The 72,089-nt window shown below is 44.6% G+C and overlaps 1 protein-coding gene across 1 annotated transcript; it reads right to left on the reverse strand.

Moving 5' to 3' along the window:
* Positions 1 to 10,351: 10,351 nt before the first annotated feature.
* LOC146780137 (extracellular calcium-sensing receptor-like) lies at positions 10,352 to 54,551 on the reverse strand. The gene is made up of 7 exons (XM_085637122.1): positions 54,319 to 54,551; positions 52,927 to 53,218; positions 38,932 to 39,780; positions 38,433 to 38,660; positions 37,060 to 37,183; positions 19,376 to 20,246; positions 10,352 to 10,388 (listed from the first exon to the last, which is right to left on the reverse strand). The coding sequence occupies exons 1-7, from the start codon at positions 54,549 to 54,551 to the stop codon at positions 10,352 to 10,354; spliced, it is 2,634 nt and encodes an 877-aa protein (XP_085493248.1).
* Between the last annotated feature and the right edge of the window lie 17,538 nt (positions 54,552 to 72,089).

Raw genomic sequence — 72,089 nt, forward strand, 5'->3', positions numbered from 1 at the left:
GTTTAGAAATGCCTGAAAATTCAGTGTTAGTTCAATATATCGATGACCTTCTTGTGGCGTCGAAAACCCGTGAAGCATGTGAAATGGACACTATAGCCTTGCTGAATCATCTGGCTGATGGAGGACTAAAAGTGTCACCATCAAAATTAAAATTTAGCAAAAAAGAAGTACAATATTTAGGCCATAATATTGAAAAAGGACTGTGAAAGATAGCAATAGACAGAATCAGGATCATAAAAGGAATGAGAGCCCCCATGACCCAAAGAGAGGTGAGAATATTTCTTGGAATGGTTGGATACTGCCGTCAGTGGATTAGCAAATTCTCTTTGATTGCAAAGCCTTTGGTACGTTTGACAAGAAGTGATGTGAGAGATCCCATTGATTTGAACAAAGAGGAATTGGCAGCTTTTAAGCGATTGAGAGATGGGTTGTGTGAAGCACCTGCATTAGGTATGCCTTATTATGAAAAGGAATTTGAGTTGTACTGCAGTGAGAGAAATGGATGTGCACTATCTGTTCTAATACAGAAGCATGGAAAACTGAGGAGACCAATTGCATACTTCTCATCAATGCTGGACCCAGTAGCTTTAGCCTTACCTGGGTGCCTGAAAGCAGTGGCTGCTACCTGTCGGAGCTTGGAACAGAGTGAAGGAATTGTGATGGGATATCCTGTGAAAGTGTTTGTACCTCATGATATGGTAATCCTTTTAACAAGGAGTCGCACTCAGTATATGACACATAGTCGGCTGACTAAGTATGAGAAAGTCATATTAGGTGCAACAAATGTAAGTCTTGTAAGATGCTTGAATGTGAATCCTTCAACATTGCTGCCTGATGCTGAGAATGTGGAAGTCAGAGATGAAGCAGATCACGATTGTCTGGATGTACTCAATTTCTGTACCAAACCACGACCTGACATAAAAGATGTACCATTACCAGAAAGTGATTTTGTGATGATTGTAGATGGGTCTTGTTTGAGAACAGACGATGGAATGTTGAGTGCAGCATATGCAGTATGCACCGTTGCAGCAGTAATGGAAGCATCCTACCTGAAAGGAGTAAAATCGGCCCAAGTAGCTGAACTTGTCGCTTTAACTAGAGCATGTAAGATTGGGAAGAGTGTGAGAGTGACAGTGATAACTGACAGCCAGTACGGATTCGGTGTGGTACATGATTTCGGCCAAATATGGCTGCAGAGAGGAAATTTTGACGTCGAGTGGAACTCCCATTAAAAATGCTGAGGTGGTTGGAAAATTGCTTGAGACGATACAGCCGGCTAGGCAATTGACTGTAGTGAAGTGTGCTGCCCAGAGTCAGACTGGTGATTACATCGCCATTGGAAATAAGTACGCCAATGATATGGCTCAATATTGTGCACGTAATCAGAATGTGATAAACAGTGCAAAGGAGAAAGAGGTGATTTCTTGCACCTTGATCTTTACTAACACTGTAGGTACCTGGGAGGAAGTGAGGCAATTACAGGAAGAAGCAGGATATGAGGAAATGAAGCAGTGGGAAATAGCAGGATGTGCACCAAGAGAGAAGGATCATGTGTGGGTCTATCGGGATGGAAGACCAGTTATGCCTGATAGCATGATGTCTGCTATGGCACGGATGTATCATGGCCAGGGACACATAGGGAGATATGCTATGAGCAGGTCGTTTAAGCAGACCTGGTACAATGCAAAATTTAGACTAGTAGCAGAAAGTCTTTGTCAAAGATGCCTTATATGTCAGCAGTACAACCCTGGAAGAAAGACAGTGGTGAGCCTAGGAACAATAGGTCGAGAATGAGGGCCTTTTACCAGAATGCAAGTGGATTTCATTGAGATGCCTCCCTGTAACAGACCATAACTAGAACATACCTCAACCTGTTTGTTTTCTAGATGTGTAGGATCCAAATTAAAATATATGATTAGCATAGCGTAACTAAAACTAGCTTATCTGATTCAGCCCCGTAATAAGGCCCTTTTCGTCTAAATTAAGTTAGTAAGACGGAAAGGGCCGAAAACAGGACCGCGGCCATCTTGGCCCTCAACTCTCTCGTCATGTAGGAACTACGATCACGTGGTTCCCTGAGCCCATATTTTCCTTATTTAGCATGCACCAGTTTAGAAGACAGGCTGAATTGTATTTACGACCGAGAAGCAAGGTCACATCTGCTAAAAGGGAGTACCAAGCAAAATTCCTTCTGAACCTGGGACGAGAAGGGAGTCACCCGGCCGACCTTCTATTCTTAAAGATAGTAGCCTTTTTTGTATCACTGAAACTAGATATAGGATGAGCTCATTAGGAGCGCCTGGACGGGCTGGTACTTTTCCACTTGTAAGGCTTTGTATGTTGCGCTGTAATGTATAAAAGTATGAGTTTGTCAAGGAGCCAGCAGTCTTCCTCGGCGCACCTCCTGGGTGAGGATCGATGAGGCTCCTCTATGTAGAGTTTTCTGTCTGGCCAATAAACGCTTGAACCTTCTACGTTGCCAACTGCTCATTATTTGACTTACATTGCGGGCCACTGGTAAGTGTGGCCCTTGAGATGAAAATTTGGATACAACAGTTGGCGACCACGAAGGGACCCCGTGATAGGGTCTGCCCCCCCCCCCATAATCGGGTGGTAGGTTCGAGGGCATCTTAGCCGGGTGGGCGGGGAACGAGCTCGAGGGTTCCGCTCCGTGCGCTCGAACGGGATGCCCTCTGCTGCTAGTCACCCTTCACCGGGGTCCTACGGGCTCAACCCAAGAAACGGACCGTGTTGGTCGAGAGGAGTTGGCAGCGAAGGACGGACATTCGTACCAGGGTGCACCCGGTGAGTAGAATTTTGATTTGAAGCACTGACTATAAGCAGTGTCCGTTTGATTTTGAAGCACGCGAGGTGGAGCGTGTAGTTGTATTTGAAGCACAGGCTCTAGGGCGGTGCATTGATTTTGAGGCAGGCGCTGGAGATTGGTATGGCCGGGCATTGATTTGAAAGTACATGTACAATTGGTATGATTTGATGGGCCCTTTTTTCTGATTCGATAAACCGCACGCGGAATGTAGCCCGATTGCACCTGGGAGACTCACGACCCGAGCTGGGTAGCCGCGAGACATATCCTCGGTGGGGCACAGACCTCCCCGGGACAGGCCTCAGTGGTGAACCAGGAAGGCAGTGTGAGGATCCATGGTGTAGTCAGGGATGTCTATTGTTGGAAAAATTACGGATTAGTGTGGGACTGGCTCACTGAGGAGGTGGAAAAGGATGTAACCTTTGGTTGTGGTTTATGTCATTTGTGTCTGTATTGAACTAATCACCATGCCTTGTCTTAGTAAGTTGAATTGTTTCAGCTGTTGCTGTCGGACAGGTGACTCTCGGCTAGCTGAGAGTCAGCCTGCCCCGCCGGAAGGCAGTCCTAGCCACTATATGTATGTGAAGCATGGAATTACCCCTTTATTGTTTTGTACTCTGTGGCATAAATATACTAAAAGTAACGAAGAATTGCAATGGCCAAAGACTGGCTCGTTTGATGAGAAAACGATTGCTTTCTTACAGGAACAACTGTTCTCCAGACGTAGCCGCCAGGCTATGTTTGATGCCCTGGGTTCGTGGCTGAAAGAATCCAAGCAGCGTCGGATAAGGGAGGAGAAGCAATCCAGGGCTAAGGCAGGACAGAATGTGACTCAGAAGGCCATAGCTTATGATAGGTCTCGAGCAGAAAAGGGAATAGACTGTATGAACCGTGAATTCCGTTTGAAGGTAGATAAGAGCTATGTGACTCGGCCCAATGCTGAAGATGAGATAGAAGACTTATTGGATATACGGCCACCGCCTCCTTATGTGCCTCAACGGCTCTATCCGGAGGTGGCTGGAGTCTCGGCTCCAGCCACGGCTGCGCCCTTAGGAACCTCGGGGGCCTCAGCCCCTCCGGCTCCCCCCAGTTCCTCTCCTTTGACAGAACTCTCCCGACTGTCCACATCCGTGTCAGAGGTGATTACTATGTTACCAGCACTGTTAACTGCCGCAGCAGCTGGGACAACACAGCTGCCATCCGGGTCGATGACTTCCCCTTCTGTCCTGCCCTCCTCCGCGAGTACTACGCCAGTAGCAGCTGTCACCACTCCGACGCGTCCGGTTTCTTTAGCTGAGGGTAAAAGGTTGTTTACTCGTTCGGCCTTGGGAACCGAAGAAAAAGACACTATTGCTGCCCAGGCATCCCAATGGATGCGGCAACCCATTTATTCATTATCAGACATTTGGAGCACCATGAGAGATTACGAGCCGGTAATGCAGCAGCATGCATTAGAACATATGGCGAACCGCCTTATATCATTATGGGAGCAGGTACACACGGAGGGAAGGGCCCCGGCCATATTATACGATATCGTCACACAAGCCCATAAATCCCGCCTTACCCCAGAAGAAGTGTATGGGAATGTGCAGACCCTGGTGGCGTATAGAACCCGTCTGCAGTCAACTAATCCTACGGGGCTATCCCAGTACCCTATGCGGGAAGTACACCCCATCTACCATCCAGAAGTCCCGGAAGTGGTAGACGCCCTCGGGGTAGTTACTCGTCCCAGAGTGGAGGCGCGTTTCCAGGAACAATGGGTGTATACTCCCTGGAAACGAAGTGAGGTGTTGTCACTAAGAAGTCAGTTACCAGATCCCAGGAAGAATCCCACCGCGTATTACAAAGAGCTTACTGAAGCGGCTTCCTCCGCTGTAATGACGTTGGCGGACATTGAACTATTCTTTGCTTTACTAGTACCGGTGGACATTTGGCGCCAGGTGCACGACCAAGACCATGCAACCGAATTTGGGGGAACCTGGGAACAGCTACGGGGATGGGATAGAGATCGTAAACCAGGGAATAAGCCCCGGGCGGAAATATTGGCCCTTCCTGATAGGATAATAAATTATATGCATTCACTGATCCCTCCCCGGAAAGTGGATTGGGATAAGTTGACGGCCTGCAAGCAGAAGAAGGACGAGAGTGTATCCGATTTCTTTACTATATTTGAGGGAGTTTTCATCGACTTCAGTGGACAGGACCTAGCCACTGAGGGGGGGGTACGGTTGTTCGTGAATCGATTCGTGACCAATCTGCTGCCGGAGGTATCGGCTCGATTACAGGCTGCTGAAAGCACCTGGACAACCACTACCCCGTCGACAATATTGAGTATGGCTCAATATTATGAACATCGTGAGAATGAAAGCAAGGACAGGACAGAAAAGAAGTCGAAGGACTTGAAGACTCGAGTATTGTTACAGCAAGTAGAGAGAGGACGGGGAAGAGGGAGAGGGTCACAGAATTTTGCTTCGAGAGGGGCGGGTCCGGCGCAGACGACGGGACGGACAGATTTGGGCATAAATCAATGTGCCTTCTGTAAGCAGGAGGGGCATTGGCGAGCCCAATGTCCGTTATTATATGAACAGAACAGTGTTCCGAGAGGTCGGGGAAGGGGACGTTTTGCTGGACAGCGAGGGGGATCTACGAGACCAGAGCATTCGGCGACAGGTGAGATGGGTCAGAACTGTTTTGATCACGGTCAGGGAAAGCAGTATTACAATGATGATTATATGACAGGCGAGGGTTCAGGTTATTCTCAAGCATAGGACAGCCAAAGACAGAGTCAGGGGCAGGTGTCGATTCCAATTGATCAAGCTGGACCTTATGTCCATGCACGATTACTGAACGCATCAGGTAAGTTCCTAGTTGACACAGGGGCCATGAACAGTTCTGTTTCACGTGCCCTAGTCCCGGGGGCTGCTCTGTCTGGCCAGAATAATGTGTCTGTGGGGTTTTCTGGAACTCCGGTGGTAAGCCCCATCTCACAACCGCTTCCCCTTACCCTAGGGCCGGTATCAATAGACTCACCCTTCCTTTTGACCTCCCAGTGTGGAGAGAACCTTCTAGGCATGGACATATTGAAAAGATTGCATGCTCGCATCTATTGTTCCCCGGAGGGGGTTTACCTGACCATAAAAGACCCTTCTCCCCTCTCCGCGCAATGCTTATCTAAAACAGAATCTCTACCACCAGAACTGACGTGCATTCCGAAAACCCTCTGGGCGACCGGAGACACCGATGTGGGCCATTTGAAAATTCCCCCAGTATCAATTACTTTAAAACAGAACGCCCAGTTGCCGAAAATGCCCCAATATAAAATTGCCCCTGCTGGGGAACGAGCTCTAATGGCTATCATTCATGATTTGATTAAAACCGGAGTAGTGGAAGAAACGGCCTCTACCACGTGTAATAGCCCTATTCTTCCGATTCTTAAGCGAGCCCCGGTACAACAGACTCCTGATTATGCTGATACCTATCGATTTGTGATTGACCTACGAGAGATCAACAAGATTGTGGTACCCCAGTATCCTGTGGTACCAAATATTAATTCCATCCTGACAATGATTCCTCCAACTGCGCAATTTTTCTCAGTCATAGATTTAAAGAACGCATTCTTTAGTATCCCCATACATCCAGATAGCCGCTTTCTTTTCGGCTTCTCATTGGGGGGCCGTAGCTTCAGATTCTGTCGCACCCCCCAGGGGTTTACAGAAAGCCCCAGTATTTATAGTCAGGCACTGAAAAGGATACTAGACACCTTGAGTTTGCCGCCAGGTAATGTATTACTCCAGTATGTTGATGATCTCCTGGTGGACTCTGACACTGAGAAGGGCTGCCGGACGGCAACAGTGGATTTACTACAGCATCTGGCAAGACATGGTAACAAGGTATCACTGTCAAAGTTCCAATATTGTCGACCGGAGGTGACCTATCTCGGTCATCTCCTGTCGAAGGAGGGAAGGCGATTGACCTCGGAGCGTATTGCATCCATTACTAACATGTCTGTTCCTCGCACGCAACATGATGTCCGTGCTTTGCTTGGCATAACCTCTTACTGTCGCCAGTGGATCCCTAACTACTCCCTCATCACTAAACCTTTCTTGCATTTAATCACCAAAGATGTGCATGAACCCCTACCCTGGACCGATGAGTGTCGAATGGCTTTTCTTTCTCTAAAGGCTGCTTTATGTTCTGCTCCTGTGCTTGGCACCCCAGACTACCGGAAGCCTTTTGTGCTCTACGTGCATGAGGTGGACGGTTGTTCGCTTTCAGTGTTAACACATGACTTTGGAGGTAAGCAAAGACCCTGTGCATATTTTTCGGCGGTTTTGGACAACGTCGCCAGAGCACTTCCCAGCTGCCTAAGAGCCACGGCCGCTGTAGCGGTGGCGATCAGGCAATCGGAAGGGCTAGTCCTAAATACGAATCTCACAGTGATGGTACCACACGCTGTGGACGTATTGTTAAACAGGACATAGACGCAGCACTTAACCAGTGCGCGTCTTACGGGGTACGAATTCACCCTGTTTGCACCTCACATAACGATCAAGAGATGCGTCACTCTGAATCCTGCCACGTTGCTACCCCTCCCCTCAGGAGAAAGTGGCCAGGATGTACATGATTGCATATTTCGGACTGAAGAAGAAACAAAGGGCCGGATAGATCTAACTGACACCCCTTTATCGGAACCCCAAGGGGAATTGTATGTTGACGGCTCATGTTTTAGATTGCCCAACGGTACTACGGTTGCGGCTTATGCAATTACCACCTTGCAGACCGTGGTCGAGGCGGCCAAAGTACCATATCATTCCGCCCTAGCGGCTGAATTAATTGCACTACTAAGAGCGTGTGAATTGGGTAAGGGATTGAGGCTGAACGTCTACACCGATAGCCAATACGCTTTCGGTGTAGCCCATAGTTTTGGGAGGTTGTGGGCAGAACGAGGGTTTCTCACATCCCATGGTGAAAAGATAAAGAATGGACAATTGGTCGAACGACTGCTGGCCGCATTACCTTTGCCAGAAGCCCTCGCCATTGTAAAATGTAGTGCCCATAAGGCTGTAACTGATGATGTTGGGAGGGGTAATGCGTTTGCAGATAAGATTGCCAAGGAAACTGCCCAGTCCGATAACCCCTCCATGTTTGTGGTTAGTCAGTGCAGAAGGATGGTAGAAGCAGACATTTTTCGAAACACTGTAGATAGTGTGAAAGAATTGCAACAGGAGGTCACCCCAGAGGAACTGCAGTAATGGCAGGAGCAGGTGGGGCGGTTAGACGAGAATGGGTGTTGGACGGACCTGTCAGAAAAATGCAGATGGCTACTACCGAATGCATTCGTGAATGCGGTGGTGGCCATGGCACATGGTCCCGCCCACGTCGGGGTCCGAGGCATGTGTGCAATGTTGGACCCTGTATGGTACAACATCAATATCCAAAAAACGGCGAGGAATTTGGTCCAGCATTGTATGGTCTGCCTTCAGCATAACCCGGGGGGTGGTGCTCCTGTTTTGTCAGGTAGTTTTGCCCCACCCACCTTGCCTTTCGAGGTACTCCAAATGGACTATATACAGCTGGAACGGGTTAACAACCTCAAATACGTTCTGGTGGTAATCTGTACCTTCAGTAAATGGGTGGAAGCGTACCCCACTAGAGAAAACACAGCTATAGCAACTGCGAGAGCCTTAATAAAGGAGTTCTTTCCCCGATATGGGTTACCACGAGTAATCTGGAGTGATAATGGGACACACTTTAATGCCAATTTAGTTCAACATGTATGTAAGGGTTTGTCAATATGACAGAAGTTCCACCCCGCACGGCACCCTCAATCGGCAGGCCTAGTTGAAAAATATAATGGGATCCTGAAGTTAAAATTAGCCAAACTACAGGACACGACTGGCCTGAAATGGCCTGATCTTCTACCATTGGCCCTGTTGTCTGTAAGAACGACCCCTCATTCTCGGAGTGGGATTTCCCCTTACAAGGTGGTTTTTGGGAGACCTGCCAATGTATGGGGGGTACCCCGGCCCAAGTCATTTAGAGATATTGAGTATCCTATGTTAGCCGACTACCTCTATGCGTTAACTAAAGATCTCCGTTCTATCCACCAACAGATTTCAGCAGTACTGCAGCCGCTGCCGGAGGGCCCCGGACACAGCATCGAACCAGGTCAGTGGGTCCTAATTCGGAACTATCAGCGGAAGTCGAGCCTGGAACCCCGCTGGACTCGGCCACATCAAGTGCTTCTGGCCACAAGGACGGCGGTAAAGGTCGAAGGGAGACAGCATTGGATTCATGTTTCCCATCTGAAGCGTGTCCCGCTTCCCTTGCCCGAGGATTGCCAGGACCAGGAGGAGAACGAACAGCACAGAGGTGAGCACGACACCGAAGAGTCACCCTCCCCCGAAGCCCACGGAGAAACGGAAGGGCAGGGAGAGAGGGCCACAAGTTCGGGGTCAGCTGCGGCAGATAAGGCCCTGCCTGGGGACCAAACGCGTGACCAGGAGGGCCACACACCTCGTTCCTTATCTGATCCCACTGTGCCCATCTTGTTCATAAATCCTGAAACCCCTGGTCACACTCGATATCACCTGCGGCCCTGCAAACGGAATGAGATCCCCCGGTCCGGCTTACAATAAAAGGTGAAGTCTAAGCTAAGGGACCTAGGGATCATATAAACACTGGACTGAACTCGTGGAGGGTGTGGAACTTTAAGTGATAGCTCTGTTCAGAAAGAAGGTAGAGACACTGGTAGCAAAGGGGGCCCAGGTAACTTTCCTCTTCGACCAGAGTTGCGTCAAGTGCAGCTCCCACGCGAGAAGTTTTTGCACCCTTGATTTTTCTTCTTTTTTCTTTTTATATTTTTACTGTTTGGAATGCTAAGAGTCTGCCTGTGAGGCTCTAACACAGACACAGGAAAGAAGCACCCTCCGGCAGATTGGACTGCTTGTAAACTCTTTTTGTTTCCCGAGCTTAGAACTGGACTTTTAGTGAGAATGTATCCCATTGCTCGTTTTGCCCTTGAAGAAGAACGTCCCATAATCCCTCGCCCTAGATACTCATATTTACCAATGTTTTCCACATGGAGTTTGCGTGCTAAAATTGTGTTTATCTCTATAATAGCTGTGTCATTTCTATTATGTTTAGGATTGTTCATTTATCTAGAATTCCGCCACCCAGTCCATACCCTGGTGTTAACTACCCCCACTCCTCAGGAACACCATTTTCAGACTTTGGCCCCTCACAAAGAGAGGCATCGCCAGACTTATGTACATAATGCCTTTATAGAAATGTTGCATCAAACCCACAGTTCCACGAATGTTACCGATTGCTGGGTATGTGGCCTCCTCCCTTCAGTAATGCATAAACATGATTTGTTTATTTCAATGCCGTTGTCACATTTAGGGAGCTGTGAAGCTTGGTTTAGATTGTTGTCTATGATATATGAGCATTATACTGTAGACGCACACAGATTCTCGGAGAAAGATTATGACTTAATCTTGGCCTACATAGAGAGGCATCAGGGATTCACTCCCAATGCAGAAGGTACTGACGGCACTTTAGATCCAACAGCCTGCATGAATGTGTACATGGACCATGAGAATGATACTTGGCTAAGGGATGAGATATTAGATTTTGTATCCTTCAATTTTACCGAATACTTCAGATATTTTCAGGAACGCAATGTCTCGGAAGACAAAATTATACCAGTCCCTGTATTAAATACGTCATCCTCCTTTTGTATCCAGGGTTCCGGCCATTTGTTCGTAGGATTTAGCAGATGTAATTACACTTATCGATTACGGACTTTTAGTAGTCCGCCAATATTGACTCCCCCGAACATATATTTTGTATGTGGGGAAAATGCTTACACCTGACTTCCCAGGGGATGGTCGGGCGGGTGTTATCTGTCCTTCCTCTATCCTCCGGTTTATATTGCCCCATCAGATTATCACAAGTCCCATTCACTGAATAAAAGAAGTCTGTTATCTACGTCCACTGATAATGATGTCACTGATCAAACAGATACCCCGGCCCAACACTTCATAGACATTATGAAAGGGGTTCTACCTATATGGGGCCCTATCCTAACTAGTAAGGAAATTAGGAGGCTGTCCAGGGTGGTGGAAGGAGTGGTCAATACCACTGCCGGGATATTGACTAATATCACTGTGGAGCTTCAGGCGACCCGGCTTGTGACCCTTCAGAATCGTCTTGTTTTAGATGTCATATTGGCTGATCGCGGAGGAGCATGCCGGGTGATCGGGAGCTCCTGTTGTGTGTATATACCTGACTCCGCCCCTTCGGTTCATTTAGCCATTCAGAAACTCCACCGACTGGCATCAGAAATCCATACGGAGACCGGTACTTGGTCCCTGTCAACTTGGTTCTGGGACCTTCTGACCACTTGGGGGTGGAAACTATTCATGGTCCTGTTGGGTATAGTGGGTTTCCTTTATTCCTGCTGTATTTGCATCCAGTGCGGCCCTGCCTGTTGTTCTTATTGTGCCACCCAATTTCGCTCTGCAATACCTAAGTCCCCACCTACCCAAGCTCATGCCCAGATGACCCAGAAAGAAATTCATGACATTATGCAGATAGATGAGGGCATTTTTGAGGAATAGTTATATTCGTTTTTATTTTTATTTTAGCTACACTATGCTAAAAGGGCTGTTCTGTAGGATCCAAATTAAAATATATGATTAGCATAGCGTAACTAAAACTAGCTTATCTGATTCAGCCCCGTAATAAGGCCCTTTTCGTCTAAATTAAGTTAGTACGACGGAAAGGGCCGAAAACAGGATCGCGGCCATCTTGGCCCTCAACTCTCTCGTCATGTAGGAACTACGATCACGTGGTTCCCTGAGCCCATATTTTCCTTGTTTAGCATGCACCAGTTTAGAAGACAGGCTGAATTGTATTTACGACCGAGAAGCAAGGTCACATCTGCTAAAAGGGAGTACCAAGCAAAATTCCTTCTGAACCTGGGACGAGAAGGGAGTCACCCAGCCGACCTTCTATTCTTAAAGATAGTAGCCCTTTTTGTATCACTGAAACTAGATATAGGATGAGCTCATTAGGAGCGCCTGGACGGGCTGGTACTTTTCCACTTGTAAGGCTTTGTATGTTGCGCTGTAATGTATAAAAGTATGAGTTTGTCAAGGAACCAGGAGTCTTCCTCGGCGCACCTCCTGGGTGAGGATCGATGAGGCTCCTCTATGTAGAGTTTTCTGTCTGGCCAATAAACGCTTGAACCTTCTACGTTGCCAACTGCTCATTATTTGACTTACATTGCGGGCCACTGGTAAGTGTGGCCCTTGAGATGAAAATTTGGATACAACAGCCCGGTGATGCCACAACTTTCCCACACAAAAATGTGTGAAACTGCTAAATTTGAGGTTTGCAGGGCATTCTGGGTAAGGAAACGTTGGGGGATCCACACAAGCCATACCTCTCTGAGATCCCCCGGGTGTCTAGTTTTCAGAAATGTGTGGGTTTGGTAGGTTCCCCTAGGTGGCCGCCGAGCACCGGGCCAAAATCCCAGGTTACCCCCCTTGCAAAACCAGGTCGTTTTGAGGTAGGCAATTTTCATCTCGCCTCAATACGTTATGGGCCCTTGCCTGTCGCGGGTACTTGGGCCTCCCACACGAGTGAGGCACCGTTTTAATCGGGAGACCCGGGGGAACGCTGGGTGTTAGGAAATTTGTTTCAGCCCTGTAGGATCCAAATTAAAATATATGATTAGCATAGTGTACAAAAAAATCCGGTTCTTAGTTTGCTAACTTTGTTACTAGAGTCATTCACTGTACATCTCTAATGTTGAGTGGCGTTGCAAGCACTCAAGTTAATTTGCTGTGTCTCGTATTTATGTCCCTGTTCTGTTTTTGATACTGTTGTAGCATTTTCTCACAATCCTGATCGCACTACTTTATTTCCTTCTACAGTTCTGTGTTTTACTGTCTTGGAGTTTTGAGGCCTGATTTAGAGTTCGGTGATAATGGAAAATCCTTCAATTCCCATGAAAGTGCTAAACATGGAGCAGGTTCCACTAACTAAATTCCACCCATCATAGTGATGGAAAAGGGAAGCTAGACAATTGCCATCGGATCAACCTTTTCCCTCAGAAAACAGAGGATTTTCCATTACCCTCCAAATGTAAATCTCACTGTTAATCCATGACCTACTCAGCTTTTGAATCCTGCATGCATGCTGGTCACTATTACCAATGGACCCTGCTTTGTGGCACTATGGTACTTTTACCTCTGTGGTCTGGTGTAGGCTTCTGTGGTCACAATTAGTGATATCAGTTGTGGAACACCCTGATCAAATAGCGGCCAAATTCCATGCCTGTCTTTCTGATGTGATGGAATGGATGCGCTCGAGTTTTTTAAAAATTAATACTGAAAAGACTGAAGTGATGGAGTTCGGGAAAGGTCCCTCAGTCTGGAACACCCTATGGTGGCCTTCGGCGGCTGGGCAATGTCCCCTTCTGGTCACTAAGGTGAGGAACTTGGGGGTGATCTTTGACGAAAAGCTGAACATGTCAGCCCAGGTCAATAGCCTAACTTCATCATGTTTCCTCCTGTTAAAGACTCGGCGGAAAATCCTCCCATACATCCCTTTGGCGCTACAAAAAATTGTGATGGCCGCCTTATTCATGTCCAGACTGGATTATTGTAATGCCATGTTCTTGGGTATCGACAAGTTCCAGGTTGGAAAAATCCAGTCTCTGCGGAACGCCGCGGTCCGTGTAATTCTGAACCTGCCCAGGGGCTGCCCCACCTCTGCGGGCAGGAAATCTCTCCACTGGCTTCCGGTTCAACAGAGAATCGAGTTTAAGGCACTCTGTTTGGTTCACCGGGCCCGCTTTGGTGGGGGCGCTAACGATGGAATTGACAGGTTCATACCTTACATCCCGCCCCGTGCTTTGCGGTCGGCCAACCTTGGCCTTATCTGTATTTCCAGATTTAAACTAGCGAGATGGGGCGGTCGTTCTTTTGCCATCTGTGCAGCTAGATTATGGAACCATCTGCCAGTGGGGATGCGACTTCAACCTAGTTATGCCCTTTTCAGAAAGATGCTTAAATATCGCTTATTCCAGGTCCAATAATAATTTGTTTCCCGCTGATTACACATACCACAGCGCCAAGACACCGTTTGGTATTCGAGCGCTTTATAAGCTTCTTTTATACTTATACTTACAGTAATCACAATATACATGCCTTGCAGCACTCAATCCCAAAGTTTATAATAGAGGGGTGATTTAGCATCCAATATATCTGATGGAAAAAGCAGTTATCCCTAGTCATTAGCATCAAGACCCCTTTATGGTATAGGCCGACCTGGACCTTTGGTGGTCAAAAGCCTTGCCTCTTTTATTTTTAATTGTGCAGCACGTGTGTGGGGAGAGAGGGTGAGGATGCTTTGGAGAGCCTCTTTTTGACCCCCACCACTTGCCATCTACAGGACTCTACAGGATATTCTGAAGGCAAATGTAATAGTGGATAGACCGAGTAAGTACGTTGATAATAGAAAGCCTTCGGCTACAACGAAGAAGCCCAGTGCCTCTTTGGCTGCCATGGCCCTCTCTTAAACTGATTTGCTGCTCGCACATGTGGTAAAGACTGTGGTTGTTGGATTACTAGATGGCAGAAGCCCAAAGTTGAATGGAGTTGAGAATTTACGAAAATGGAGTAATTACAATGATGGGAAGAGATACAAGGCCTCTCCTCTGTTTGCCTCCCATCCGGATAAATAATTCAATTACTAGGACCTAGGAAGGGATGGTGGGTGTCTGGGTACATCTTTGCAGGAAATCAAAGTTTTTTATGCTATTGTAGAACTCAATCAGTGTATGGCTTTTAAGCATGCTTACTAAAGGGCGCTCTCAGGGGCAGTCACTGGATACTGCTGAAGTCACACCCGATTCCTTCGCAGAGGTTTCTCTTCCTTGGAGTCATACTTGATTCAATATTATTCTGAGCCTGTTCATTGGACCCATTCTGGATACGGTGCCTTCTTCTCTGCCTCAAAGAGTCAGTTCTGGTTGTGATCCCAATGTTTCAACCTTTGATCTCGGTCTCACTGAGTGTGGCTGCGAGACATCTTGGCATCCTGTCATCATGCTAGTGGACCACACCAGGTGACACATGCGGGCTCTGCAGAGGGATTTGAAGTCTCAGTGGGCTTACCACCAGGGAAACGTGTCAGATTCCATCCAGGTGTCAAGAGGAGACTGCAAAAGACCTGCATTGGGATTGCTGAGCTGCAATTCAATCAGAGACAGGATCCTCTCCCTACCCCAATTGGAGCTAACGGTCATGAGGAATTACTTTGCTAGGTTGGGTAGGTCATCTGTGAAAGGTGGAGATCAGAGGACTATGTACTCCTGCAGTAATCCGTGTCCACATCATTCTGTTAGAATTGCAGACAGTTTGTTTGGCATTAAAAGCCTTTCTCCCAACCATCTAACGGGACTGGATGCAGGTCCTTACAGGGAACACCATTGCCATGTAATACTGTAATAAGCTGGGTAAAGTAGTGTTGAGGGTCCTGTACCAGAAGGTTGTATGCCTCTGGAGCTGGGTGACTCATTTGGGTATTTCCCTGATCGTGCAACACCTGGCAGGAGCTTTAAATGCCTGGGTCTAGAAGCTCAGATAGCGCTGCCTTTTGAACCACTATTGGCAGCTATACTTAGTTATGCTGCAGGATATCTTCCTGTAATGGACAGAACTCTGTCTCAGTCTTTTCGCCACCCCGAGAATGTGCATTTTGCACATTTAGGTCCCCAAGGCAGTTTTCGCTCAAATATGCACTTTGGCTATAATGGAGTTTGGGAGCATTGTACACACCACCAATACTGTCTATCCTGCCCAAACATCTGAAGAAGGTCAGGAAGCAGGAGAGTATGGTATCCAAAACTTCTGGGCATGAGCATATGTCCTCCTATTCGGCTTCCACTTTAGGAGGACTTTCTGTTGCAGCAGCCGGGCAAGAACTTGCATCAGAGCCTGCGCAACGTACACCGCCATGCTTGAAGAGTCAGCAGTTACAGTTAATGGCCTTCGTACTCCCTCCAAAGGTAGGGAATGTATTTTTAGGAGGCGGCCTTCCACCAAAATAATCTCTGTGGGACGCTGGAAGAAGTTCATTGTTTGATGTTCTTCTCAGCATATCCAACACTTAAATGTCCGGTTGTCTGTTTTTCTTCTTTTTTCCTTAGCCAACCAAGCTTCCTTAGCTACAGCTAAAGGTGATTTGTCTGCCCTATCAGCCTTTTCACGATTGCCTGATCATCTTTCTAAAAGGGCTGACCCGCATGTTTCCGTCAAAATCTTTTGTGATCCCTCAGTAGGATCTGAATGTAGTTCTTGAATTTCCAATGAGAATCCCAATTGGGCCAATGCATAGCTGCCATCTAAAGTTAATAACCCTGAAGACATAGTTCATCATCACATTGGCTCATCATGTGAGTGATCTGCAAACACTCTCTATCCAGCAGTCGTACACCACCTTTTTTCAGACAAATTATTGGTAAGGACTAAAAGTTGTGATGCCCTTTCACTTCTGACAATGTATCACCCTGCTGGCATTTCTTGCCCCACATCATCAATTCAAGGAGGGAGAAAGACTCCATCAACTGCATTCAAAGAGAACTTTAAGCTTCTATACTTATCACATCAAGGGCCTTTGTATGGATGATCATCGATGATTTGTGGGGTTTTCCGGGCCTAAGAAGTGAAAAACAGTGCGAAACAGCCTGCCTGTAGATGCATTGTGTTTTACATAAAGATCTGCTGTGAATTAGCACAGAAACCATGTCCAGAAGGCCTGCAGGCTGCTTCTACCAGGGCCAAGGTTGCTACCACCGCTATGGTGCATGGAGTCCTGGTCTTGGACATCTGCCAGGCTGCTACCTGGGCGTCTGCAAACATGTTCACAAAGCACTACTCTTTAGGTAGACGAGACCACGGAAGGGGCATTTTGCCCATTCGGTCCTGCAGGACTTCTTATTCTGAGCCATTCCACAGACCCACCACCTAGGGAGGTACTGCTAAGGTATCTATTCAGAAGGTGAGGAATCTGCGGTTAGAAGAATCCATCAAGAAGAACAGACTTACCTTCTGCTATTTCTGATGGATTCCTAACCAACCCTTCCTCCACCCAGTTCTGTGGAGTAGGCTCATTTCCTCGATCTTATAAAAGTTCCAATTTGCGATCTGTAAACTATAAAATCGAATTACTAAAGGCTCTGTGTCCGCAGCATGAAGAAACATCAGCAAGAAACTGACATCGACGTGCTGATGTGGTGGTGATATGTGGCTCCTACGTTACATCCGTGGCCGGAAGGACCGGACTCGGAGTCACACAATGCCCCCTATCACTGCCCGATGCAATTGCTGAGAAAAAATCTCAGGCTCCAGTTTAGTACCTGCGGGTATTCACAAGGTGAGGAATTTGTGGTTAGCTAGAGTATCCCCATAGAAAGAGCATTATTGAAGGTAAGTAACTTGTTCTTCTGTGCCATTCTCCCTTACATCAACTTGCATGTAAGTTAATCACTTTTAATTTCAGCTTTTTTACTTTGTTTTACGATGCACCTTGAAGCACGCCCACGTGCCACTGGAGCCTAAAATATGTAAAGACCTTGATGAGAAGGGCAAGTTCAAGACAAAAATAACTTAAAGGGCAACTAACAATACAGTTCACCCTCATGAATGTTCATAGTAGCCTGGTTCTTATCTGCCGTGGGCCACTTGAGATGCTAAAAATTAATATTGCCTTACCTGAGGTTCTACAAAAATTGCAAAGAATGCTTGAAGGTTCTGATACCGTGATTTAATAAGAGTGGTTCAAGCCATTTTTTCGGGCAGAATAATTGTTTTGCGCTGTATCACCAAGATAAGCATACATAAGGAAGTTTAAATTTACGATGACAACTCTCCATCTGCTTACTTTGATGGCATTATGTACGTGCAGGTTTAGGTATGTATGAACCACTGCTGGCCCACGGCTAGTGGTCACAGCTGCCGCTGACTAATTACTCAGCATGCTCTTACCAAACTAGTTTTCAAGATAAAATGGAGTGACTTGAAAGTCTAGGGCCAGATGTACGACCAATTTTAGCGTGCGCAAACGGGCTAGCGACCCGTTTGCACATGCTAAAATTGGTATGGTCATGTACTACTACAATTTTTGCGAGTCGCAAATGAATTGCGACTCACAAAAAAGTGTTTAGAGACTCGCTATTTGGAAGGGCTGTGTCCTTCCAAATAGCGACTCTCTAACCCATGTACTAATGTTTTGCGACCGCAATTGCAGTCGCAAAACACTTGCAATTACCTCCTACTTCAAGTAGGTGGTAATGCATTCGCTAATGGGAAGGGGACCCCAGGGGACCACTTCCCCTTTGCAAATGTCCCTGGGACCAATGCCTGCCCTTGAAAAATGAAACAAAAACATTTCTTTTTAATTTTTTTAAATGCATCCTATTTTCCTTTAAGGAAAACGGGCTGCATTTAAAAAAAATAGCTGCTTTATTTAAAAGGAGTCCCAGACATGGTGGTCTGCTGAGCCCAGCAAGCCACCATCCCTGGGAGGGCCAGCAAATTCCCAATGGGGTTGCAAAAAGCCGAGTGCCTCATTAATATTCATGAGCCTCGCATTTTGTGACCCCATTGGGAATCGCAATCAGTGTCTCTGACACTGTTGTACATAGTAAATTGTGACTCGCAATTTGCGACTTGCAATCGAGCGTAAATTGCGAGTCACAATTTACTAGGGTCGTACATCTGGCCCCTAGATCTTTCGCACTATCCATATGGAATTTACTGACTTGGGGTTTTGTGATCTTTGTGCCTTGAATAAAAATATATTTGATTACTTATTAGATATGTATCTATCACTGTCATTCATTATAGATAACACTTTAGTTCCCAAACTCTTGTCTTGATTAACTGTTCAGACACTGTGATGTCGACAGATCAAAATGTGTTGGTGCAGCAGATTACATTCTCCCATTGTCATCTGAAATAACTCCCTAATGTGCTTGTCCCACCAATTGGTGGTGATAATGAGGCGATTGGTCATCCATGTTGAAAGATGGTGCTGATTGTGATGTGGTTACATACAGATGATAGGAGCAATGATTGTGAGTTCACAGATATGTGAGCAGAAGATGTCAGTCCTTCTACTGACTGTTGCTGTAAGATAAATTTGACCAGACAGAACTTAAAGGTGACCTTTAGTCATTGCTTTGGGTAGCCTGGTGATATTAACCAGGTAAAGACCTGTGATTTGATGCTAAGCAGTAATTTACCATTGAGGATGGGGGTGTTAAGCAACCTAAACTGTGAATTTGCATTGGCCATCTGGCACATAGCAAGGAATGGCGATACGTCATAGCAGTTTGCTTTTTGCAGTCAAGAAATGGTTTCATATTGTCCACAATTGTCTGTTCAGCTGCGTCGGAATCTTGTTTTTCCATTGCCAGCATGGTTTATGTTCATGGCAGCAGCTGCGGGCCTCCTCCCCATAAGGAATCCTTTCGAGTTCATATGCGGCCGAAACAAAACCACAAAGCACTTCGGGAAGAATATGCAAGATAGCAAGCCCAGACTGGAGGCGAGGATGGCAAAGACCTCCACCGCCACCATGTACTTCCCTTGAGTGCTTAAATATGCTGGGATAAAAGACAGCCAAACAGCCACAAAGAGCAGCATGCTGAAGGTGATGTACTTGGTCTCATTGAAGCTATCTGGAAGTTTCCTTGCCAGGAAGGCCATGACAAAACTGGCGCAAGCCAGGATCCCAATATATCCCAACATGAGCCAGAAGGCAGTAGGTGAACCTTCGTTGCATTCAAGCAGCATTTTCTCATTGTTAAATTTCATGTTGATCTGTGAATACGGAGGAGATTTACCCAACCAAATGCTGCACAGGAGGAGTTGGACTGAGGGGCATGTTATCGCTATGGAGTTTGGCAGCCTAGGTCCCACCAGTACTCTCATCTTACTGCCTGGCTTTGCAGCATTGAACACAATGACCACAGTGAGTGTCTTGGCTAGGATGCATGAGACACAGATGGTGAAAACAGTACCGAAGGCTACCTGACGGACCATACAAGTCAGGGTGTGGGGCTGGCCGAGGAACCCAGCAGAGGACAAGAAGCAGAGCATAAGGGCCAAGAGGAGGATGTAACTTAGGGAACGGTTGTTGGCCTTCACAATCGGGGTGTTCCGGTATCTGATGAAAATGGAAAGGACGAAGAGGGTGATCAAGAAACCGATGCTGGCAACGCTGCTTAGTGTGATCCCCAAGGCTTCATCAAGATGAAGGAACTCCAGAGTTTTGGGGACACACTGGTCTTGTCTCTCATTGGACCAATGGTTGTCAGGGCACTTGAAACACTCCCTAGAGTCTGAAATGAGAAAACAAGAAGTAAGATCAAAATCCATGCAAAGCTCACAAATATTCCTCAAACATTGTAATTAGCACGACTGTTCCATTAACTGACAAGGACAGAGCTTCATTTCAGTGAAGTAGAAAACATACAAAGTCCACTCAACTCACCAGAGCTGGTTATTGAAGGCTTTTATATATAAATGATGGTATTATTCAGAAATATTCTTTGCAGAATTTAAAACTAAAATGCTATTGGTATCCACTGTTTCTACATGTGGGTTGATTCTAGAAAGAAGTATCTTGACTATGTAGAAGAACGCATTAAGGAGCAAACCTCTGGGTGATTTTAAATGAGAGTTCAGGTCTTAATCCTCCTTACCATGTAAACATGGTGATTAAGAGCTTTCATGGAAATATTCATTGTGAGAAACCTTAAAACTGTAAACAGACTTTGAACAATTGCATATACCAGAAAACAGTGAGATTATTGGTACAAACATGTTAGCAGGGTACAAACCACCCAATTCAAAACCGTTAAAGGCTGAAATCTGATAGAGACTTCTAGATGCAGATTCCTTACCTTAGAATATTTCCCATGTGTCAGACTGGATCTAGAAAATCTTGATCAGTACCTCTACACACTGCTAGGTGGTGACGATTGTCTCTGCGTCAGTGACTGCAATTGGCTCTGCGTCGGCAGCATCCATGCTGAAAGTGACAGTGCACTGGGTGGCCCCTATATTGGCACTGCACATGACATCAGTTCTTTTCTTTCCACACCATCATCGCGGATCCAGAGAGAGCTATCTCAGTCCATTTTTGGTCTATTTTTCAAAGTTTTGGCAGAATTCTTTTGAGCTTAGCTCCCAGTGTGCTGTAGGGATGTCCCATAGGAACCTGTAGGGTTTAAACCCTGTGGATCCTGTCACAGACAGATGTCTGAGACACACTCCCACCTGGTTTGCCTCTGGTGTCTTGAACCGGGCCACAAATCCATGGCCTGCCCCAACTGTCTAGCAATAATTCCTGAGGCTGTCTGGTGGCACGCTCTGAAGCTCATGTTCCAAGTCCTCATCGGTTAAGGCCCACAGAAAATCCAAGAAGTTGAAGTGGTCTTCGATTTCACTGCTCTGATCTAAGTCTTCGGACATGGCGGAGGAACGACGCCACACATCTAGGCCCCGCTTCTACATGTTAGCTGCTGAGCCTGAGTTCAGGACTGCTCCATGCCTCCTAGAATTTCCCACAACCGGAGCGATCCCACCCAGCTAAAAAAAATTACGAGGCAATGCACATCTTATTTGGGCAGGTGCCCCAAATGGATTCCCACCTTAGGGTTCGTCCTTTGCGCCAGTCGGACCCTTTGGATTCATTCCTGAATCTGGATCGCCTGTAGTCGTGAGTCTTCAACCTTCCCCGGAGACCATTTCAGTGGTGCCATTCTCAGCACTGCTGATGCCCCTCGGCGGATCTGACCCCTTTTTTATGCCCAAATCCCATATGGAGCCATAGTAGCATCGCCCGATGTTGACTTCAGTGCCGACCAGAACACGACCCTCTGTGAAGGAGACTGCATCTGCCTTTTCTGATAGACCCTGTAGGTAATACAATTGGGACAGATCTGAGGATCCTTATGGTTATTCTGACCCTCCTGGAAGAGCTTGGGGATATCTGGTGTGAGGAACTGGCAGATGCCAGTGGTCTAGATACCTCTCCAGACAGTGGCCTAATTTCTCTTCCTAGTGTGGCTATGGAGGAAGGGGTTTCATTTGCCATGGTGGTGAGAAAGGCGGCTGAGGTCCTGGACCTTATGCTGCCCTCAGTGGCAGTCAAGATGAACGTCTTGACTAAGGTGCTTCAACGCAAGTCACCCTCACAGAACCTCTTTTCTTCTTTAATGAAGCGCTCACTGATGTCATGGTTGGGTGTAGGCCAAGCCATACAGAATGGCTCCTGTGCACAGGACGATTACCCTTTGCCACCACCCCACTCCTCGGCACTCAGCTTTCCTCACCCAACACCCAACCCCGTAGAGTCAGGTTGTCTAGGCCTCCACATCTGATGTCAACACTGGCACCTTCCCCACCACTCCACCAGTTAGGGAATCCAAGAGGCTGGACACCTTTGGTAAGAAGATTTCCTTTTCCACCAGTCTTGCACTGTGGTCAGTGAACACCACATGCCTCTCGGGTTCGTATTCCCACACAGTTTGGGATTCGTTGCACAAGTGCAGCCCATGATCTAGGAGGAGGCCTGAACCATCCTGTCCCATGATATCGCTGATGCGAAGGATGCAGCAGAGTTTAGTATACTCTGTGGACTGGATACAACTGTCTCGCTACTCTGATCAATTGCTTCGCCAGTGGCACTCCAGAGCCATGCCTGGCTGAGGTCTACTGAGATTTTGGGGGCTGTCCAGGCATCTTTTATGAACATGCCCTTCGTTGGGACCCTCCTGTTTGGTGATAAAGCAGATTCAGGGCTTGAGCGTCTCAAAGACAGCAGGGCCACCAACTGGTTGCTGTGACTCTCCACGGCCCGGTCCAACTCCACTCTGCCTTTCGCCCCTCTGTGGCTGTGGTAGTGACTACCAACCACCTCCATTCCAACCCAGCCACCATGGACAACAGGCTCCCCAGTCCTTTTGTGGTTGTGGACGTGTTCCCACAAGTCCCTTGGAACCTAAGGCCATATATCTGCCCAATCCACCCCGCTGCCAAGCTCCAAACCCCTTAAATAGTTCCTTTCACCATCACGGGCAATCAGTCGGAGGCAGGAACATGCACCACCTGCCTCGTGGTGGTCCAGAACCTTGGACAATGGTTGTGTCAAATTTTCCCTGAGGTGTTACGCCCTCCCATTCACAGAAACCACGTTGCCCATACCACCATCCTCAGACCAGCTGACAAAGGACTACCTCTCCGTGCTGCGTCAGGAAGTGCAACCATTATGATAAATGGGGAGACCCAGTATATCGTCAAAGGACCTGGGTATCGATAGGTATCGAAAACAATGGTCCTAGACAGTATTCTCTTGCAATCAATGTGAGAGAATAAATCATCTGGAAGGAAGAGTACGTATTGCATACGCACATTCCACACTGGTGGGCTATTGTTAAAGGAAAAGGCACTATAAATGTTTGCACATTAGTTTATTTCATGGTCAAATCCTATGCATCAAATGAAACATAAATGTAAACAAAAAGCATAACATTAAGTACACAATGTTCTAAAGGTTACTACCATGGAGGAAAAAAGGTGATGAGAATTGGTGCTCATATGAAAGAGAAAGGAAAGATGAAAATCATCAAGGACAATTGTAGAACAGCGTTTCGAGATCTTAGATTTCTGAGGGATCTGGCTCAGCTTCCCAATGTGGCCAGTAACCCTACTATGATAGGCCTGCCCAAACTTAGATTTACAACACACTTTTCAATGGTTGTTCCTCAAACCAAGGTACATAGTGAAATTACATCACACTTTTCATTGATTACTCCTTGTTCGTAATGCACAGCGGAATTTCATCTGTGAATTATGGATAGTGTATAAGGGGTTACATGTTGAGTGCAGGCCCCATAGGTGGATGTCGACGTTTCGACCCTAGTGCAAAAGGGTGGGTGTACTCCTCTGCTACGGGTCTTCCTCAGGACAGGGGGATGGGGACCTTAAGCAACCATGTCAGATATGATGCCCCTGGAAAGTGGGTGATCCGAGTTTACTGGAGTGCAATCAAGTCAAAGATGTTTTCCCAGCCAAGCCGTGCTGGGCCCAAGGGAAAGCAATCCCCGATGTACCGCTATCAGAAAGACGCAGCATGTCACTTTCAATTAATTATGTGCGGGAATCAATCGCTCCTCTTGGAGTTCTATACGGAGAACCTCTGCATCAGTCCGTGTCTCCGACAGACAAGTCAGAGACACGGACTGATGCAGAGGTGCTCCGTATAGAACTCCATGAGGAGCGATTGTTTCCCGCACATAATTAATTGAAAGTAACACGCCGCGTCTTTCTGATAGATAGATAAACTCGGATCACCCACTTTCCAGGGGCATCGTATCTGACATGGTTGCTTAAGGTCCCCATCCCCCTGTCCTGAGGAAGACCCGTAGCAGAGGAGTACACCCACCCTTTTGCACTAGGGTCGACACGTCGACATCCACCTATGGGGCCTGCACTCTACATGTAAGCCCTTATACCCTATCCCCAATTCACAGATGAAATTCCACTGTGCATTACGAACAAGGAGTAATCAATGAACAGTGTGATGTTATTTCACTATGTACCTTGGATTACGGAATAACCATTGAAAAGTGTGTTGTAAATCTACGTTTGGGGCAGGCCTATCACAGAAGGGTTACTGGTCACATTGAGAAGCTGAGCCAGATCCCTCAGATAGCTAAGATATCGAAACGCTGTTCTACAATTGTCCTTGATGATTTTCATCTTTCCTTTCTATTTCACATGAGCACCAATTCTCACCCCCTTTTTTCCTCCTTGGTAGTAACCTTTAGAACATTGCGTACTTAATGTTATATTCTTTGTTTACATTTATGTTTCATTTGATGCATAGGATTTGACTATGAAATAAACTAATGTGCAATAATTTATAGTGCCTTTTCCTTTAACAATAACCCACCAGTGTGGAATGTGCGTATGCATGACATACATATCCTTCCAGATGATTTATTCTCTTCACAAAACTGTGTTAATTCTCTCACATTGATTGCAAGAGAATAGTGTCTAGCACCATTGTTTTCTTTACCTACGCATCACGAAGTGCAGGCTCTTTTGGCCAAAGGAGCCATCAATAAGATGCCAAAGTCGGAATAGGTTGCTATTCCCGCTACATTCACAGGGCCTGTAGAATGACAGAGGTCCCCACCCTATACCAGACCTGTGCCCTCTGAGCTACTTTCTGAAGAATGAGGAATTCAGAATGCTCATGTTGGCTCAGGTCCTGTCTGCCCTAGAGACTGTCTGGTAGCATTGGACATGCAGGGTAACTATTTTCACATACCTGTATCACCGGCCCCAAGATGTTCCCTGTGGTTCATGATGAGTCATGAGTACTTTCAGTTTGTTGTGCTTCCCTTTAGCATTACCAGCCCTCTTTGATTATTCACAAAGGTAATGGCTGTGGTTGAGGCTCATCTGTGAAGGTCAAGGGTTCCAGTCTTCCCCTACCTAGACGACTTTTCCAGTCAGTCATCTCACACATCCTGACTACAGCAGAGCAGCCTACATACTGGCAAATGCAGACTCTGCAGTGGGACCTCATGTTACAGTGGGCACAGAGTCAAGGGAGTATCTCCATTCTGTTCCTGATATCAGAGGGAACTGCAAAAGATCTAAATTGGTGGCTGATGAACCATGAGTGGGTCAGCAGCAGACCCCTCTCCCTTCCCCACCCAGAGCTCATAGTGGTGACAGATGCATCGCTCCAGGTTTGGGGTGGCCTTCTGGGAGAGGTGGAGGCCAACTCTCATCTACAGTTGAATCACCGCTCCACATAAACCTGTTGGTGTTGAGAGCGATTTGCCTAACATTGAAAGTCTTTCTTCCTTCCATCAAAGGAATCCTGTTAAAGTGTTCACAAATGTCACCACTGCCTTTTGGTAATGCAACAAACAGAGCCTGTGTCAAGAGGCCCTGCATCTTTGGACATGGCTGGAATGTCAGGAGTTATTCCTGGTCGTACAACATTTGGCTGGCTCTCTGAATGCCAGAGTGGACAAACTCAGCCACTGATGCCTCGTGGATGACAAATGGCTTCTCCATCTGGAGGTGGTGCAAGTCTCTTCAGTGACTCGGATAACCTCGGTTAGATCTACTCGCCAACACCGTGCAGTGTCAGCATTTGTGTGCACTGGGGTTTCCAAGATGGCACTTGCTCTGAGCCGCATTTCATCTTGAGTAGAATTCAAGCCTTCTGTACACCTTCCTGCCAACACCACTTCTGCCCAGAGTTTTCAAGAAAATCAGGAACAACCAGGCACAAGTCATTCTTGTGGCTCTGGTTTGGGCACAGAGATAATGGGTTCCCAAACACCTGAGCATAAGCATTGGTCCTTCAATCAGGTTTCCCTTTCAGTAGGATCTCCTGTCGCAGCAACAGGGCAGGGTTCTACACCCAAACCTTTGCATGCTCCTCCTTCAAGCATGGTGATTGAGCAGCGTCAACTGACACGTTTTTGACCTTCCTTCGTAAGACTGCGAAATCATTTTGACAGTGAGGCATCCCTCAACAAAGACCCTTTACACCTGCAGGGACAAGTTCATGTCTTGGCGCACTGACAAGCATGTTAAGCCTCTTCATACCTTCGTCCGAGGTATTGTTGTTTGTTTTATCATTAGCCTGGCAAGGCCTTAATTTGGGCACAGTTAAAGGGTATCTTTTTGGTATATCAGCTTTCTTATGGTTGCCGGATCAGCCCTTCCTGTTCAAGTCACCAGTTGTGAATCGTTTCCTGAAAGGACTTCAGCATGTTTCGTCTCAAACCCTTCATTATGACCCAATGGGACCTTAATTTGGTTTTAGCATTTTTAATGTGCTCGCCCTTTGAGCATAGTCACCCTCTGTGTCTCTTGATGAACAAAACTGTCTTCTTAGAGGCCATTACATCAGCCAGGAGGGCGTCTTCTGTGCACCCTCTATACACCAACTTCTTTCCAGACAAACTGGTTGTCCGCACTCCTGCCTCTTTCCTACCAAAAGTGGCAATGCCTTTCCATGTCGATCAAAGTATCACACTGCCAACCTTCTTTGCTCAGCCCCACCCTTCCAAGGGGACGAGAGACTCCATTGCAGGGGCCCAAAAAGAGTGTTCTCCTTCTACATCAATCACAGCACAGAACACCAGGTGGAAAATCAAATCTGCGTTAGGGTCGCTGGAGCATAGAAAGGGAAAGCCATCCAGAAACTATCTCTGAATGGATTGTACTGTGCATTAAGATCTGCTACGCACTGGCCAAGAAGCAACCTGAGGGCCTGCAGGCTCATTTCACCAGAGCCAAGGCTGAGACCACTGGGTTAGCTCATTGAGTCTCCGTCCTAGATATCTGTCAGGCAGTGACGTGGACATCTCTGCACATGTTTACTAAACAGGTTTGTCATGACAGACACTTTGGTCTTTTGGTCCTCTGGGACTTCTTGCCTGAGTCTGTTCAAAAACCCACCTCTGGGGAAGTATTGCTTGGGTATCTATTATAAGGTAAGAAAGCTGCAGCTAGAAGTTTCTACCAGATGAACAAACTGCAAATTCCCTACTGATCCTCCCATCTTCCTTGCCTATGTTAGATTTTTGTTTTTTATCTAGAAAGGTTCCTTTAAGTCCTTAGTGTCTGCACACTGGTCCATTAGCCTTCTGACGTGGCTATGTGCTTCAAAAGAAACTGATGTCAGCTCGCTGGGGTGATGCCTTTATATGCAGAGTGCACGTCACTTCCGGTGCGGCTGACACAGAGTTGATCGATGCCACCTACTGGCGCCAGTCTCATGCCTTGGGAATGTTCTAAGGTAAAGAATCTGTGACTAGATAGAGTCTCTACTAGATGAGTTACCTAAGATAAGTAACTTGTCCCTCAAGAGGAAGGAAATGTTTCAGTTTAACTAAATCAGTAGGATACCCCTGAAGTTGTCTTACTAGGAGAAAAATGTTATGCATCTCCAAAGAAAGTGCCACATAGCATGGATCGAGTGCCCAGAGATACCTAGAACTGACTATGTCTTTATTTGACTGTGAAAACGTATAAACTGTGAGTACTGAGACTCAATATGCTCAGGCTTAGGGCAGTCGCTCAAACTGAATGGAGCCAATGTATGCTGTGGTGGATGGAAGCAAAATTTAACAGATCAGTTGAGGCGGTCCACTGACCAAAAGCCCTTCTCTGTATGTATATTATGTAAGATTTTGTTTTGTAAAACAATAGTCTTGTGGTGCAGCTAAAGCTCTCTAAAATGGCCAGACCTAAAAAAAAGTGGAGGGAAGGAAGGGGGTGCCAAGTGGGTAGGGGCAGGGTAGCAATGTCGTAGTGTGGGGAAATATGAAAAAGAAAACAAGCGGGAAGAGGAGGGGTGGGGAGGAGCTTTAGAGCATGGGGAAAAGCAACACAGAAAGCGAGTAGAGATGGGAAAGGAAATGGTGAAACAGTACATGGGGAGAATGAAAGACAACACATGCATTCCCATCGAGTGCCTAAAGTAAAAGAAAAAAGTAGTTCCCTGAATGCAAGCAGTGTCAACAATGGAAGAATCCAAGTCAACCGGTCAGAACATTGACGAAACCGAAATGCAACTGACTTGGACAAACCCATGCATAGGGAGACACCAACTGATATAGGCAACAAATAAGGGACTAGCCCAAAACCCACTCTGGAAACAATAGGTCTTGGCAAGCTAAAGTTATTTGTATCTCAGACTTAACAAAAATAGTCCTAATGAGAACTTCCAAACGGTGGTGAGAGCTAGAACTGTGAAAAATCGGATGCTGATGTGTGCATTCTTGAGTCTGCAACCTGTTAAAAGGGCAGCAAAAGCTGACCAATGGTTACATCTCAAAAGATGAGGGCAAAGCCTATTCTTAATGAAAGTTGGCTAATGAATTAATATAGGTTCAGGGACAATGAGCATGGTTTTAAACATAATGCAATCTTTAACAGGTAGCCAGTGGAGGAATGTAAGAAGGAGGGTTGCATGGCTGAAGCAAGGGCCATCAGCAATCATACAGATAGTTTGATTGTCCACGGATTGTAGGCCCAGCAGCTTATACCTAGGGATGCTCAAATAGACGAAGTTATATAGCCATGTCTAGAACCCCTTGGGGCAGCTTTGGCTAGTCTTTGACCACCCTGATTTAGGAAAGAAGCTATTTTACCAAGGCGGCAGTGAATGTGCACTTAGAAACTATAACAGAAATCTGAGATTGTGTTACAATAGCCTCAAATGTATCCCTCAATTTATGTACAGAAAGAGCAGGTGAAGGACAAGGGCCCCTATTTATTGACCAGTAATTATTCAGTGAAGGGCACATGCGATTGGCAACATTAACCAAAAAGTCATGCTGTAACCAACATTTGCCAATTTGTATGATTGTATATATATATATATATATATATATTCACTGAAAAAACCATAGGTTTCAGCGGCGTTATAGTTAGCTGGACTTTTCACTCGTACAAAACCATTGAAATTCCCCCGTTATAGTTAGTTCAGCTAACTATAACTCGCGTGCCCGCAATGCACTGCTGATGACGTCACATATTACATCACTCATGACATGGTCAGTGACATCACTCATGACATCACTGATGACATCTCAAATTACATCACTGATGACATCATACTTGTGATAGAGTGGCAGACCTCCTCTCCCCCTAATATAACCTTTGATACACTCATTCAAAAATAGAAACTAAAATTTTCAAAACAATGGACATACCAATACCAGTTACAACAACCTATTCAGTAATTCTAAGATCCACATACACATCCACTCATTCACCAACAGTCCTATACAGTCCCTCATACATGTACTCACTCATCATTTGTACTCATACACCTATATATCCTGTTACACAACGCCACTCATCCATAGAATTACTCACACACATAGTCACTCATGCTAATAAAGAATCAAACATCCATTTACTTGCATATACAGTTATACACACACCAACCACACTTACTTCTACAGAAACTTACACATACTTAGTCTTTTAAACAATCACTTATAGAAACACATACTTATTCATACAGGAACTCTTCCAATCTCTCACTCTCACATATACTCACTTATATACACCAATAGTCACATATACTGGTTTAAAACATATGTAGTTTCTCATGAAGACACTATTGAGACAATCATTCACTCACTAACACACCCATGCACATACTCATCCACCCATACAGTCCTGCACACATGCTGTCTTCAACACATACAAACAGTGAGTCACTCATTCATGCACCTATGCACTACGTAATACCCGCCACCAAACCATACAGACACTCAGACACTCATACTGATACTCAAAAAAACAACTAATAACCTATATAGACACTCATGTAGCTACTCACCAACCCATGCAGCCACTTATACACAAAGTGAGAGACTGATACAGATATTTACATATTTAAACATTACTCACTAAGCCATGTATTCACTAAGATACACTTAATCAGTCAGTTATACAATCAATTTTTCAAAAACAAATCATCCATTTAGACACTTATATACCCATATATTCTTCCATCGACCTTGAGATATTCATATATAAAATATATGTAATTTTCAGAAAAACACACTTTCACTGGATGTCATCAGTGATGTCATGAGTGATGTTATTTGAGATGTCATGAGTGATGTCATGAGTGATGTCACTGACCATGGCATGAGTGATGTAATATGTGACGTCATCAGCAGTGCATTGATGGCGCGCAAGTTATAGTTAGCTGAACTAACTATAACGGGGGAATTTCAATGGTTTTGTACGAGTGAAAAGTCCAGCTAACGATAACGTCCCTGAAACCTATGTTGTTTTTGTGTGAATTTCTAAGGTTTTTTAAATGCTAGTTCCTAACTATAACGTGCCTGAAACGTATGGTTTTTTCAGTGAATATATATATATGTATATTCACTTAAAAAACCATAGGTTTCACACGTTATAGTTAGGTGGATATTTCACTCGTAAAAAACCAATGAAATTCCCCCGTTATAGTTAGTTGAGATAACTATAACTCGCGCGCCCGCAATCCTCTGCTCATGACGTCACATATTACATCACTCATGACATGGTCAGTGGCATCACTCATGACATCACTGATGAAATCATCCTTGTGATAGAGTGGCGGTCGCGCGAGTTATAGTTATCTCAACTAACTATAACGGGGGAATTTCATTGTTTTTTTACGAGTGAAATATCCACCTAACTATAACATGTGTGAAACCTATGGTTTTTTCAGTGAATTTGTACGGTTTTTTAAATGCTAAGTTATGTATGTATTATAATTTTTTTTATATATATATATTTTTTTGTTTTTTCACCGTGCGCGCACCGTGCGCGCACCTCCGCGATTTAAAAAAAAAAATAATTTACATGTTTTTTTCTGCCTTCGGGGTCCTTCAGGGACCCCCTGACCAAGGCTAGGGGGTCAGGAACTCTCTACCCTGCCCCCTTTTCACGTTCGCCACCTTCCTTTTCCACTCTCGCACTGAAAACAAACAAAATGGCGGCCGAAACTTCCTGTTTTCGACCGATTCGAACGTTGACTGACATGTAACAATCAATCAGAATTACGCTCGCGCACGTTAGGGTGCACGCACGGTGCGCGGCTATAGATATGTATGTACTTTTAACTGCAATTTTCTCAGGAACTACTGAACAGATTGACTCCATATATGCAAAAGGCACATCCCTGACCTGAGGACTACCTCTCTGCCAAATTTCAAATAATTCTGTTCAGCCGTTCGGGCTGTACCTTCGACTAAAGGTCCTATGGGAAAATGCATGGGGAAAACGCGTTTTGGGACCCCCCTTTTTTCTCGGCCCCCGCTTGACGAATCCCCCCGAGACTTTCAGGGTAGGAGCTGAGCGGACCGCCCCATTAGTTTTGAAAATTTCGCGAAGATTCGTCAACCGGCGCCAAAGTTATTCAAAATAGAATTTTGAGAGTTCCTATGTAAACACGTTCCTCACTATAACTATCTACTGGCGACCGCCAGTAGATAATATATATATATATATGTATATAGTGAACATAGCTCACTTCTAGCTAAAAATATACCTTTCCGCTCTTGTCTCCTATAAATGGAGAATTGTTGATGTAACTAACAAGAATGACTCCTCATTCCAGTTGGCTTATGTTTTCTACATCTGTTCTTAGGTATTTGTTATGTTTTAGGTATGTTTGTATGCCAGGTTTATTTGAAAGATCTCTACTATGCATTGTCACAGTTGAGGTCTTTGAAAGAACACTGGTCACTTCAACTAGTGGATGTGCAGAGCGGAAGCTAGCAGAAAATTCCTGCTTGATGGGAACAATACTGACTCTGGAACCACAACCCAGGGAATTTCCACCGACAGAGCCCCTAACCACCTCTTTCTTACTTCTAGAACTATGAGAGTACACGTTTCTGAATATACAGAAGGTGCATACTGCTGGATCTGGCTCTCTCTGCAGGGTCACCACAAACCTTTTGCCTTCACTCTTTCCCTTTGATAAACCCAATTTCAGGTCGAGCATAGGTAGCGCACATGCGCTGTCTGGAAGATCTGGTGTAATCACTGTACCAAGTTTAATCCTGCCTGCTGTTTGCTATTGGTTCACTGCTGTGTTGCTCTTTTTTCCTGCCTCCTTATTGGTGGGTGCTCCCTATACATCATTTCCGTTGTATGTCGAGCAGCACCGACCAACTACAATTTATTTTCACTGTACAGGGTTATATGTTCCTTAAGGGACTACTTGTTTTAATTCATGCTAGTCATTCACCATATGTACACAGACGCCACGGGCGCCGCGCTTTATCTTACAGCATGGTATATTTACTAAGGCTTCTCATGTTCACTTACCTGTCCATATATTTTGGCGAAGTTATCCCTTACACCACAGTCGCCTTTGCATTGCTGAGTGTTTAGAAACCCCTTTACACAGGAGCAGGGAGAGTTACTGCTTTCCTGTTTGCAACACGGCGCCTGTGTTTATGCTTTTCAAGGCTTCTAGTTCACTTCCACGCCCGTATTTTTTATTATTGAAGCTATCCCTTTCACCACAGTGGTGTTTGCATTGCTAGGCTCATACAACCTCTTTCACGCAGGAGGAGTTACCACTTTAATGTCTGAAACATGGGCACCTCAGGGCGTCCGCTTTTATGTTTACCAAAGCTTCACAAGTTCTCTTTCTGCCCGTATTTTTTGGCAAAGCTGTCCATTTTACCAGAGTGCCGTTTTCATTGCTGGGTGCATACGACCTCATTCTCAAAGGAGCTACGCGATCAGATGTCACAGCGTCCACAGCTCTGCTGTGTCTCGTATGAGAAGCTTAGTTATTACCTAAATTATGCGTTGTGGCTGCTGTGACGGAAGACCGCTTACGGGCCTGCAGAACTGCCTGAGGCTTCAGAACTAGGGGTGGGCGGAATTTGCGAAATTCACTTTTGCAAATTATCGCGAAAATGTTAAAAATCTCGGCAAACACGCGGAAATATCGCGAAGATGCGGAAGTTTTTTTCCTGCCCGTTTGCGGTATTTTTTAAGTGGTCGCGGCTCGCCAACTTACCCATGCAGTTGCTCGCGGGCACGGCCATCTTGTTTTCACTTGTCTCGCAGTGCATGATCGCGAGAAGAAAGACGTGATCGCGCGATGACTGACGTTACCACGGGCGCGAACTGTCGCGAGACAGCGCAAATGGCTACCAACAATCCAACATCTCGTGGAGAACGCGACCAGATCGGGAAATCTTGTCGGCAAACGCGGGGATTCAGGTAAGGCGATCGAGCGCACGCGAGAATGTATTATTTTACAGTGCGAGCAAGCCAAAAATTTCCGGTAAAATGCAGATTGCGGAAATGTTGACATTTTCGCGCTCTCTGCGGAACGTGAAAATGTCAAATTATCGCAATTTCCGTGAGCGGAACGGAACTTTAGCCCAGGCCTATTCAGAACTAACCCACCCACCTGCAGGAGCAGCATGCCCCTGCCCGACAAAATTTACAAGATTTTGTGGTTTGTGTTATGCACATGAAGGATTTCCCCATACAGGAAGCCAGATGTGCATTATTTCAGATCGTTAGTAACTCGTCATTAAAGACTCCGACAGCAATGGTGTATCCGAGGTAAAAGAAAAGCATGTAGGATAGCCCAGTGGGTTGATATGATTGCTGCAGTGATTTGTGTGTGTCATGCAGCTTATTGATCTGTTTTTTGTTGTACTGCTTCACTTCACATTCTTTCACAGGTTGTTAATCAACACATCAAATTGGGTATGAACATTAATGAAAGACGGTTTAGTTCAGAATGTTTGCTATTTATGTGATATAACTTAATATTGGTGTAATAGCGGTCGAAAATGAGTTAAGTATAGCGCAAATCAATAATTCAATTTGTGGTCTAAATTATTTAAATTGTCTTCTTTATGACTGAGAGAAAGAGCTGCATAGCGATGCAGGCAACTGTATGCAAAAACAAGCATTGGCAAAGCCAATTGGTCTTGCCTCTACAAGATCTTTTGGCTTTGTCAAAGTTTGTTTGCCATATTGCATAACAGCGCGCCCACTGTGCAACATGGCTGTAAGTAAAAATAAAAGCATTTGCAATGCAATATGTCTCGCATTACTGGAAGTTGAGCTATTGACGTTGCTAATAATAATGCAACGCCAATAGCAAAAACTTTAAGTAATGCAAGACCTATTGCATTGCAAATGCTTTTGCTTTTAGGACTCTTTACCACTGCTTAGCAGTGCTAAAGTGCTTGTGCTCCCTCCTTCAAGCATGGTAATATTGACCTATGCCTACACCTAATTGTCAAATTTAGTTTGCCTTCAATTCTATACTACATGTACCCAGGGCCTATAAATTAAATGACAGCAGTGGGCAGCAGCACTCATTGTGCCATCCTCTAATGTAGCCTTCTAAAAGTTGTCACATGTCCGTAACTGCAGCCTGTAGTGCAGTTTTAAACTGCCATTTCGACCTGGCAAAACAAATGTTTTGCCGGGCCTAAACCTTCCTTTTTAATACCTAAAAGTCACCACTAAGGTAGGCTCCAAAGGCTTATAGTGCAGGGTGTGTTGTATTTAAAATGTAGGACGTGTGTTTAAGTTTTACATCTCCTGGCAGGGTAAAACTCCTAAAGCTGTTTTTCACTGTTGTAAGGCCTATCTCTCCCATTGACTAACAATGGGTTACCCTATTACATGTAATAGGTGCTAACTTTAGATTGGCAGCAGATAGAGATATGCTGTTTCCACTCAGAATGAATTGTAATTTAAACCCCTCTTTGATTGTGAAGTCAGATCTTAAGTTACAATTCTGAAAATTCCACTTTTTGAAAGTTGGCATGTTCTTGTCCTAACCATCTGTGCCTTCTGCCAGTGTCCTGGGTCACATGATTGCAAATAGCTCCGTTGTTGGTTGTTTGTGTATTGCTTCCAGACAGTAACACAAAGGGGGTTTAGGTGTGGACAGGATGGGCCATCCTAAAAGGATGAATGGAGAGGGTATGTACCCAGCCCTAATTACACAAAGTAATTTGGTGCCAGACCTGCATTTTGTCACCCCAGGCAGTTGGAGTCTTGACAGGTGAAGAACTTTCCAGAATCAGATGTGGGGTAGGACAGGAAGCTCACCCTACACAAAGGCTAGCCCAGGTGTAAATATTGGACCTACAGAGGCACCCATCAGTACTCCTGGACCTGTGGAAGTTACAGAAGAAGGACTGCCCTTCTGCCAGAACACTGCCCTACTGCTTGAAGGACTACATTGCTGTCTGAGAAGGAAGAATGGACCTGTTTGCCTTCATCCCAGGCTGACCTGAGTGATTCTACTGGGCATTTGGCTTACCTCCTTTGTGAGCTACATGGAAACAACAAGCTTCAGAGTCCTTCCTGAAACTGCTGAGCTGACCTGCTGCAACTGGACCTGCTGGCTTTGGCTAGAGTGAGTCCCTGATCCCCAAGTGGTGCCTCCTCAGTTCCTGGACCCTTGGCTGGCATCAGAGTGTACTTCTAAAGAAAAGGTGAAAATCCTGAAGTTTGGACTCCTCGTGACCATGAACTGGCCTTTTTGCACCAAAACTCTGCCACTTGCAATGACTCCCAACGTGAAGATCCAGTGAGACCTTTTCTTTGTGCCGACAGTGACTGCCAGCGATGACCAGCAGTGGGAGAGCTACACTTCATGCTACAGCAATGACAACTTGCAGTGACCATCAATGTGAAGCTCTAGAAGTGACTGTCCTAGACGCTGGACCGGCTCTTTTCACTTCAGTGACGACCATCCGCCAGGCCAGGAATGCTCTATGTGGTACAGTGATGACCATCTGCAACACTTTTGCAGCACCATGAGACCTCCTCCACCAGGAACAGAACTCTTTGTGCCGGATGTAGAAAGTAGCATTTTAGCAGGGCTAACGAGGTCCCTGTATCTTGACCGTTCTCACTCACGGTTAGCCTGAAATTATGATTTTCCCCTGCTTTAGTCTGACCAGATTTCCACAGGTGGCACTTTGTGCTTTTTGGTGCTGTTTTCACTTAAAACTTTAAAACTGAAAATCTCTAGTTCTAGTGACTGGATTTTTGCTGTTCCGGTATCATTTTATTTATTAATATCTACTCCATTTTTCAAACTTTGTTTGGGATTTTTAATGTGTTGTGTTTTTGCTTTATTGCTGCATAATAACTTGACACATTGCCTCTAAGTTAAGCCTGACTGCTTTTCTGCCAAGCTACCAAAGGGTTAAGAACTGGTTAATTTAGTGACTTTTGTGGTTCACCCTGACAATGATTGTAGTTGTTCCCTGAGTGGGGCTTCTTCCCCTTCAATCAATAACCCAATTTCTTACACTCACGAAAATATTTTTTTGGTAAGCATGATTACAAGGCTAGGTATTTTGTTATGATTAATTTTATAGGTGCTTAGGCAAAGTCTGAGAAACAGAAAAATCATCAGGAGAAATGGGCAAATCATACAGCAGAACTCCTGTGAGAACTAGTCCTTACCTCGAAATCTAGCTCCAGATTTTTCGGAGATCCTCCCATGATGAGTATGGACTGAGGTTATAATGCTATTAGACCACATTGAGGTAGCTAGTGCCCTGAGCTGGGAGTGGCACTTACCTGTTTGATTTGTGATCTCTCCTGGTGAACATGGGACACAGTCAAAGCAGCATCTCGGGGCCCCAGGGCGCACAGCTTGCCGGAATCCGGGGACACAACTGCTGCTGCAGGCTGAGTGAGGAACCTTGCAGGAGAAAACAGGAAAAGCTGTAAGCAAGAGAAGCTGGAGGGTAACTGTAAAGCAGAGTAACTCCTGAGGAGTGATCCCTTGGTTAGAGGCATATCTAGCAGTGAGAGTTAACAAGAACCAGTTAGGAATAGAAAACAAAGACATTACATTCCTACAGGCAAGAGGTATCTTCAAGCATATGGAACGAAAGCCCTCATGAAAAAGCAATCGCTCTCACACCGGGGAGGTAGGGAGATCCAGTGTTTGTTTGCCAGTGGCTTCAAGTCGCGGCTCACTGGAACTCATTCTCAGGACTTTCTATGGACCACAGGCAGCTCAGATGACTTGAAGTATCCTATCTTTATTTAGAGTTACTTGCAGTGGACAAGAGAACAATCATTTTAGATGTTTAATTAAGGCAGGACCCCTTCATCTTTGAGATCAGGGACCTCTTGTTGCCCCCTCTCTGCTTTGCACCTGCTCCTTTCCACTCATCCCGCCTTCCTCCGACCTATTCTCACTTCCAGAGCACAGGCGTGGTTCCTCCCTCTGCCATGAAGTGCCGCCCAAGTAAGTTGGAAGCCGGGAGACTACAGACCAGTACATAATATTCATATCTGACGTAGACCTAGTGTAAGAGAGGGAAAGGTGGAAAAGGAAGAAAGTAGGAGCAGGCATCAGATATGAGATCAGTGACAAAGAGAGAAGTCATGGATGAAACCGAACCTGCAGGAGAGGCATTACAATGTTGGGTGTGTACGGGGGCGGAAGATGGAGACACCAGATGGAATAAAGATTAAGCACTCATGGAATTGGTGATCTCTGAGTAGAACCCCCTATGACTGTCAGGATAAGCTTCTTGTGAACGGAGACGATTCGAAGCAGCAATGGAGAATACTTTGGGTGTAAAATAGTTTCACTTCCTTCAACCCAAGGTATTGGGAATTTTGGGTGAAATTTGGGATACATATTGTTTAGATTATCAACATTTTTAATGCAGTTTCATTCATATCGGTTATTATTTTTTTGATGAACACTTGCAAATTCGGAGTCTATGTGAATAAACAGATTGCTACAGCGGTCAGAAATCATATATTTCTCTCCTTAAACGTCCCAATTTTAGGATGCTCTGTAAAAACAAAATAAAAAAAGTGCCCCTCATTGTTTCACTGTACTCCTGTTGGACAGTTATGCCCCAAAACTGCTTGTATGGCTTCAATCTTTTCAGTACCTTCCCCCTCATGCAATGCTCAATCCATCTCACCTGCTGCTGCCCTCCATGCCACACAATAGCTGTCTCATTTATTTTAAAGTCCTGCCCTTTGGGGGCGGTCAGATTGAAGCTTCCCACTTTTATGTAGTGGACATTCCCATCTGTGTCCAGCTGCCAGTTCAGGATGTCAAAGACAGGGGGTGGGTCACCATGCATGTCAAAGTAGACTTCTTCCCCATCTTTGTTTTGGAAGCGCCCTTTCTTCAGGTAATGGAAAAGCTGTTGGAGAACAAACATTGAGTCAAAAAACCCTGAAAATATCAGACTTTTCTATGGAGCAGCATGCACCTACATGTGATTATCCATAAAGAAAAATTCTTTATCTCTTCAAATGAAATGTAATAGAAGCAACATGTCATGATATTTTAATTTACATAGTTTGACTTGACAATCAATGTTTTGTCTTTCTTAAACATCTTTGGAGGTCTTGCATAGGTTCAGTAAACACTTTTTGGAAAATGAAAAATAAAAATTCTCATTTTCTCTTTACCTGCCAGGGCTTCAGTTCTTGAAGGCGGGAGCAGGAACCCTGTGCGAACGGTCCCTCACCTGGCTTGCAGTGGATAAGGTTGTGTAAGGCATGAGCAATGGCATAGACAGAGTTGTAAACATTGTAGGTGAACCTGAAGTTGTCCACATCAAGGATTGTTTCATCTAGAGATCTTAGATTTTCGTGGCCGGTGCAGACAGGTGACTCCTTGTCCGATTGACTGCCAGTTGCCATTGTCCCATTGCCCTCCACATGCATTGGCCACCTACATCTGAAGGCCTGCTCCCAGAAGGCAATTGTGATGGGGTCATCCAGGTTTTCAACTGGCTGAAGCTGGAAGAGATAATCTCTGAATTCGGTCATTACTCCTCTTCGGATGGCCACTCCAATGGTGCCTCCCAAGGTCCTGGCAAACTCCCTTTTGGAGAAGTAGCGGGAGCTGGACCAACTGTGGTTGGCTACCCAGACTTTTCCGGTAATTCCTTGTCGGGATACTTCCTCCATCACCTGGACGAGGAGGGCCTCTGAGCAGAAGACCACAATGACCTTAGCCAAGGACATCCTAATGGTCTGGACAATGTGCTGGATCTTTTCTTGAGAGTAGACTAGGGGCAGGACCTCAGAAAATGCCACACACCTTCCGTGCCTGGCCAGCTCACTCTTGATGATCTGGCTCCCCTGTTGACCGTAGTCATTCTCTATTTCCAGTATCCCAACCCACGTCCATCCAAAGTGAAGGACCAGTTGGGTGATACAGAAAGCCACGTCATTCCCACTTGGGATGGTCCTGAAGAAAGATGGAAACTGGACTTTATCACTCAAAATGGGTACCACTGCAGCATGACTGATCTGTGGAAAAAGAGGTCAATAGTGACATGTTAGCCCCCAGTGCTCGTAAAAAGACATTGAGTTGCATAATAGAGCAAGTTTCATCAGGTCTAAACTCAACACATCTCATTTTCCCCGTAGTTCCCACCCAGCTCCGTAGGCACAGGTAGCTCAGAGTGCGTCATGGGATGCTGCTTGAAAACAAGGACGTCCAGTTGACCTCTTCTCGCTTTCACAGAGCTCACTAGCAACAGGAAGTGCAGAGTTGAGCAGGGGAGCCCAGATTGCTGCTCCATGCTCCCTCCAATTCTGTGGGCACAGGAAGCCTACAATGCAGCAGGGAATAGAGGATGTAAAAAGGGGAGCTGTTTACAGGATCCCTCCCAGCTTAGTAGGCACAGGGAGAATAGAGTGTAGCAAGGTCTATTGTATGTAAAAGGGACCCCCCAGCTAGCTGCTCTAGACATCCAAGCAACTCAGTAGTCACAGGACGTAGGCATAAGTTGTGTACAAGGGAGCCCTACTGACCTCTACAGGCTCCCCCCAGCTCAGTAGACACAGGAAGTAGGCATTTATTGTGTAAAAGGGGAGCCTTCCTGGCCTCTGCAGGCTCCCACCTAGCTCAATAGTCACATAAGCTACAGACTGCATCAGGGTCTACTGGTTGAAAATAGAGTTCAGCAGGTCTACAGACTTCCAACCAGCTCAGTAGGAACAGGGACTACAGAGCTCTGCAGAGACTCCTGGTTAAAAATAGTAGACCTGAGCTAGCCTATACAGACTGCCACCCAGCTCAGTAGGACCAGGAACTATAGATCTCAGCAGCGACTCCTGGGTGAAAATAGCAGAGCCAGGCTAGCCTCTATAGACTCCCACTCATTTCAGTAGGATCAGGTCATACAGAGCTCAGCCGTGACTCCTGGTTGTAAATAGTAGAGCCTGTCTAGCCTCAACAGACTCCCACCCAGCTCAGTAGGAGCAGGGACTACAGAGGGCAGCAGGGTCTACTCGTTGAAACTAGAGCACAGCCATCTTCTTACCCAACTGAGCAGACACAGGGAATACTGAGAGCACAGATCCTACTAGCTGAAAACAGTAAAGTCCAGGTAGTCTCCATAGGCTCCACCCAGCTCATTAGGAGCAGGGAGTAAAGAATGTATCAGGAAGTAGTAACTTATCAATGGCTTGCCCAGCTAAATTTGAGAATGTAGATTTTGGAACTTTGACCCTAATTCACAAAAAATAACAAACTACAATGCTCAGATTTACATCTCGTCACACCACCTCTCCTCTTCCTCAATGCTGGTCCCAGCAGCCCATGGGACAGACAGCCTGTCCATTCCCCATGCTGCAGAGCAGTGTTTTAATTGGTTTGAGCAGGCAGAAAAGAAGCCGTGCTCAAACCAGGGAGTCTGGGGTTTCTCCAGTCCGGCTGCTCAATGCAGCTGGGCAGGAGAAAACCTAAGTGCGGCCGGCCAAAACACTTATGCGCCCTTAGGAAGTGGAGTGCTCTTCCTCCCTTCCATGCCTAAGCCCCGCCCCTCCCAACACCGCTGGCTCAGTGCAAGAACATTGTTTTATTTTACATTTGCTGGTTCTGAGTCAGGCAGTGGGGCAACGCTCCTCCGCCATTGTGGAGGAGCCGCCACTAGTGTCGGCATACGTTTCTACTGGAGAGTGTCATGTGACATTTGATGATGGACTGTAGTCCCACTTGTGCAGAAGTCTTCAAACTCTAGATTCAGTCATACAGGCAATGCAGCTCTCTGTCCACATGCACTCTTTTCCCTTCACAGGCAGTAAATTGTTTCACGAGTAGAAACCTATTTCTCTACATCTACATCTATATCAAAGCTGGGTTTGATTGCTTCCCATTATCGTCCTGGAAGGGGAGTTTTCTCCATTCTTTGGCTGGATCAAATTGCAGACCATTTCCTGCATTGAGAAGAGTTGGACTGGAGTTTGAGAGTGCCATAAACTCACGTTTGTGGGTATTGTAATTGTAATTGCATTTATATAGTGCTTTCTACTCCAGACGAGTCGTTAAAGTGCTTTTTTGGTGAGTAGCATGCTACTCCGAAACCCATAAAGGATTAGTGGTGAATTAGTATAGTGAAATATGAAAGAAATTTGAGTTGTGTAAATGTTAGCCAGTTATTTGGATTGAGAAGGAAGGGTCTAGAATTTATTTTGAGGGGAGTTTAAAGCCTCAGGAGGGTGTTTGGAGTGAGTAATGGGGAGGTGGAGGGGAATTAGTATAGTGAAATATATTTTTATAATTTTAGTGGCGGACATGTTATTCTGTGTTTTGGATTGAAAAGGAATAGTGGTGGGATAAAGGAGGATAGAAGAGGGAAAGAGGGATAGAAGACGGAAGGGTCTAGAATCTTTTTTTTTTTTTTAGTTCATAGCTGTGGGAGGGGGGTTAAGATGTGTAAAAGGGAGGGGGAAGAGTCCGAGGTAAGGCTTTAGAAAGGCTTGTTTGGGGGATCTGAATAGTAAAAGAGGTATGAGATGATGCAAGGAGGGGTAGGGGAGGGAAGAGCCTAGAAAGGGTTATTTTAGGGATTATAGTAGTAGTAAGGGATGAATGAGAGAGTGGAGGTAGAGGATATATTGTTAGAAGTATAGGGTGCGAAATACTGTAATGCATTGGAAAGGGTAGTAGAATGAGGTTTGAGATGAGTCAGAGAGTTGAGGTAGAGGATATATAGTCAGAATGGTATAGGGTGAGAAATAGGGTAGTTGCACTATACATAAGTACATGGAAGTTATATATATGCATAAGGAAGGTACTATATGTAGAAAAAAGATGCATTTAATAAACTCTGGCTTTCTAGCATTGTTGTACTTTACATTTTGTTTTTGTTGTAATTCAATAGTAAAGCAATTTTAGATAAATAGTTATGATAAAAGATTTACTTATTTATGCAGTCACTTATATACATGTTAAAAACATAGAATAACGTGAACTATCAGTAATATGTACATTTGTTAAGCAGAATGAATGAATATACTATATATATTTTTTAAACATAATTATTGTACAACTTTATACAAAGCAATACACATATATAGCTACATATCCTTAGTCCAAATAAATGCTTATATCCAGAGGGATATGCTGTATAATTCTGTTTACGTATGGTGGTTATGTGGGGAGAGCCAATTAGTTTTCTGAAGATAAGGTGGTTATCTGTGGATCTTATCTTGGGGGTACAGAGTTCCAAAGTGTGGCTGCTAGAACAGAGAAGGATGTGCCACCTATGTTTTTTTTCTTGTACGTTGGGATTTTGAGACAAGGTGCCACTCTAGAGTGGAGGTTCTTTTGTTGAATGTGTTTGGGGATTTTATTTTTGATGATGAGCGGTCCTGTTCTATGTATTGCTTTATGGGAGATACAAAGCAGCTTTAACGTGAATGTTCTGGCAACCTTTAACCAGTACAGGGCTTTCAAGGCAGGGGAGATGTGGTCATGGGGCTTTATATGTAAGTAGTCTGGCAGCTGAATTCTGAACCTATTTTAGTCTTTTCATAGTCATTAAAGGTGCTCCGTGGTAGAGGCTATTGGCGTAATTGAGTTTGGACAGAACAAGAGAGATGTTAGCCTAGCCCTTGTGTGGAAATCCCAGATGGGGAAAGATTCATCGCAGAGTTTTTTTATAGTAACAAAGCTTGACCTTCCTAGTTCGTTCACTTTGGCATTCAGTGATAGCTGAGAGTCCATGGTAATTCTGAGGTTTCTTACTTCCTTTGATACTTTAGGTGGTGTTCCCAGATCATCGAGCAGGTGATAATTTTTCAGTCGCCACATGTGCGTATTTCTGCTTTGGAAGCATTCAGTTTGAAATGACACCAAGACATCCATTGATCCACGGCTCTGAGACAGCTAAAAATTGGTGACTTTCCAAAATCTTTGGGGCATTCCAGTTGAAGGAGTATTTGCTTGTCATCTGGATAGTTATAACATGTGAGGTGAAATTGATTGATCAGTGCCGGTTATGAATTCTGTAGATGTTGAAAAGCATGGGCGAGATAATAGAGCCTGGAGGGACCAATGCTTTCATGAAGTATGGTTTGGACGAGAAAGGGGTGGTATGGATGACATTAGTTCTGTTGCAAAGGTAGGTTGTGATCCAGTCTAGGAAAGTTCCTTCTATGCTGGCTTCATGGAGTATTTGTATCAGAGTATCATGGTCAACCGTGTCAAAGGAGGCTGAGAGGTCCAAGAGTAGTAGTGTATCAACCCTGTTCCAGTCATCTATGTTCTTCATGTCATCCCAGATTGCAATGAGGGTAGATTATGTGGCTCTATTTGGATGGAATCGCGTTTGGAGGTCTGAAAGTATGGCATTATCTTCAATTAATTGAGACATCTGGGTGAATGCTGCCCTTTCTATCAATTTGCCCAGAAAAGGCCCATTTGTATTTGGTCCGTAGTTGTCAGGGTTTAGCGGGTCCAACTTTGTTTTCTTCACTAATGGGCATATGTATGACTTATTGTGTTCTTCTGAAAATATTCCGGTAGCTAAGGAATTGTTTCTGATTCTTCCTACTAGTGGGGCAGCAGAGGTTGTTAGAAGAATTCTCTTGAAGGTTTTGTGGTGGACATGGTCCAGAAGTGCTGCGGCCCGACCTGCTTGCTTTGATCAGGCCATTACATTCCTCGTGTGAAATGTGTTTGAAGTAATGAAGAGGCTGGGTTAGAGTATTCTTGGATTATTGTTTTGGAAAAGGGTCGGTGCTGGTGCTTTGGACCACATGCATCAAAAGAAAAACCGGTCGCAAACGGGCAGATTCTCAGAATCTGCCTCTTTGCGACCGGTATTTTTGCATTTGGGATGCATCATCCCAAATGCAAAAATCGCAATTTAAGTAATCCCTAAATTGCGATTACTTAAATTGCAATTTCATTTAAGGAATTGCAAATTGAAATTCCTTAAATGCAATGCATTAAAGTAAAAAAATTAGTGATTTTGCTAATAGGAGTCGCAAATTACCATCAATTTGTACTTGATGGTAATTTGCAAAAACTTTGAAAAAATGCACTAAAGTGCCTTTTTCAAAGTTCCATTTTACATGTACTCATAAGCAGATTTCAGGGGTGCAACAGGGTATCCTTTCGGAACCCTTGCACCCTTGAAATTGCATACGCAATTTGCGAAAACCTATTGGGTACTCGCAAATTGCGAATGCAATTCCCATTCATTCCTATGGACCTATAGGCCCATAGGAATGAATGGGAACATACATTCCTTAATTGCAACTCGCAATTTGCAAGTCGCAATTAAGGAATGTTTAAATATCGCTGTTTTTTTTGCGATTTCTACATGCATAGTCTTTTGCGATTCCTTAATTGCGATTCCTTAATAATCGCAATTAAGGAATCGCAAAAGCCTACCTTGATGCATGTGCCCCTTTGTCTTTGTTTTAAATATGAATCCAACATGTCTGCTTTGGCCGTATAATGATTTGCCAGTTTGTCTGTGAAATCTTGAGTAACAGGATGAGCTCCTTGTAAGCAATTTGGTTTACAAATTTCATTGAGAACTTTTAGAATTCTTTAGTTGTACATTTAGCATTCTGAATTCAGTTATGAATAGTATGTCAGGATTAGGTCAATGAGAAGGTCGTAGATGTGATGTTTGTTTTTAGAGAGCGATCTAGCATTTATTAGTTGACAGTTTAGAGAATGTGCTTTGGTGATAGTGTGACTTTGTTTTGTAGAAGAGTGAGCAGTATTTTGTGGGCTTTCAGCAGGTGTGTCCTTAGTGTTGGTGTTAGCTGTATGAGGATACCAGTCATGTTGCTGTTCTGTATCGTGTTCCTTGTTCAGCAGGCTAAAAAGGCATTTTGATGGGTCAGCGTGTGTAGTCGTTGAGGATGGTGGTTGAGAGCGAGATGGTGTGCTGTCTTGTTTTTATAGTTAACCTTGTTGTGCAGTAGACATGGAGAAGCGAAGTTGTGAGATGTGACATGCTGCTTATTTTGTTTGTGTTAGTTTAGGGTGGAAGGTGTATGAGTTAGAACCTTACAACATCACCCACATGCTGCACCACCTCCACTAATTGTCCAATGGATGAGAAGCGGTTAAAAGGGAGTTTCTGTGTTGCTGTATATGTGTTAGGTGTGGGGGAAGAGAAAGCTTGGCATTTCTGATTGTTCATTTGTGTAGTCTGAAAGGAGGGTGTATGTTAGAAATGGAATTTCTGTTTGGCTGAGGCTTGTGCCAAAGCCAGGCAGAAGCCACCACTCTAGTCAGGGCAAGGGAGTTACACGCTGAAGATAACACCTGCTCACCCCCTTGGTAGCTTGGCACGAGCAGCTAGGCTTATCCCAGAGGCAATGTATACACACTAGGCACACCACAAAAGAAACTCCAGAATCTCCTCTTCCCTGAACTCTTTAAAGAAAAATAAACCCCCTGGTCCTGATGTTTTTTCCGTAGAATTTTATCTTCATTTCTCCAATCTGTTATTACCAAAACTCTTTAAACTTTTTCAACACTTTTGCTCCACTTGTGCAGCAAGTGGTACTTTTCTAGAGGCTTCTATTTGTCTTATTCATAAAGATGGCAAAGACCCCAAATTTTGCAAGAATTACTGCCCCATCTCCTTGATAAATGTTGATTATAAGATCTTTGCCAAACTATTAGCATTACGGCTTGAATCATTTCTCCCTCATTTAATAGGCCTAGAACAATGTGGATTTGTCAAGGGTAGGCTAACCTCTGATAACTCTTGTTTATTTTTAATGTTCTAAATAAGGTTTCTACTTTACCTTATCCTCTTGCGGCGATCTCCATTGACGCAGAAAAAGCCTTTAATAGGGTGGACTGGTCCTTTTTGTTTAATACTCTCCAATGGCATGGTTTTGGTACTAAATTCATTTGTCTTATCTCCCTCCTTTATTCTGCTCCCTCCGCTACCACCATCGTTAATGGTCAAGTATCACAGCATTTTTCACTTCATCGAGGTGTTAGGCAGGGTTGTCCATTATCTCCCCTTTTATTTGTTCTATCTCATGAGCCTTTTCTCTCTCGTATTCGTCATAACTCCTCTATTTCTGGATTCCCATATGGAGATCATCACCTGAAATTATCTGCTTATGCCGATGATATTTTACTTTTCATTTCCAATCCAGACTCCTCTATTCCTCCATTATTACAAGAAATCTCTGATTTCTCAACTGTGTCAGGTTATAAAATCAACTCTGATAAGACAGAGGTTTTACCAATTACCAAATTTTGCCTTAAACAACAATTTGATTCTACTGACTTTCATTGGAACAGTTCTAAAATCAAGTATCTTGGTATTTGGTTTCCCAACTATATTACGGAATCATTTAAAATAAACATGACTGTTGCTCTAGATCGTATTTCCAAACTTTTCTCTTCCTGGAACCCTCTTTTTCTTTCCTGGTGGGGTCATCTTGACTCCATTAAGATGATGATTACTCCAATCCTGCTATATTACTTTTCAATGATTCCAGTCCGTATTCCCTTCACCTTTTTTAAAAGAATAAACTCTCTCCAAATTTCTATGGAAAAACAAAAAGTCCAGAATTTCTTTATTTCACCTCAAAAAACCGAGACTTGTTGATGGGGTAAATATTCCAGTTTTTCAGTTATATCATAAGGCTTTCTGCTTAAAACAAGCTTCTCATTGGCTTATTATGGAACCTTCTCCCTTTACTCCTTTATGGGTCAATATCGAACGCTGTCTATTTTCCCCTTTTTCGACTAATGAAATTCTCTCTTTAACTGCCAAGATTGCCCTCACATCCCTTCCACTATTTAAACACACCTGCTCACTGTTAAGACCCCATTTTCAATCAATAATAATCTCCAGAAATGCTTTTATACATTCTCCTCTTTGGCATAATCGTCTTATCACCATTAATAATAGACTTCTGTACTGGTCCTCATGGAGAACAAGGGGTATTATCTGAGTCAAGGACTTGTTCGATGGTACTTCTCCCTGTTCCTTTCCTGTTTTTCAAGCTACATTCAACTGTCAATTCTAAGTATTTTCTATTCCCTACCTTCTGATGAATCTTCAATTACACAGGATCCACTTCTAAAAATGTTGGTATCACTTTCAAAAGCTACCTTAATTTATAAATTCTTCTATTCCACGGTTCCAGAACGCGTTAAGACTAAGGTGGAGCTCGCTTGGGAATCAGACTTAGATTTTCAATGGAGCACTGATAGATTGAGTGGTGGAAGCATATCTCGAAATTCTCAGCGATCGAGCCCAAATCTTATTCCATATATGTTTTTTCTATATCATAGATTATATTTCACTCTTACTTCTATAGCTAATTTCACACACATAGATAATAAGAAATCTTGGTCCTGTGATTTTCCATCAGTAGATCTTTCACATCTCCTATTTTCATGCCCCCCAGTAGCTTCTTTTTGGCTACAAATTTGGTCTCGTCTATCCAACAGTTTTAAGATCCATACTCCCATGTCCACTCTTCTTGTCTTTATGGGAAGTTTATCAGAATCCATCACTTTACCATCCCATGAAAAAGTGTTCTTTGATCTCATGTTAGCTTTAGCATTTCAACAAATTATGATGAACTGGAAATGTTTGACCAAACTTTCAACTAAGTCATGGTGGAATACTGTGTGCCAATATCACAGCTTAGATGTTGCTTATGCCTCCCAATGCAATCCACATGTAAATAGAGATGTATTTTGATTGCCGTTAACTACTTATTTAAATAAGGTTTCAATCAATACTATTTCTCATCATTGTTCTGAAAATGTCCAACCCCCTTGAATTCCTTCCTCTTTATTCTCTCTTTTTTCTTCTTTTAATATTTGGCAGAGTTTTATTCAGTAGTTTACTTGTTCATTATACCTTAAGGTTTTTGGAGCATACTATTACTATTTATTTACTGTTTGCAAAATATATATTTTCCACCCCTTCTTTCCCCCCATATTATCCCTAAAATGTAAACAGCTTTCTACTATGATTTTGCTGCCTACTCTACTTTGCTTACAAGTTATCCCCTACATTGTTATACTTTAGGCCTATGTTGTATTTTATTGATATTTTATGGCTCGATAAAGCTTATTAAACTAAAGAAAAAAAGAAACTCCACACAAGGTTATATAAAAAATAGCCTTTGTATTATCATAAACACATTAGAAACATAATCACACATTTACGCTGTGCCAACTGGCACTAGGCAATATTCACAGAGGATTATATACAGGACCAGGCCAATTGGGCCACGGTCATAACCATCAGAATGCAGGTAGTAAATATAAAACACAACCAGTAACTACTGGTACCATAATTACCTCAGCATTATCACATTAGCATTAGACACCATCCTAAAATATCATAGCCTGACAGTAGGCATCAACACATTAGGCCCAAACCTTACAAGCATAAACACTTTACGCATTAGGCCTCACCAGCATAAACACATTATGCAATAACCTCATAAGCATGAATCATCATAGGCATAAGCACATGATGTAAGGGGCATCACATTATGGCTTTGTGCCCTACCAACATTAAACCTGACCCCCTAGAGAAGGCCAGTTTTAAATGCAAAACTACAAGTTTTTTCTTATCTAGTATAACCCTATTTTGTAACTCTGAAGAGAATGAATGTGTAATAAATTAGACTTTTTTACATTACACAGTGTTTGGTGTTTACCAACAACATATACATGTTATCTGGCAAGAAAGGTTTAACTTTTACAATAGACGCTATACTGTACGGATGGTATGAGTCATTGAATGAGTGTTAAGAAAAGGGAGCTTCTCCATTAGTGAATCCACGTTGAGACACTGTCCCTTTTTGACTAACACTGCACCTCTCCCGTTTCTGGGTAAATGCCAGGAATTGTTTTGTGAATAGCTGGCAGGCACAAATGGAAGTATTTTTGAGCCACCTCAGCAGCCGCAGACATTTCCACCAACCGTCCAGACACCTCCGCTTGGCAGGACTCTAACTTGCACACCTACTCCACATACACAGTACCGTCCTGCTAAGCGCCTGGATACCCTCACAAGTGAATAATGCGCTATACAAATCGACATAACATATAAATGTCCGTTTACGGCTAAAAGTACTTTTGAGAATCGGGTCCTGTGTTTTTGTCTCCTGCTATGCAGCGTAGTTTCCTCGTAATGCTGCTCCAAGGCTGACATTTTCTAGTTAAAAGCCATTTTAACACTGACAAGATTTAACTAACGAGGCTTTTTGTCCTGATGTTTTGAACAGTAATAAGTACAAACCTTTTCTTTTGCTTGGATGTTTTGCCAGACATTGCTTATGGCCAGATCACGAAATTGCATCGCAGGCTACTCACCACTGGGCGTAGACAATTTTGCACCAGTATTGAAACGACGTTTGCACTGACCACCTGGAGCATAATGCCTACTATGCACCGGACAGTCGATGTAAATGTTGTATTTATACAAAACGTTGTTTCTTAGAGCCCTTCAAAACTGCGCAGCACCGGTGCAAAAATGCCTAGAACAGGTCACGTGACGTGCTCTATTGTCTTTTTGTTTTTCACTTGCGCCCAAGGATTCTACACACAGAACTTTTTAGGTCTCGCCTTGCTATCGCGTAAGCGATCGCCAAGCGAGACTATTGTAAAAGGGCATTTCAAAGTGCTCCCAAAAAGCGGATTGCATTGCTATCACGCGCACAATCGCGCGCTTGGTGCCGCCATGCACTCCGCTTTCTGGGAGCACTTCAAAGGGTTCGCTCCCCCGCCTGGAATGCGCTCCCCCGTCCCCAAGCGCGCGCGCGCCATGCTCTGCCGGGCTTGTCTTTTTTTTTTTAACTTTAAGCGCGAGGCGTGCGTGCTGCCAATGCTTGTTAGAATGACTCATCAGTATGAATTTTACTTGGAATCATTAGCAATCAGACATGAATGCTCCATCACCATTGACAACTGTCATCTATCAACTAACTACCTTCAACCCCTTGATTCTAGGATCAGGCGCCTTGACGGAGGGGCTACAAGGCGCCTGGGTGGCGAGGAGATGCTTAAAGGTGAATGCGTCTTCGCTGTCAAATGGAAACAAACGGCCGTGCAGTCAGAGGAACGGCTCTTATCGGCGTGATAACACCTGGAAAGGGCACTGCAGTGACCCTGGATAAACAGACATTTTGACAAAAGGCACAGTTTGCTCCCGGTGGCAACGAAGATGGCATCAAAGGAGTTTGCACTTCACAAAGCCGTTTATCACTCCCCTGTACACACTCTGCTCCGAATGACTGGCGGCGGTCGTTGTATTTGCCCAGTGCTGGCCTCAGCAGACGCTCCCATGAGGGCTATGAGAAAACAGGAAGTGGAACTCAAAGCCTGCAAGGTGTTAACAGACTGACGACAGCGCGGCTCTAGTGTTACTCACACCAGACAAACACAGGCGCTACATTGAATGTATTCTCTTGAAGAAGTTGTCTTGTAGTGAGCATGGAATCTTCATTGTTCACTGATAAGAACGTTCCACCACAATGTAAAACATTACAAGGGAATACTTCACCTTTAGAGTTCAATAGTAAGACAATTCTGTGAGGACAGCTCTTTGGGTTGTGCGCAAACTTCAGAGATCTAAGTAACACCTGCAGATTAATGCAAATCCTGCCTAGAACGACCCCATGTCTGCACATTTCAGGAATATTAATGAGCACTCCTGAATCGAGCATTAAAAAGACCGGTTAAAATTTGTGAAAAAAAATCGGTTTGTGGTCGATGAAGAATAGTCAAGATTAGCTTCATAGAGAAAAAATATGGCCCAGTGACTGACTCGTAACCTACAGACTATGAAACAAAGAGGCCAGAGTTATAATCCCAGTTTCCCTCTAAAAATACGGTGCCTTGCCATCTTCGACAAATCGCTATTTCTCTGTTCGACAGTTCCCTGGGCACCAACCCAAGCCCTGAATAATAAACCAGAAAATGCTAAGCAAAAAACAAGCATTGGCATAGCCAATAGGTCTCGCTTTTGGGACCTTATAAGTATTTAGTTATGCAACTGTTGCATGGCTAAACACTTATAAGGTCCCAAAATCGAGACCTATTGGCTATGCCAATGCTTGTTATTAGTAGAGAATGATGCTCTCGGTGTGTGTTTACATCAGCTATGCGCAAAAAGTTGTCTACGGTGCGAACATAAAGGGACCATTTTTTAAAATAATTTGCCTGGGAGGTGGAGATAGGTCGCAGAGGAAGCTAAAATCCCCTAGGTATCTTTAGCGTAAGATGGCCTGGCTGGTGCAAGACATGACCACAGCATGACACCACACCAGAGTTACCAGAAGGATACTGAAAAACCTCTGTTATGCTGTCGACATCACCTTGACCCCAAAAGGGATTCATATTATTTTGTAAGGAGTTTCTACTTATTGAATTGCTGTATTATTGAAATGACTGACTGCTAATCTTGAACTTGAAATAATTGCATGAATTTGGAACAGAAAATACGTTCTTTACAAATACAACATGGCATAATTCACTTATTTGGAATGTTATTGCTTCTTATTTTTTATTGATATGTTAAGTGGAATTGGAACCCGGTATTATATTGACGTATTTCAGTTGATTCCCAGAATATTTTGGGTGTCTGATGGTTTTATACTGAGTTCCTGAATCACTGAGGTGAGATCTTTTTTCCCCCTAGTCAGTAGTTACTGACTAGCCAGCAGTTCGAATAAGTAAAGTGGTTAACAGACAGTGCATGGCTCCTTTGTGAACTGAATTAATTTTCTTAAATTATTAAGAGTATCATTACAGCACAAGGATACATCTGACACGCTTTTCTTCAAACCCGAGACAGCATTAGGGAGACCAACTATAGGAATGCGCAAGGTTGTCTATGAATTAAAAAAAAAAAACATTGCTTCAGCCATAAAAATTGTACATGTAATTCAACTCACTAGAATCCCCAACACTCTACCTGGAGCGCTATAACTTTCTGTAGGTGATTGGAGATGTGGGTAACTTGAAACGTTTGTATGTTTATGCAGACGGTGAAAGGCTCCTGCAGTATCCAACTTCCTCAGGGCTGTGTTGAAGGTGAGCCCTAGCCTCAGCATTGCATTTATAACATACAAGATTCAGTGCAGACTAAACACAGCAAGGAAGCACCATCTGGCAGTGGGGTGATCATGAGGGGATCTTACCTGAGGGTGCCTGTAGAGTCCCAAGACCCTGGCCATAAGCAGGCAGGACGCAGACAGGGAATCGCCAATGATGACAGGCATTGGGAGTCGCGATTGGCACTGGTAGTTGGGCACTGGCTCTCGATGTCCTGATAGCATCCACATGGTGCCCTGAAGTGCCCGGGCTTCGGAAGAGCAGGAGTCATACATCTGAAGCCCCAGGGTGATGTTCGGGAGTAGGTGCTGGTTCCTGTTCACGTCTTCAATGCTGAAAATCATGGACTGGTACCAGCGGAAAGCTCGAAACCGGAATCTGGGAGAGAAATAGGATTTAGATGTTTATTTGACCTCTGAGTAAAGAGGATCGAATGCAACAAGTTGATTATTTTCCTTCCTGGGGAAGGATTTGCCACTGACTCTCAGATTTGCTAAAGGGCCTTAGTACTGCCTTGCAGTACCGCATGCTGTTTGAGGGGCAGGATCCAGGTACAGCTCTTCCAGCAGACTTCACTTGTGCTCTACGCCAGTGTTTTTCCAGTCCTGGAACTCCCACAGATCTCCACCAATCAGGGCCGGACTGGGAACTGAAACTGGCCCTGGCAAACTGCTCGGATGGCCCCCCTGGGGGAGGGGGTGGGTGGGTGTGGTCGAGCTGTTTGCTAGGGCTGGTTTCGGCCGATTTTGTTACAGGGGGATGATATTGCTGGACACCCATGGGCCCAAAACCGGCTCCCAACCTGGCGGCCCACCGGGGAAACACCCGGTGCCCCCTACGGCCAGTCCGGCCCTGCCACCAATGCACCTCAGGTGGACTCTGAAACGCACCTACTATCGGAGTACAAAGATTTTATGCAAGACTGCTGATGCACCTCATTCCTGCTAGCAGCACCCACTGCATTTCCAGCTCCTCAAAACAGAAAAAGCTGGGTTAACGTGTCACCTTTCAGAGCTAAAATATTGTAACTGTTGCAGCACGGGACCCACACTTTGTGTTGGCCACTTATTTAATTGTCAACATGTCCCTCCCCCGATGTTCTTATACTAGGACCTGTGCACATCATCACTAATGAACCTCAACAATGAAATGTGTCTTCCACTTCCCTACAACATGGGTGCCCCGCCCATAGCTCTGCAATAAACTTAGACCTGACCCGTGTCCACCATGAGATTGTTGTCATGTCAGTACAAATTTCCACACACAAGTATGGTACTGCACCTATACCTTTACCACCGGCCCTCAACACTGTTCAAGAAGTGGAACAACCACACAGATCCACCAGTTACCTTCAGTTCTTAGCTGCATCCCCTGCTAATCTGAGGACTGTAAAGCAGAATTTTAAATTTGCAATAACTTTTTCTCACTCTCTCCACTCCGCCAACCCATGATCCCGCTCCCTTCTCATCCAGCCTTACGTGTTGCAGTATTTTGGTGCTGGGGGCGCCCTGAATTCGCTCTGAGGGAAGAAGTTGTTGTAGGAGATTGAGAAGACCCCTCCAAGAATAACATCTCCACCCCTGGATAGACTGCTGCCGATGTCGCTGCGCAGGTGGCACTCTGGCTGCGCCCCGGAGACAGGTAGGGGGAGGCTTAGAAGAACAGCTGCACAGATCACCACAGCTTTCATGGGCATCTGGCTCTCCGACATCTTCTGGGTCAGTCAAGACGAACAGCTGGACAACAATCCTGGTCAGCAGACAAAAGACACCACCTACCACCAATTAGCAGAAAATTCAGGGTCAACCATTGAGAAGCATGTTGTATCCAATTCAGGAAATACTTAGAACCAATTGTCAGGAAATGCATCAGGGCAAAAGTCAGGAGAATATCAGCACCGGCAATAGATTAATATTACACCATAGAAATTCAGGATATACTGGTTCAGGAGCCTTAATGAACAGCCCTTTAGCAATTAGCAATCAAATTTAACTTTTTATTAGTCTTATTCTGGTAATATGCGACCCTTTTTTCAGTTGTATCTGCAGTGTATTAGCTTTTGAGTAGTATTAAGGCTAATTATCGAAGCGCTCACGCACTAGCGCTTTACCTTGTGTCCACTGAATTTATCAGGACATTTAATGAAGTTACCTTATGTTTTAGCATGCGCTTATTCTTTTAATTAATTGTGCACTGGTCAATACTGTGTGCTCATGCAATGGTTTTTCACTAATTAAAATAATGATGAATAAACTTAAACTGGTCCATCAAATGTTAATTCTCTGACCAAACCTAAGAAATATTTAATCGTCGACGAAGGGGAAACAGTCTCCAACATCATATTTTTGAAAACATCAGAAAATAAACAACATGAGGACATATTTTGCATTGAATACTGGAGACTAAGTCACCATAAATGTCAAGCAGCATTACACTGCCGTCTCCGTGGCAGTATTTCCGACCTAATAAAACGGGTTAGGCCTCCTCCTAACATTGGGAAATATTTCACCTCTAAATGTGTGCAACTGTGAGCCAGCTGCACAAGAGAGGCTCCCTCATAAATACTGTTTTCATGTTCTTTGTGAAAAACCAGTTTTTTAAAATCGAAATTGGCGAGATATTAAATTGAGACATAGTCACAGAATCAGGAACAAAATCTTACCTGTCGGTAACCTGCACCAGAGAGTCCCGGTAGATTGTTTCCAGCCAAGCCAGGGATCTTAAATAGATGTATTGATTAGTAACCACCCGGTTTCAGGAAGTTCCCATCATCCACAACCTAACACAGAGTTTGGGGTGCTTGATAAGGAGTTGGAGTTCACCCTAACGCTGCACATCTCTGGAAGTCTTACAGAGGGAAATGTGAACCCCTCGAAGGTGAGAGGCAGACGTGATGACCCCAATAAACACTGAGACATGTTCTAAAGCGCTAGCAGGTGGCGGGTGTGAATGCAGAGTTACATTTTGGTTCCACCGAGCCTTAGGTATTTTTTTCCACTTTCTACATTTCAGAAATAAAATATACTCTGCAGCCTGTGTTTAGGGGGGTTGCAAGTGTTATTGGAGATCAAATAATGACCCATAATCAATAGGTTTTCAATTGCTGGATGAGAGGTACTTGGAAAACTGCTTTATGCTAGGTTTAGAAGGACATTATATCAGCCTCAAGAAAAGGTGGAACTTTACATTGCGAATGAGATCTCAACTATTGTTCAGTTCTACTTATATTATTAACTAAGATTCATATTTCATGTTCTGAAAGGTTTCACTAGTCATCTTTTCTATGCCTGGCTTTTGCAGCAGCCTGTCGAATGAAGAAATACCGCAGAATTACGAACGCTCACCTGCTTGGTTTTGATGAAATGAGCGAAACTGCTGAACGCCACAGAGAAGATTCACATTTGAAAGCTCCTGTTTAGGTACACTGTGGTCCCTTCTCTGGAGAGAGGGGGCTTCTGTTCACAAAGAGCCTCGTTCAAAAGCCAAGTTCATGAAGTCTTGCTTTACAGGTGTGAGATCTGCTGGCAGCATAGCGCCATCAATGAGCCACATGGCGGACACCGCTGAGCTGGGATGTTGATGCTGGGCATCTGATGCCAGGTACAGAGAAATCAAAAGAACAGAGACATTTTGCCAGTACTACAAACGTCTTTCCAGAGGAGAATGGCTCTGAAATATATACAAAAACGTACTTCCCTGAGCTTCATCCTTTGGGAGCAGAAGGCAGAGAGTATTCATGCCCTGTTATTATAAAATCGAAGACTGTTATTTGTTTAACTAGCAGTGCCAATTGGTGTGAACACTCCCATCCTCCCCTATACCACTCCAGGGGCAGCTAATTTTTGCTCTTTTCTTAACTTTAAAAAAAAAAACTGTATTCACCAGAGAGGAAGTGTACACATTAATACCATACACAGTGTACAATATACAGGTTGCACCGTGATTAATACAGTAAACGATTAGAAAATTCATATATGAAAATATGGAAAAAGAGCTTATGTCGTTGATATTTACAGATATATTATTACAACGATTGATTACAGGTGTCATCCTTTCTGCCAGTGGGCAGCCCCTCTGCAAAGCTGATATTACTGTCAGACTCCTGCATTTTATTCGGTTCTAGACTCTAGATTGTGAAAGGCGATTCATCGGGCCAGCCATGCTTGAAACGCTGGGAGTCTTTCCATCTAGCTGCAGTGAGCAGTCGAGCAACTGTAACTGAAACAAATACAAAGCAGGTCTGCCTAGAATCCAGCCCGCAGCTGTTATCATATCCAAGTAACAGGTCAGACCTTCGCCAGGTCACTTTTTAGCCATAATAGTTTGTTACAACCATAAAACATATGTACCACATCGGCCGGTCAGTCTCACATCTGGGACACTTACCATGCTCCCTTTTCTCCAATGAAATAATTTGGCCGTAGTAAAATACAGATTACAAACCGTTTTAAAGTGTTGTGTCTTCAGATTAGCTCAGAGAAGTTTTTTTTTACCAGTTCTAGTGACATATCTAGGTCAATATCTGCATTCTCCAGTTTGCTAGCCCACTTTACTTCAGTTTCAATCAGTCAATCAATCAGGGAATTGTGCAACGCGCTGCTCAGCCGTGAGGGTCTCAAGGCGCTGTGGGCGGGGGGTGCAGCTCTGAGTTAGCCGAAGAGCCAGGTCTTGAGGCTCTTCCTGAAGGTGTGCAGAGTGGGGGAGCAAGCTCGTTTTAGGCCTTTTTCACGATGTAGAAAAGGCTCTTCCACCAACTCTGGTTCTGCAGATGCACGAGGTTTCTGCTAGGGCGAGGTTGGTGGAGCGTAGGTTTCTTCTTGGTACGTGGAATGAGACTCTTTCATTAAGGTATTTGGGACCAGTATTGTGGAGGGATTTGTAGGTGTGGGTGAGTAGCTTGAACGTTACTCTCTTCTCGGCGGTGAGGCAGTGGTGGTCTCGCAGGTGTTGGGTGATGTGATCATGTCGTGGGATGCCGAGGATGAGACTGGCCGCGGTGTTGTGGATGGTCTGGAGTATGTGTAGCAGGGTTATTGTGATTCCAGCGTAGAGGGCGTTTCCGTAGTCAAGTCTGCTTGTTATGAGTGCGTGGGTGATGGTCTTTCTTGATTCGGGGGGATCCATTTGAAGGTCTTGCGCAGGATGTGGAGGGTGTTGAAGCAGGTGGAGGCGACAGCGTTGATCTGGCGGGTCATGGAGAGGGAGGAGTCAAGTATGATGCCGAGATTCCAGGCGTGGTCCGTTGGGGTGGGGGGGTTGACCAAGGGCAGTGTGCCACCTGGTGTCCCAGGCTGAGGGGGTGGGTCAGAGTATGAGGACTTCTGTCATCTCCAAGTTGAGCTTCAGACAGCTGCTGCTCCTCCAGGATGCAATGTCTTTCATTCCTTCCTGGAAGCTGAGTCTGGTGGAGTCGGGTTCCTTCATGAGGGAGAGGATGAGCTAGGTATTGTCGGCATAGGATACTATGCTGAGTCCATGCTGTCTGACTATGGTGGCGAGGGGGGCCATGTAGATGTTGAAGAGAGTGGGACTGAGCGATGATCCCTGGGGTACTCCGCAGTTGGTCTCTGTGGGTTCAGAGAGTCTGATCCTTTGGGTTCTGCGGGCGAGGAAGGAGCGGAGCCAGTCAAGGGCGGTTCCGGGTATGGAGTCTGGCTGCGAGAGTGTGGTGGGAGATGGTGTTGAAGGCTGTGGAGAGGTTTAGTAGGATGAGGGCCACGGTGTGGCCTTGGTCAAGGAGCATGCAGATGTCTGTGGCAGCAAGGAGGGCAGTCTCAGTGCTGTGGTTGCTGCGGAATCCGGATTGGGAAGGGTCGAGGATGGCATTCTCCTCAATGAAATTTGTTACCTGGGTGTTGACGATCTTCTCGGTGACTTTGGCCGCGAATGGGAGAAGAGAGATGGGTCGGTAGTTTTCCAGGTCCGTCGGGTCTGCAGAGGGTTTCTTGAGGAGGGGCTTGACTTCTGTACATTTGCAGACATCGAGGAATGTGCTGCTTTTGAAGGTGGCATTGATGGCGCGTCGTAGCTCGGGTGCTATGGTGGCTGCGGCTCTATATCGTCTGGCAGTAGATCCAGCAACATACCATATAGATGTTTTATCTTACAGTCCATTTCACCAAGTGCTTCGAGCAGGGGGATATTGGACAGAGATACTGCCAGTCTGCATTTATTAAAGAAACCCTTTACTTGAAGATATTTGAAATAAGACCTGTCGGGTATGTCATAAACCCTCTGTAATTCAGAAAAGGAGCACAGTTGGTCTATTAAGGAGATGTCCCTAATTTTTTGTAAGGCCAAGCTGCTCCTATTGTTTCCCCATCAAATCATAGAAGATCAGGAGAAAAAGTGCCGAGCACCAGAGTGGTGCGTACTTGGAATATTTTTCAATCTTTATGAGCTTTCGGATTCTCCCCCAGATTTTCCAGGCATTTATGATAATTTTGAATCAAACTTTCTTGAAATAACTGGGTTCTAGTTGGCGGAGTAGCAGTGCCCCTGCCGCTTCTCCAACAGCAAGTTCATAGATAGTTGGGAGATCCCCGATCCTTTCAAAACGCTCTCTGGGGCCTCTTTAAAAAGAAAAGTATATTAATTTGTTGTAGTAATGCGGCCCAGCAGTAGAATGTAAACCTCGCGTTTGAGGGAGAATAAGAAATGTCAAGGATATTCTGATCTTGCTATACTGCCAGATGAAATGACTGAAGATAGAATCCAATGTCTTCAATATAGATCCTTCAATTTCTACGGGCAGGGACCTAAACAAATATAATACCTTAGGTAGCATTACCATCTTAAGGGCATAAATCCTGCCAATGATAGTCAGGTGTAGTGCATTCGTACGCCTCAGATCGGATGACATTTTGCAGATCAGCGGGTTGAAGTTAATCTGGATGATCGTCTTTAGATTTATCTTTACTCCCAAATATGTGGCAATGGCCACTTGCTGAATGTCCTGAAAGAAAATATTGTCTGTACATATTATCTGTGACTTGGTTTTATGCAATAAATATCCTAAGTTACGGCCATATATTTCAGCCATACTTTCTAATTCTTTTATAGTTGTCTCAGGGTTAGATGTTATCATGACAATATCGTCAGCGTATGCTAATACTGTGGTTTCATAGCTGTTGGTGATAGCCGGAGTGATTACCTGGTTGTGTAATATCTGCTCGATAAAGGGATCGATGTAAAGAGCAAATAAAATGGGAGAACACGGGCACCTCTACCTTGTTTCTCTGGCCACTATTATGGCATCTAATTCTTTGCCCATTAGCTGAAGTCTGGCATAGGATCTGCATACATTGCCTTGACAGCCGTGCTCATCCGAGGGCTGAAGCCTTTGGGTGCCAGGGCTCCCCATAAATACTCCCCTCCCACCCGATCAAATGTGTTTTCGGCATCGAGGAGGATGATAGCCAACTGGCCACCGGTTTCTCTAGCAATGTCAAACAGTGCCACAGCTAGTCTGTCACCCAACCTGGGATTGGCTGTAGGAAATGGGTGTGCAGCCTAAGACCAAGAAGTCTGATGTATGAGAGAAGATAAAAGCTATTGAGGCAGGATAAAGATGTATGCAATTAATCTATCTGCATAGAACTCCATTACATTGTCCTTGGTTAGACATTGTGGCACAGATCTAGACATAGCCAAGTTATGTTGGAGCCCTTTGATGTAGAACAACGGGAACCACCACTGGTGAAGAGCATCCCTCCTCTGTATTTCTCACTTTATATGCCCTTGTTTTTCCTTACATTATGCTGGGCACCATGCTCTCAAATCCTGTGCTACCTGAAGTTGCTTGGTATACATGCCTCAAAATTAAGGCTGGCCAGATCTACCAACTTGAGACACCATGGCCTAAAGATCGACACGTGGGGACACCACCTACTGGAAAGCAGCTAGATCACTTTCCATGCTGATAGGTCTGGAGGAGTGATCTAAACCTCAAGAAAAAATGTATAAGAATCCTTTCAAGTGGTCATACTTTACTATACTCATATGGGATCTTACTCTTATAACAATATTGTCCACATTGATTGACATTATTGGGCTCATAATTTGGCTAGCAGTTGTGTTTGAATTTTAAGCTCGGAAAAGGAATTATGTCATAGAGATTTATTTATGATATTTATAGAACACAATTATAGCTGTAGGAGCAGTGGGCACTTTACATATCACAATTTAGTTACCATGCAAAATGTTCATAACATCAACTTCCATATGCCTTCTGGGGGAATCAGCATAATTTGAAGTTAGCGACAAATTGGGGAATACCACAGTAGAAAGACCAAAAATGGGATGTTTAGAAATTTCTGGGAAGATAAGGAGTTTTGGAATTCTTTTGTATATTCTGGGACCTGGGTCCATAGCCTGGGGGCTAGGCAGGAAATTACCTGCTTTGCAGTCTTGGTTTTCTTTATTTTTGGGATCACCAGTTACAGTCCGACTTTTCCTTGTTAATTTATCTCTCCCTGTGGTATTGAATTTATCCCTGAACCTCCTTTGAACTCCTAAATTGGAGAAAATGAGACTTATTGCCAACAGTGGACCACATGTAGGTTGAAATAAATGTATCTTTTGAGCACTGTAGTGTGAGAGTAATTGTTGATAAGTCACTTCTCTACATCACAAGTGTTTGCATGTCAGAGTGATTTTTATTTTTGTTAATTTTGGCATTTTGTGTTGCAACATATAACCTAAGCCTCAAATTCTCCAGTACTGGATCTTTCATAGATTCACATGACTAAATCCGCCCCCGTCATTGAAGTGGGAATCCTGTGGGACTCTAATAAAGCAATGTGCACTATTACAAAAGATAGGATGGAAATGAACCATAGGTTTTTTAGCCTTTTCATTTCCTTTTTTAAAAAGGACCAAGCTGCAAACTTTAGCCAATCAGGCAACAGCACCCTCTTGAACACTCCCAAGAGAGGCTGAATCCCCGAGATTTTCTACCGCACTTTGTGTGATGAGAGTCTCCTTGAGCTCTGCTCAAATTACTATTTCTCTCTCAGTTTTTTAGAAGAATTTGCTTCCAAAAATCATTACTCTGTGAGAGACCACTCAGAACCACACACATTTTAAGTACATGACCAACAGGAACCTTCTTTTCCAATGTCTATGTCTCTGGTTACCAATTTGCAAAGTATGCTCCAAGATTATTATGTTAAGTTCCATCATCTGTGTAGGAAGGTGGAATCTGACTACATGGTTGCCCCCACATTTTCCTGGTGTTTTCATAGTTTTTGACTTAGTTTGGCTGGGAACCTGCTAATCAGGTCCCCAGCCTACCTACTTCCTCTCTACAGTGATTGCATGTACTTTAGGTACACCACAGATTGGATCCTGAGGTGCCCTTGTGAGTCTCTAGTATATAGTATACTATGTACCCAGGGCATAGGCACCCCAGAGGCCTACCAGGGGCTGAAGCATGGATTATGCCACCCCTGGAAAGCCACCCAAAATGACACCACAGGTCTGCTACTGCAGCCTGGGTAAGGTGGTGCATGCACCCCTTACTGAGGTATAGGTTCACTATACCTCACCTATCACTGCACATACAAACCTATCAGTCACTCATATGGCAGGCCTTAACAATCCTGAAGGCAGAGTGCTTGGTTATATGTGAGACAGTGCACAGGCATGAGCTGATCCCCTCTGCAGCCTTCGGAATCTCTTCTCCAGGGTGGTGCACGGAAACATGTCGTGTTTGGTGTCAAACACCTTGGAATCATACCCCCACACCAGTAACTGGTGTGGGAGTATGATTCCACCCTTCTAGAGGGAGAGACATGGCAGTACTGGTATACCCGGTAGAAACTTAACCATGGGTCTGACCTCCTGCTGCTGACCGAAACTCCGGCAGGGGAGGCCTGGACAATAAGTTTCCTGTCACAGGGAGGTGTAACCACCTCCCAGACAGGATGATGTGTATTGGGGCTGGGTGGGAGCACTCTCAGAGTGCTTTGAAGTCCTGCACTGGGGGCACATTTGGTGTCCCTGTGCATAGTCCAGTTCAAACCGGTTCAGGGGCTTCCAGCCCCTGCTCTGGCCTCGAAACTGGACAAAGGAAATGGGTGTAGCCACCCCTCTTTCCAAACCCTCCCATAGGTGGGTCCCCAGAGCTAGTCCAACCCCTTCCTTAGGAATAAGTAAGGAACCTCTGTAACCAGAACTTTACATATCCCTGAACGAAACTCTGAAGCTGAATCCTGGAACTCTGACGTTCTACTCAAGACTAGAGGACTGAAGAAATTTCCCTTGGGGTCAAGGAGTGACTTCCCTGCTTGTCAGGCACCAACGAAGCAATTTGCCGGGCTGCATTTCCGAAGCTCCCGCCGGACTCCGAAGTATTTGCAACCCAGGTAGAGGATTTCCAGACATCTCAGAGGCCGACCCAAGTTCCCAGCAAAGCTGAGACCCGCAGCCCTCGTGAGTAGCGTAGAGCCAGAACTCCTGGTCACCGTGCACTTTTACAAGTGCATTGACTTCTCGACGTTTCTTGAAGTCGTGCTTGTGGTTACTTGTAGCCCCCACCTCGAGCACAAGATGCACCGAAGATTGTTGGCCTAGTCACCCCTAGTGACCCGTGAGCCGCCATTTTGTGTTTCCTCTCGAGGTCCCTTCGCGATCCCTGGTCCGTTGACTGGTGGGTCCCTGAGGGGGTAACTTTGAATTTCCTTGGGCTTCCTTGGTTGCTCCAGATGTGCCCTGACTCTCAACCAAGTGGTGAGTCCCTCAGACCTTGCTGGTCTTTACCAAAGCATTTCTTCTCTTTCTGCGTGGGTTGCTGTTGCAAGGCTTGTTGTGTCCAATCCGGGCACCGATGCTGTAGCACTCGACATCCTTCGTGGGACAGCTCGAATCCAGCTCCTGGTTGTCCTCAACGCCTCTGGGTCCTCGTGGCTGAATAGTCAAGCTTCACCTTCTTCACCTGAAATCACCCGTTATCGGTGGGCATCTGCCTATCGCCTTCCTGGACCCAGACTCTGTCCCCTCTGCTTTCAGGTTCTTCTCGACTCCGATCCAGGCTTGGATCTCTTTGGACACTTCGCATGTTCCTGGCAGCAGCACTTCTTTTCCAGCTCCCATTGAAATCGACGACGCGACCCAACACCATTTGACACCCATGCAACCTGCTTCCTTGGGTGAGGTAACACGAGTACTCCGGTGCTCCCGTGGGTGTTGACCCTAGAACTTCCTAAGTCCCAAAGGGTTGGTCCTGACTCATTTCTAGTGTCCCTAAACTTTAAAAATCTAACCGCGACTTTCCCCATAGAAGCTAACGGGAGCTTGCTGCTGTGTTCACACACTGCACACGGCCCCCGTGGGAACCCTGTGTCACTACCTTGGGTGGTTCCTTGGGGTCCCAGCGATTCTACAGGCTTTAGGCCTTGTGTCTAGTTAAGTCGTGGTTCTTATACCACTATTTTAGTATATGGTTTGGCTCGCCCTTAGGGCCTGATGTGTATTTGTGCTTATTACTGTCATATTTGAAGTGTAACTTATGTGTCTTGACCTCTAGTCTCATAAAGAGTCTAGGAGGGTGTGTTTAGAAATAAATACATATATTTTATATATATACCTGGTGTGGATGTCTTTCATTTAGGCACTCAAGAGATTATAGATTGGTAAAACAAGTTGCTTTACATTCCTTCAAGACTTAGCCTGAAGGCTGCTCTCCATAGCTACCACTAGGATAGATTTCAATAAAGGTTGTCTTTAACCTATAACCAATAAGGGGTTGTTTGGACTGGTACAGGGTGCCCACTATAACTAGTGGACAGCATATACCAGGCCAACTTCTCACAATCTGCCCCTGTGACTCCTATGCCACAAGCACCAAGGCCGGTACAATTGCTGCAAACTCCTACACTGCCACCACAACCATCACTATTGCTTGTGGCACCTGTTCCCCTGTACCAGAGTTGGTGTAAACTTTGGCTGACCCTTCAGCTGACGATGCTCCATCTAAGGATGAAGACAGAGAAGAGGGTGAAATACGAGACAATACCTCAGCTCCCAATGAGTGGGATGATTATCTCATCCCCACTCCATCCCCACCAGCCGCAACACCAGTAGACTGTCCGCCTGAGGACATTGGCAGGTATTATAATTTGATGGAGAGGGCAGCCAAACAATTTGAACTTCCACTGTTCACCAAAAAATAGTACTACCTAAGCCTTATAATGACCAATGTAGTGTAGCCTTGCAGCTGATAGACAGTATGGCTCTTTAGCGCTTTATAACTTTTTCAAACTTATTTCAATCTGATTCGCTGTTTTTTTATTGATTTGGTCGATATGGGTGAATCCTTTTTTAATCATTATCCTTTTAACAGCGATCAGGAAATTGTCTATTATGAATTTGAGAATATACATTTTTATATAATTTAGGACAAGCACTATTTATAATTGAATTTTAACTTCTTGTTGAGGTGGCGGGAACCGAGCGGGAAGCAACTAATTGAAGTTCATTAGTCATATTTGTGGAGACACCATTTTGGAGAATGGCGATTCTCATAATGAAATGAATAGAGAATCAAGATTTCATGAAAGTTGCTGAGGCTAACATTATGCTTACATATCTTTTAATGCCACTCAGCATCACATTTAAAGAGTATAAGAAACAACAATCTTGAGTTAGAACACTGCTCTCCATAAATAATCTCCTCTCAGGACGCTCCTCATCTTTTAATGCGACTAAACAACTTCTCTTCCTCTTCTTCACCTTTGCTTTACAGATTATCTGCCGATATGCGAGCTCCTCTCCTCTTCTCTAAGGATTCTCTGACAATAAAATAAAAATTAATTACCATGGGATCATACTATTGAAATCTAAAACAACTGAACAAGAGCTTCAAAGCAGTTATTAGAACATACACAAATTGTATAATAAAATCCCTATACAATTGTACCGTTTTTTTCTCTTTTTTTCTTTAATTCATTTCATATCCCTCCTATTATTTCATTTTAGGGACGCGGTGGGACTGATAATGTTAGCCTCTGTGTCTTTCATGAAATCTTGATTCTCTATTGAGTTAATTATCAGAATCGCCATTTCATATTAAGACAGGAGGCTATCATTATGCAGGTTGAAAGCCATGCATTACCACATTTGACACATTCTTTATTGATGTGAAATAATGCTTTGCAAAAGTTCCAGTATTTGACCAATCTGCTGCTTTAAGTATTTCCTCCAAACACCCCCAGATAGATATAATGTACTTGCCATAGCACCCCTCAGAGAATGAGGCTTACAAATGTTTGCATCAACACCTGCTTGCATCATAATATTTTTCAGCCATCGCGCTATAGTTGATGACCTAACTGCCTTATGTGGTTTAACATAAGAAATCAATATATGCTTCTCTCCATGACTACTATTTTCTAACATTCTCCCCTCATACTCATGCAAACAATCCACAATACATAATTTTGAATTCTGCAAAAAATCTAGGATAAAAAAGACTCTGACATAGTTTTTGTCCTTCTTCCATATCTCAAAATGTACTCCTTCTGGAACAAAAAACTAGACACGAAAGAGTAGCTAATTTCTCTGTAATTTGTTTTATGTCTTAATACTTATATACAGGCCACTCCTGAAACAAACGTAAGACCATATTCACATCCCACAAAACCGTATATCGTGCCCTGGGAGGTCTCAAAATCTCATACTCTTCCTGCAAAGTGACCTACCATCAACTTCAGCATGTCCAGCAGAAAATGCTGACCTATAACAATTCATGGTTCTCTATTCCAGAACCTTCACAAAAAAATAATCACATCCATGATAGGAGCCTCCACGGGATACATTGTCCTTTCCATGTACCAACTGTCCCACATTATCCAAATTCCTCTATATATTTTTCTAGTTCCTGGTGCCCATGATTCTTCTTATAACTCTGCCGCCTGTCTCAAAAGGCCCTGCAAACATCCAGATCTCTTGACAGCATCCACACAAGAATGTTCAAAACGCCTTCCTGTTCCAACAGATGCTCCTGGCCCTCTCCGTTTATCGAATGACCTTCTCCTACTGGATTCAAAAAAGGAATTGCACAAGCCAAGTCCATCACAGTCGGAAACCATATCTGAGATATCCAAAACAGTGTCACTAATTCAAGTTGACATCTCTCTTCCCTTATCTTCAAAAATGCTCTCTGTATCATTGCAAAAAGAGGAAAAGCATTAGCTCTCCTCCCCAAAAAAACTTGTAGAAAAGACATCCACTGCACTTGCTTCTGGATCTGACATCCTGTACAACTGTAATAAATTGCCAAATGGTAAGTCAACTTGCTTGCTTAGAGATCCACCTCTAACAGTCCCCCCCATAAATCTTGATCTTGCGAAAACAACGATGATTCAACTGCCAATTGCTGAAATCCCTCAAATGACGAGAATTCCAATCTGCTGACAGATTCATTTCTCCTGGAAATATTCCGCTCTCACCGTCATCCTGTGTTTCAAACAAAAACTTCAAAAATCCTTTGCCAGCTCTGATAATCCCCAGGATCTTCTTCCTCCCAACTTGTTGATTTAAACTATCACTGACAAATTGTCCAACTTTGTCAAAACTGACTGCCCTTTCAAAATCTCTTTAAAACTCTTCAAAGCAAACAATCCTGACTTCAATTCCCAAAAATGTACATGCTTTTTCCTCTCCTTCTGTTACCATATTCCACCTGTCTCTAACTCTCCCAAACGAACTATTCAACCTCTCAGGCTGGCATCTGTCTCTAAAACAAAGCTCGGAGCACAACCACAAATGGCACGGCCATTCCATGCGTGCATATTTTCCAAAGCAATTCCTCCTCCATTCTTCAATGCTTCTCCTTTCAACCATTGCAAAGCACAATAATGCAGTGGTCCTGAAAAATTTGCGTGGATGGAGAAAGATAACAATTCAATCATACAAACCAGATCTCTTAGAATTAAAAAATCCTTACTCACAACTTGAGATGTTTCCTCCCTTATCAACTTTACCTTCCTCTCTGGAAGTTGCAACAATAACTGTCCAGTATTTATTTAAAAACCTAAAACCTCTAAACTCTGAGATGGTCCAAAATTGATTTTTCCTCATTCACTATAAATCATAACTGCTCCGGCATCCCCTTCACCAGCTCCAAACCTCTCATCAAATCGTTCAAGTTTTGGGACATAATTAAAATGTCATCCAAGTATACGATCCAATTATGTAAGATACCACTACTCTCATCACCTTGGTAAAACACCACGGTGCTGAAGAAAGTACGAAACTGATTCAACTGACTTCTCCAGCGGAATTATAAATACTTCTGACTCCCTTTCTCCATCGGAATAGTTAAATACGCAACCTTTAAGTGCAATTTCACTAACTAGTAGTTTTTAACAACAAATCCCTCAGATAATGTATGTCTTCCGTCTTGAAATGTCTGTATACTAAATATTTGTTCATGTCCCTGAGATTGATCACTGGTCTCCATCATTTGTCCTTCTTTTTTACCCAAAAAACTGTTCTTACAAAGAACTTCTCTCACATTTCCAAGCATAAGATTCCTTCCTTTTGAAGCATTGCCTCTATCTCTAAGTCTACTACTGTTAGTAATTTGTCTCCTACTGTAAACTCTCTTGTCTTTTTTTTTTGAAATGGGAAACTCAAAAACTCTGGCACATAACCTTTGTCTCCAACACCCAGGAATCCTGATTTAAATTCTCCCATTGACTTATAAAATCTCTCAAATGCCCCCCAATGTTTCCTGGGGAAGAACCAAAAATAATCTCTATACTCCCCTTGGAAACCAGTAGATTGTCCTCGGGTATAGAAAAAAGGGCCTCTACCCATCCTTTCAGTTCTTCCTCGATTCGGGAACAAACCTTGAGAGGTCTGAAATCCTCTCCCTCTTTATTGGGAGTAGTACTGGGACCTTTGCATACCCCAGCCAGTAGTGGTTCCCCTTCTACTGGCCCGTCTAAAAATTCTACTTCCAAAATCCTTCTTCATATTTGACTGAGCCTTATCCAAAGCTGTAAAAGTGGCTACATATTTCCCCAGACTTTTAACTAACCCTTCTACAAAGAGTAACCCCTTTGCATCTTTGTTGGGTTCTCTCTGCATCATAGCTCCTAACTTAGGGCTTATTTTCATAAGAATTACTTTCCTACTCTCTGTAAGCAATCCAGCGTTTGCATGTCCCAGAAGCACAACAGCCCTCTGATTCCATCCTCTGAACAACTCTAAATCAATAGGTTTTTCATTTACATGCGCTTCCTCAACCATATCAATAATACAAGCAATTGGCCCAATCGCATCTAAGACCTTCTCCTGGCAGATCATTTTAGACCCTTGCTGGGATCGCTGCCTAGTCTAAATAGAAAACGTATTAATTTGGGGTCTAAACTGGGTGTACTGCAAACATTTCCCTCAATTATAGGCCTAGAGTACTTTGCTCTCATAACACGTCTCACCTCCTCATAACACGTCTCACCTCCTTGTCCAAAGGTTTGCGTATCCATTCCTTAATGAACTTGCCCACATGGTCCATTGGCCACCAATCACAACTCCTTTTATATTAAAGGGTGAAAACATCTTCCCACCCAAAGGGTCCCTAAGAACATCACCAAAACTACAATCCTCCAAATTGTCACATTCGTCATACCCATTCCCCTGCAGATCTATAATATACTCATCCCAGTCTTTTTCATTTTCTGTACTTGTACTTCCATTAGCCATAATGCTTTCATCTCTTTTGGTGCCGCGTTAGACACCTTTCCTTTGGGTACCGCTACGGACACCCAATCTCTGCATGCCGCTAAGGGCACCTCTCCATCCTTCCCTCTTTTAGTCATAACTAAGTCCTCCACATGTTTAGTTTTTTTCAATCTCTTTTCTCCTACTCCTACTGACAGGTCATCCTCCTAAAACAGCGAAATAAATTCCTCACCTAAATCAATTCCAATCCTTCTCTTCTTACGTAAAATACTAATCACAGATTCCTGAACTTTATTCTTCAGTTTCTGCTGATTTATCCTTCTAACCATATCCTCATCCATGAACGATACAGCTGTTCCCCCACTTCTGCCTTGTTCAGCTTCCATAATAATAGTCACTCTTTCTAATTTCTCTAAAGCTGTCAATATTTTTCAGAGCTAACTCTGAAGCAAACTATCCAAATCTCTTCAGAAATACTCCGTGCTAACGCCTCACTGAACTAGCACGAAGAAAAAGCTGTCCGTTTTTTTTACATTTAATCGACGTAATGCACATCGCGCTAACTTCACCTTACTTTTATCACATTCAACTAGGCCCAAAACAAGATGGCACCCAGTTCTCGCGAGATCTCTCACGCGCCCAGCAAAAGCCAAAGACTGCACCCAATGAGATCTGAAAGAAATGACTGCCTGAAAATAAACAGAGCATGCAGTAAGTGATCACCATGTCTGCTCTCAGAAATGAATATGAACAATATGCACGGTAAGGCCGTTTACAGAGCCCTGTGCTCGAGCTATCCTTACATCCTAAAATCCTCCAAACATGCCTAAATGTAAATACTGCCAACTAGCGGCTACAGCCCATAATAAAAATCCCCAACACTCAAAATAAAAATGTATATGGACATGCCCTCAAAGACGGTATGTTGGACTTGGCCCTTTTTGCAGGGTCATCCCTAAACTTTTTGCCTTCCTCCAGTATTTTTTCTGACCTGTTGTTGGCTGTTTTATGACTCTGGGCACCTTACCACTGCTGATCAGTGCTAAGGTGCATATGCTCTCCCTATGGTAAAATGTATACATTGATTGGTGTCCATGTTTGGCTTATTCGGTTTACTATCAGCCCCTAGTAAAGTGCACCAGGAGTGCCAGGGCTTGTAAATACGAATGCTGCTGGTGGGCTTGCAGCACTGGTTGTGCCACCCACAGAAGCGGCCTAGTAAAATGTGTCTAGGGTCTGCCACTGCAGAACCTGCGTGCAGTCTGGTACTGTCATGCTGGCTAGGCAAGTGCACACACTTGCCAGCCTCCAAACCTTCCCTTTGCCTCATGTTAGTCACCCCTATGGTAGGCCCACGGGCAGGGTGCATTGTGGGTGTAACGTAGGACAAGCCCTGAGTGTGTGGCATGTCCTGATAGTGAATTACAGCCATTTTCGTTTTTCACTATTGAAGGCTACCTGCTCTCCATAGGCCAGAATGGGCTGCTGGAATCACTACACGCTGTGACCCCAGTGGACTCATAGAGCATGGTAGAATGTCAAGTTTAGTATGCCTGAACTCAGAATAATAAAATACTTCTTTTAGTAAAGTTTATTTTAATATCCTGCGTTTGTAAATACTACTTTTAGAAAGTTAGTATTTACTGACCTGGCCATTTCAGTCCGCCTTTGCTGTGTGTGTGTGTTCTGCCTAGCAACAGTAAGGAGCAGGGTGGGGGGATCCCCAGAGACAGGTTGGCTGCCAGGTGGTGGGCCGGGAGATGACACCAGGATGGGTGGGAGGAGTACACCTTGACTCTTGAATAGACCTGTGCTCTGCCACCACAAAGCCGGTGCCGCCCCCTGTGGAGCGGCTGATGTCTCTGCCCTGCTGCTGAAAGGAAAGAGCAGAGTCACCATAACAAAGTGCTCCAGAACTGGACTGAGCCAGGCCTAGGCCCCCTGGCGTTAAAGAACAAAAGAATCATGGTATAAAAGTAGGAGCCTGGCTCCTAAGAAATCAGAATCCTGTTTTACCACAAAGAACCTCTGCCCGACTAGAAGGAGAAGGAGACGCTGGAGGAGCTGGCCTGCTGCTTGCCTTGCTGAGAAAGGAGAGGAAGAGACTACTGAAACGACTTTGCTGCTTTGTGCTTTAAACATTCTCCAAGGGCTTGATCTGAGCTTGCCCCCTGAACTGAACCCCAGGACCAGTGGGTTCTCTGTGCTTTTGCTCGTCCTCCGATTCGAGCCGTGTGTGCATCCCGCTGGAAAGAGACTGCGCCCCTCAACGCCCCTCCTAGGGCCGTGACACTCAGGAGCTCGCCTGCCGCAACCCCGTGAGAGCCCCGCTCCATCCGGAGCCGCTCTCTGTCCCCGGGCTAGGCCGCCTGCACCCCTGTCACCGCCTGCCACTGGAGCGCGCTGAACGCGCTATCACCCCTCCCGCCGGAAACCGTCCGACGACTGTGATCTACGCCGGGTCATCCAGCTGCACTGACCGTGCCCTGTGACCCCGCTTCGCTATCCCCGGACACCTCAGGCCGCGCCGCCCCCGCTGTGGAGACCCCCCTGCACCGCC

The sequence above is a fragment of the Triturus cristatus genome, chromosome 12, assembly GCF_964204655.1.
Source record: "Triturus cristatus chromosome 12, aTriCri1.1, whole genome shotgun sequence".
NCBI lineage: Eukaryota > Metazoa > Chordata > Amphibia > Caudata > Salamandridae > Triturus > Triturus cristatus.

What these genes read in the sequence shown, in the direction of transcription:
- LOC146780137 (XM_085637122.1), bottom strand. Translation starts at nt 54,551, where the DNA reads ATGTCGGAGAGCCAGATGCCCATGAAAGCTGTGGTGATCTGTGCAGCT. An exon ending in GCACCAAAATACTGCAACAC is followed by an intron (nt 53,219 to 54,318) that starts GTAAGGCTGGAT and finishes TTTCTCTCCCAG; the next exon opens with ATTCCGGTTTCGAGCTTTCC. An exon ending in GGCATGGAGGGCAGCAGCAG is followed by an intron (nt 37,184 to 38,432) that starts GTGAGATGGATT and finishes TTCTCCTGCAAG; the next exon opens with GTTCCTCACTCAGCCTGCAG.